Source organism: Gekko japonicus, unplaced genomic scaffold (assembly GCF_001447785.1).
Source record: "Gekko japonicus isolate JY-2015 unplaced genomic scaffold, Gekko_japonicus_V1.1 scaffold28, whole genome shotgun sequence".
In the NCBI taxonomy this organism is placed as follows: Eukaryota; Metazoa; Chordata; class Lepidosauria; order Squamata; family Gekkonidae; genus Gekko; species Gekko japonicus.
This window is the reverse complement of record NW_015177010.1, coordinates 1,184,287-1,256,047: the sequence shown is the minus strand read 5'-3', so window position 1 is coordinate 1,256,047 and position 71,761 is coordinate 1,184,287. Positions and strand designations below refer to the sequence as shown.

Below are 71,761 nucleotides of genomic sequence, written 5' to 3'. Positions count from 1 at the left end.
AAAACTTCTGTGCCAGAAGGGAGTTATGAAAATCACCCATGCTGCCTCTTTTGACACCTCTGCTGATCAGCGTGGTTGGAGGGAAGGCATACAGCAGACCACAATGGCAAGTGCATGTGTCCTCGCCCTCTGCCCTGGGATCATAGAAACTGATTAGAAACCTGGCGACTTGATTGTTGTTCAATGCTATAAAAAGAGCCAAGATAGGGATCCCAAAATAAAGTGTGATTTTGCCAGATCTTTTTGTTTAGACTCCCTTCTCCTGAATCTAAATCCTTCCTGCTCAACAGCTAGGAGGTCTGTAAGGCCTTATAGGTAGTCTGCTTTCAGATGAACCAAAAATTATCCCCACCCAATCAAATAGGATTTTGGAATCCTGGAGGAGCACCGTCGATCTGGTGCCTCCTTGCTGACCGATATGTACCTTGGCTATAGTGTTGACTGTGTGCACTAGCACAGGCCTCGATAGGTTCTGGAAGCTAATCAGTGCTAGTTTGATTTCCCCAAGTTCCAGCCAGTTCATACTGTTCATTTCTCCCAATGGGCTCCATCTGCCCTTCTGCCGGTGTCCATAATTACCATCAGGTAAGGAGGCTGGAGGAAACTGATTCCCCTTGTTCAAATTTGGTCACGAAGACCACCAGCTTATTGACATCTGGGGGGGAGGCAGTATCTTGATGTATTTGTGCTCTTTTTTAAAATGTCTTTCTGATAAGGAAGAAGAGTCAGTTGTAAAAGGCCTGCCATAGAAACGGGCCCAAAGAACCATCTATGGACTAGATCATCATCCCTAGTAGTGCCAACTGGCGAATGAGGCACATCAACCTCTGCGGGATTTTTTCCACCATTTCCAGCAATTTTTACTTGCTTCTTTGCAGGTAGAAACACTTTGGCTATCCTTCTCTGAATCCTAGCATCTAAATGAACTATGTCCCTGGAGGGTGTGAGATGACTTTTTAAAAACATTGATCAGGCAGCCGTGTGCCTGAAGAGACTGCATAATGGACTTGAAGTCCTTGCTCACCTCATCTGCCTCCTTGGCTCTGCAGAGGATATAGTCCAGTTCGTAGGTAGGTTATTAGAACTACCAGGACCTTGGTAAACACCCTCAGAGATTATGCCAGTCCAAAGAGTAAGGCCTTGTGTTGGAAATTCTGGCCCTAAACATCAAAAAGGGAAGAAATGTCTGGAAGGTGGGTGAACTGGAATATGCAGGTAAGCATCTTAAAGATCTAAGGACATCATGTAATCCTTTTGCTGAAAACGTTGCAGAATGCAGCAAAATGATTCAATCTGGAACTTACGCTTTTTTACCATAGCTTCAGCTCTTTTTTTATTTAGAATTGCTCTCCAGTCCCAAGATTTTTTTGGAACTACAAATAAGATGGAATAATTCTCATGGAAATGCTGTTCTAAGGGCACTGGTTCCACTACCCCTCTGTGCACTAAATGTTGAACAGGTCACGCCAGAAGAAAGGCATCTCTAGTTGTAGATTTTCCAGGCTGTATGGCTGTGGTCTTAGCATTGTAGACTCCATCTTTCTGTGTTAGACCTCTGAGGATGCCAGTCACAGCTGCTGGTGAAATGTCAGGTCCTACAATACCAAGACCACGGGCATACAGCCCGGAAAATCTACAACAACTAATGAACTCTGGCCATGAAAGCCTTCGACAACATAAGGGCATCTCTGTTCTGTCTTGGGAAGTGGGAAAGCACAGAAGTGATTGGGGGGGGGGGGTAGAGGGAAATTCAATCCTGTGTTCCTTCCGGATGATGGAGAGTACCCACTGGTTGGTCATAGAGTCCATCCAGCTATGGGGAAACTGCTGGAGTCAACCCGCGATCATATAGTCAGGTGGTTGCTCTTTGTTTTGTTGGTTCCTGTCTTGTTCGTCAGGAGGGAACTGTCTCTGCTGGAATCTGGACCTAAAGCTGAAATGGTGAAGGAGCTCCCCCCTTTTTAAAGTGGATCCATTCGAATTAGACAGAGGGTCCACCTCCCAATGCTTTAGCCATAGTATCCTACTAGCCACTATATTGGTGGCCTGTGGTCTGGCACAGAACTGCATGGTCTCTTGAGATGCATCTGCTGCAAAATTTGCAGCCCTTTTAATCTTTAGGATGGATGTCTTAAGGTTATCAGACCAAACCATGATGGCGCTGTCGACAGTTGAGAGCACAGCGGGGGATCTGATTGTCAGAGAGGCTGCTTCATGGGATTCCCTAAGGCTGTCTCCTCCTCCTCCTCCACTGAATCCTCAAACGCATTGGCCCCATCCTTAGACAAAACTGCTCCTGAATGTAAGACTATGACCCGAGCATCCAGGAGAGGACCCTGAGGTCTTCCATGTTGCCTGCTGGAAGGGCAAAGACATTAAAAGAAACACGCCTGTAATAAAGTGCTGTTGTCTGGAACTGCCCATACTGCCTTTAGCATGTAATCAAAGAATTCCGGGAATGGTCAAACTGAGGACCCTTTGTTTAGATGATCTCTTAAGACCTCTAGTATTTAACCCGGCTGAAGCTGATGATCCAGATTTTGTATCCAACTGGTAGTTAATAGAGGGGGGGGGGGACACCACCTTTTTAAATCTCCGGAAGAGTTCTGGCTGGAAAGGCCTAGAAGAATTTTCCTAGGAAAGGCCTAGGAGAATTTCCTGGCCCTTTCCCTTTCTCTTTATCTGAGCTTGTTGCCATAGATCCTATGGTTGAAGGAGCTCCTCCACTCCTGAATCCGAGCCTGACACGGGTGGTGAGGGAGAAGTGGAACATCTCTTTTGACTAGCTCTTGAATGCTCGTGATGCTGAAGCCTCAGGAGAGAGAGACCTGTTACTACAGTCTCCCCCTTCTTTTTAAGACCAGCAGTGGGGCCCTTCCTCAAAGCCTTTCTGTCTTCCATACCAACAAGGTAAGAGACTCCAAGAGAGCAGGTCTAGGCTCCGACCCAGAAGATTTCTACTGGGCTGCTCCTGTGCCATCAGGGGCCTGCTGTGGAATGACCTGAAATTTTGGGTCTGCCAGTACTGATGGCAGCTTGTGCCACTGTAGATGTACCTGCCGTTGGCCAGTCTCCGATGCCTGGAACCTCATGCAAGAGAGGCTTGTCTTAACTTTCTTTTTTCTTTTTTAAGGCTGGCCTTTCTTCAAGGCTTTTCCGTCTTCCATACCAATAAGACAAGAGTCTCCAAGAAAGTGGCATTAGGCTCAAGCATCCTGCTGGAGCGTTGGGGTTATCAAAACTGGATGGTCAGCCTCAGCCACTACAGTCTATACAAATTTGCATAGCCCTGCCTGGAGAAAAAGGAGGCGTGTGACCTAACCAGTTTTGGATGGCTTCCCCCATTGAAGGAGAAATACTGAGTCTGTAAAATTATATTTTCAGTAAAAACAAAGAAGACATAATTTTCTTTTGTTTTCTTAACTCCCAGTAAAACATGAATGATGAAAATAGATCCACTTTTTACTTGTTTGATTTAAATTAATCAATACTTGTGTGGGGTACAATTAAAATACTGGCCTTATGCATGTTTGCTCAAAAGTAAGTGCACTGAATTCCATGGGATTTACTCCCAACTTGTAGCTTTATGACCAATGAAACCCATGTCACTGAATCACACTGTCTAAGAAAAGGTCTTACCATGCAATGGATAGGCATATCAAGATGATGTTCACATATGTGGTACATATTCAGAGTGATTTACAGTAGCAAACTGAAAGTAGCCATATGCTTTTCACTGTGTTACTGGAAATGAGTACAGATTTGTATAATATGGAACGTCAGAAGCTGCCTTACACTGAGTTAAATGGTTGGTACATTGACCTCTATCACCTGTTCAGATTGACAGTGCCTTCTCCATTACTAGCAGCCAAGATTCTTAACTAGAGAGGCCGGAGTTTGTACCTGTCATTTTTTGCTGCATGAAAAGCATATATTCTCCTGCACTGCCATGCATGTGAAAAAAGCAATAAATGCATATCAATCTTACCCTCACTTTATTGTATACCTTGTGAAATACTAAGATAAGATGCTACAACCCTGCTCTGTGGATGTGCCAGCACTGCCATCTAGCTGCACAGGGGAATGCTTTTCCATTGAGAACTGTGTCTTTATTTGCTTTATGTATTACTACCGCACCTCTCCAAAACACTTTGAGGGAGCTTACAATAATTAAATGTATCCTTTATTTATGTATTTAGAATATTTCTATGCCGCCTCTTCAGAGTCCTGCTCAAGGAGGCTTACATTAAAAAACCACAATATTAAAGCACCATAAATCAGCGGCTACACTAGCACAACAAAGGACAAAAGCAAAACAACAGGGGCAGCAAACTCCAGCAGCAGAGTCCAAACTAAAATAATTCCGGATGGGTAAGCTTCAAGGTAAAATAATAATCCAGTGGCACCTTAAAGTCTGACAAAATTTATTCCAGCAAAAGCTTAAGTGAGTCTGAGTTCACTACAGTAGATGAGGGTGCCACTGGGACTCCTGTTTTATTTTAGCACACTAGAAGAGCTAGAGCCTGAACCTAGAACATAAGAACACAAAAAGAGCCCTGCTGGATCAGACCAGTGGTCCATCTAGTCCAGCATCCTGTCTCATAGAGTGGCCAACCAGTTCCTCTGGATGGCCAGGAACAGGGCATAGAGGCTGAGGCCTTTCCATGATGTTGCCTCCTGGCAGCCTACTCTCCCATTACCTTGCTGCAAGAGGTGGGGCTTTTTCAAAAGCAAACACGAAAGTACAATGACACAAGCAACAATTAGGCAACACTTGCCAGAATCTTGAGATATTGCACTGGGGGGGGGGGTTTACAGCAATGCGGCTGTGGATAAGATTCACTTAACAACAATAATTATTATCTATGGGCTTCATTAAACATATTTATATGCCGCTACTAAAATAACAAGTGGCTGCAGTGGCTCAATGGTTAAGACGCTGAACTGCAGACCAGAAGGTCGGTAGTTCAGCAGTTCGATACCTGAGTGCCCGTCTCTGGTCCCAGCTCCTGCCAACCTAGTTCGAAAGCAAGAAATTGCAAGTAGATAAACAGGTACTGCTTTTGTGGGAAGGTAACAGCATTCCGTGTGCCTTGGCACCTAGTCATGCCAGCCACATGACCACGGAAACGTCTTCAGACAGTGTTGGCTCTTTGGCTTGGAAACGGAGATGAGCACCGCAACCCGAGTCTGATTCGACTGGCTTTCGAGCAAGGGAAACCTTTACAGAGAATCTCATGACATCCTAGGGTAGGCTTGCCAGTCCCCAGGTGGGGGATCCCCTAATTTTGCGGGCTCCACAACCCCCCAAACAGACATTACTGTGCAATGTCAGCAATGTGCTATCATCGCATTGGTGACATTGGGGGCGACGCTGTACTTTTTGGGCAAAACTCTTTGGTTTGTAGGCCTTTTTACCATAGAGTTTTGCCCAAAAAGTAGAGTGTCACCCTGATGTCACCAACATGATGACATCACTTCTGGAAGTGATGTCAACACATCGCTGACATCCCCACCCACCCCAGAGTGCCCCCCCCCCAAATCCCTCTCCTGGCAGAAGGAAGGCACCTGGCAACCCTATCCTAGGGATGAACAAATTTATTGTGACATAAGCTTTTATGAGCCAGAGCCCACAGTATGAGATGCATGTGAGTCTTCAAGGCGTCATAAGACTCTTAAATTACAATAATAAGCATTTATACAGAAATTAACGTGTTCCAAGCAGCATGGTGCTTTTAGGTTTGGCAAAGCACTTCACAGATAGTATGAAGAAACATTTATATTCTCACACAGGTAATTCTAATGTATTAAACAAATAGCTTCCCTTTATGGATTACTCAGCACAGTATCATTCTTTCAAATATCATAAGACAAACAAATGGTATAATGAGATTTTGGCTTATCTTTAAATGTATTTAAAATATTTCTTGGTAATTATAAAATCGATGCTTGTTACTAGGACAAGTTCTATATATATAATTTTTAAGGAATATATTTTTGAACATTCAACTATGTACAGTTTGGCATAATTCACAAATGTTGATGAAAAATAATAACAGTTATTTTAAAAAACAGAATTATTTGATAGCTAAGCAAATTGTGCCTAAAATGTGTGTGTGTGTGTGTATGTGTGTGTATATGTGTGTGTGTGTGTATAAGAACATAACAGAAGCCAATGTTGGATCAGGCCAATGGTCCATCCTGTCCAACATCTGTCACACAGTGGCCAAAAATACCAGGTACCATCAGGAGGTCCACCAGTGGGGCCAGGATACTAGAAGACCTCCCACTGTTGTCCCCCCCCCAAGCACCAAGAATACAGAGCATCACTTGCTCCAGACCGAGAATTCCTATACACATACACACCCTTATGTATATATATTTCATACAAACATAAGAACTGTCTTGCTGGGTTAGACTACAGGATTGTCTAACCAAAAGTTCTTCTATCAGTGGTCAGCCACACATTTTTGATAGCGCATAAGCAAGGAATTTTAAGTTCATTGTCAGTTTCCCTGCAGTAAAGAACCAAAGTCAACGGCTGGCATTATAAGCATAAGGAATCCTGCTATAAGGATTCATGCCAAGAACAGAAAGTTAAAACAAGGAAAGTGTCAGCAGGTGCTAACCACTCAGAAGACTTTGGTTTATGCCTGGCTAGAGGTATTGTTGGGGAAGGCTGAACAAATATTAAAGGAGATACCAGTTAGAGGGATTGTGCATGATCTTGTTATTCATTACGACAATGATGAGGGTCAACAATACTGTGCAGAAGGAAGCCCATGCTTGAATAGCGAAGAAGGCTTCTGGATGACCCAATCGTGACTGATAATAAAACATTCTTGAACTAGTGTGGCACAGTGGTTACAGTATTGAACTAGCATCTGGGAGACCCAGGTTCAGACCCCCCGCTCTGCCACAGAAACTCACAGAGAGGGAAGTCATTCTCTCTTAGTCTATCCTACCTCACAGGATTGTTGTTGTGAGGATAAAATGAAGAAGGAGGAACTGTGTAAGCCACTTTGGGGAGAACAGTATATATTTCTAAATATATCAATATTGGTTAAGTGAAGCTTTTGCCTGCTAAGAGTAGTTGTGGTTGCATGAGGACAATGCGCTAAATCTAGCCATCCTTCGTGGAGAGCCTTCCAGACCGATTTCCTTTTTTTGAGTACTAAAGAGAACCCACTGAGCCAGGAAGAACACTGAAGAAGCCCTGCCATCAGGCTATGTAGGGAACCTGTTGTTCCTTAGTTGCTAGGTAATATATGGTTTGCCTTAAAATCAAGGACAGTGGTTTAAGTGTTTCATGAATTTGGTTGGTAAGGCTTGGTAGTCCTTTGAAAAAATGTATTTTGTACTGTTCTGAAAAATCATTGGTTTAACTACTAGACTGAATGGATTGCTCTGTGAAAGTGAAGATGCAAGGGCGCCATCTACTGGCATTTTAACAATATTGTCTCTTAGCCAAAACCCATGTCTCCAAATAGGGGTGCCTCGACTTCCACACAAGAATGGGATTTTGTGGCTTTCCTGTTGCCCGTGGCCACAGCAGCAACAGGGTCTCCACATGGTAGGTTTGCCCATAGTTTCTCTGCCCAGTTCCTGAAGTGGCCACACATCCACACCCTGGGCCACCAGCACTTTTGCCATTTTTTAAAAAAATCCTGACACTAGAATATCATTATATCAATATACTGTTGCAATGATAGGTGTAGCAGGTTCTTGATATTCCCAGATTTCATTTTTTTAAAATTCTCTATCCCCTCCCCCTGCAAAGATATGCCTTTTCCCTTATATCTCTGCAAGGGAAGGCTCTAGAGACTTGCTTTTGAAGAAGGAGGAGGAGGAGGAGGAGGAGTCCTTATATCTCTGCAAGGGAAGGCTCTAGAGACTTGCTTTTGAAGAAGGAGGAGGGAGGAGGAGGAGGAGGAGGAGGAGGAGGAGGAGGGGATTTCAGAGAACCTGCTATACTTATTGTTGCAGCAGTATATTGCTATAATGATATTCTAATGCCAATTTTTTTAAAAAAATTTAAATTCCTCATTGGAGAGGGGAAGAAATGGCTGCCATTGGAACAGATTCTGAGAAAATGGCTGGCTGTGATGTGGGTCAGAATTTAATCACCCAGCAAGTTTCAGAAAGATCAGATAAAAGATTGGGGAAAGCCCAGGAGGTGAATAAATGCATCATGATGTTGTCAGCAAACAGGAAAAAATAATTTCCCAAAAGGATTGGACTTGGGCAGATAACCCATGTGGAAGACCCCAGAATACTGTCAGATTCTAGAGAATATCTGGAAACAGGCAATAGCCTTCTTTTTTCAGAGAACTGAGGGCAGCATGACAAGTTCATGGATACTCTTTGCTGCTGTTTTTCTGTCCCACTCTTGTTATTATTTTTAGTTTGGGCAGCTTTTGCAAGGTTCAACAATGCAATATCTTCTCTTGCTCCTTTCCTAGCACAACCCTAATTTTTATAATCCTAGTCCTGTTCCACTGTTCATTAAATATCTTGTGCTATCTTGTGCATTGTTTTACACTGTGTAATCTGCCTTGAGAGTCAGTGAGAAAGGCAAGGACTATAAATAAAACAAACAATAAAAATGGACTGGGAATAGATGTTAGGATTTCGAGTAGACCTGCTTTGGATTTCTCTCTCTGTTCTCAGTGGCAAGAAAAAAATGGACAAGCCAGACAGAACAGGAATGCAAAATCATCCATCACCACCCAATTTCCTCCTTCCCCTTTGACTGCTTTGTAACAGTATAGTCCTAAGAAGTGTTAAACCCTTCTGAGCCCTTCTGAGCCCATTGACATCAACAGGAAGGTGAATAGGAAGTAGCAACTCTCTCTTTACAGTGAGGGCAAGCCAAGCAGGAGAAGGGGGGAAAGACCTGTAGACATAGGCACCGGTAGTGCTCAAAGGCCTTTATGTCTGCAATGCTTAATTTAGAGGATACTAAGAATTGCAGCCCAGCCTTGGTATTCAGTGATATTGCGCCACGTGGGTCATTAGGTATACAATTGAACTAGAAGGCATACTGGAACATTGCAATGATCCAGCAATTTCAGATAATAATACGCTATAGGTTTCTGGCTAAAACACTCAGTTGCAATCCCCTGCTCTGGTATGCACAGTTAACTTCCATGGATTGCAATAGAGCTTCCGTGTAGAGAATGAGAGCTATGATATTTGTAACCTACCTAACTGGGCAACTGCATGAATAAATAACTTTGTTCTCTGTACTCTTGCCTTTCTGCTGTGATTATTTTTGGCTGGGGATCATCTCAGCCTTCTAAAATACAAATCACATTGTATTTATAATTCTTCCATTACATAGAGGGGAATGTGCTCCTAATCTGTCATTTAAAGACTCAAAGACAGAATCTGTAACCTTCAGTTTTACCAAATTAGACGTGCTGACACTGGTGATATCTAACCTTGCTGTCCTGATAGCTGAATCACACCATGGTAATCCCCAGAATCTCCCTACACAGAAACATGGAATTGATTAACCTGCTCAACCTCCCTGCACTCTAGGGTAGCAAGAGGAAAAATTAATCTTGGATCAAAACAGAATCATGGTAGGATTAAAAGAAATCAGATACCATTTCATGATGAGACAGCCAGGTTGCCACAAGAAACTGCCACACCCCTTAATCAAGCGCAGTCTTGTGACTCCATGGGATCTCTCCACACCCATCCGAAATGAACGACCAGTGCTTGCAGGACAGTAACATTACATTCCATTCCCAACCGGTGTGTCCTTTCAGTACCAACCTGCCTCGTAATCTAATCAAGACCTTAATCAGCAAGTCTTAACCAACAGGTCTTCTGCCCCATTAGCATCTCTCTTGTACCTGGAAAACTTGGTTCCTGCCACTATCGGAAAAGGGTATAAATTTTAAGTAGGGAACCTCTTTAACTCGCATTTTGGGCTCAGTTCTGCTCCAAGACTGCTCCCCCACTACTGTGACATTTCAAGGCTTATTGTAAGATTTCATTCTGCCTTGGGATTATTCTTCTGCCATGGGAACTTCAGGACTCTTCATCTCCTTCTCTTGCTCACATACCTTCAGTATCCCTCTCCTCTCCTTTCTGCTTCTCTCTTGGGAACAGCATATACATGCCCACAGGTGGGCTCTGGTTAAAAAAGCCATGTACACATCTATCTTAATGTGTTTGATCCTCTTAACTTCTTAACTGCTGAAGTTATTTTAATGCCTTCTCAATTTGTTGGATTTAATTGTTCTCTGTGGCATTCCCTGATTTTGATGTATTTCATTGCATTGCCTTCTAATTGGTCTTCTGTTCTTGCCTTCAGTTTCTGCTCTTCTGTGTTAATAAAAATCAAATTTAGTTCGATTATTGATTGCCCCTTCCTCTTTGCTACTTTCTCCGAAGTATCACCCCAGTAATACACCTGTGTATTCACAGACTTTGGATCCCATAGCAGGGCTGGGAGGCCCTCTGTAAAGGCTGAACACAAATATACCTACCCTTTCCAGGTAACACCATCACCAATGATCCCTCTAAGCTGTGGAGTCCTGTGAGCAAAAATACTGCATAAATTAGTTTGCTCTGGAGCCATCCTTCCTGAGCTAAGACAAAAATGTGTGAGCTGGAGGGTAAAAAACTGTGAGTTGGCTCACACTAACTCAGCTTAGAGGGAACACTGACCATGACCCATCTGAACTTTATGAAAGCTAAGTCAGATATGATCTCAAGGTAATAGTAATTTTTAAAAATTAACCTGAGAGGGAAGGGTTTGGAGAAGAAACGAATGTTAGAATTAATTCGAACAAAATATTGTCTGAAACTCAATTATGTCAATGTGACTTATTTCTAAATCTTAGCAAGGATCTGCAGCCTGTCCTAGAAGACGTTCTTTGCTTCTCATGGGACTTGGGGAGGGGGAGGATGGCCTGTTGTTGCTTACAGACAACAGAACCTCCCCAAATCAAAGCAACTACCTGCCAGCAACAACAGATCGCCTAGGGTAATACAAACCTTGGGATTAGCTCCTACAACAAGCTACATGGCCAGCTCTGCCCCTCTATTTCAGCCAAAAAACTCCAACCTGTTAGCATGGGACTGCTGAATTGGAATTCACATGCTGACTTGATACTATCAAGCTTGGCCTCGATAAGGACTGCAGATGGCTAGCTTACTACACGTGATAATTGTCCCTACTTTAAAGTTTATGTACACTGTTAATCTTACTAACTCAGGTGTATGTATGCTATTCACCTAAGTAATTTGTCAGCAGTTGGGAGAGGTACACACCCTCTCTGATTGGATCATTTATTATTTTGATTGGATCTCGTTTGCTCTGCAGTATAATGCAACACTTTCATTGCTGGCCCTTCTGGCTTCTCTTTGTAATAACTCACACCCATCCCTTAGTCTGTTTGCACCTGTGTGTGATCTGCTAACTGGATGTGACACTTTATATACCTGATGACGGGGCCTTCCGCTTACAAATGTGCACAACAGTAAAGTACCTTCACATATTAATTCACAATAAAAACAATAAAAACACAGTAATTGGCCTAATTTGATGATGCAAACTTCCCATTGTGTCACTGCCTTGTGGGGGGGGGGGGAGAGGCAAGGAAATAGGAGTGCCAGGTAGATGGAAACTGTCACTATCCTCAACCAAACACCTGGCAGAACATCTCTGCCTTACAGGCCCTGTGGAACTGCATTAAATCCCGCAGGGCATGAATGTTATTTGGCCAAGAGTTCCACCAGGTTGGAGCCACATATCTTTGGGGGGTATACCAGGAGATGTGGTCCCGAAGGTATGTGGATCCCAGACTGTTAAGGGCCTTAAAGGTTAACACCAGAACCTTGAACCTGATCCAGTACTTCACCCAGAGCCAGTGCAGCTCACACAGTATAGGTTAAATATGTGCCATTCTTCGAGGAGTCTCTGTTAAGGAGCTGCGCTGCTTCATTCTGAACCAGTTGGTGTTTCCAGGTCAGTCTCAAGGGGAGCCCTATGTAGAAAGAAGGAGAAGAATTGGCTTTATGCCCCGCCCTTCACTCAGAGTCTCAGAGTGGCTTACAATCACCATCCCTTCCTCTCCTCCCAACAGACACCCTGTGAGGTAGGTGGGGCTGAGAGAGCTCTGAGAGAACTACTCTTGAGAGAACAGCTCTGAGAGAACTGTGATTGACCCAAGGTCACCCAGCTGGCTTCATGTGGAGGAGTGGGAAATCAAACTCTATTCTCCAGATTAGAGTACGCCGCTCTTAACCACTACACCAAACTGGCTCTCTATGTAGAGTGAGATACTGTAGTCTAATCTGGAGGTGACCTTTGCATGGATTACTGTGGCTAGGTCAGGGTAAGACAGGTAGGGAGCTAGTTGCCTGACCTGGCATAGCCATAAGAACCCCAGTCTGGCAACATTTGTGACCTGGGCCTCCATTAATAGGAGGCATCTAGGCTCTTGACAGTTTGTGCCGGTCTTAAGGGCACACTGTCAAGAGCTGGAGTTGGCACCCCAAACCTGAATCCCCCCCCTTCCCAGCCACAGAACCTCCATATTAGCAGAATTCAGTCTCAGCCTGCTCTGTTGCACCCATCCCACCACAGCCTCCAGCCCCTCAGCCAAATCTGCTGTGGCGATCGATGTCCAGCCGCCTGCCCATATGGGCTGAGTTGTCATCAATATGCAGATGACACCCAGCTCTATCTGATGTTGGGTGGCCGGTTGGGCTCCAACCCAGAAGATCTGAACCGGGCATTACAGGCTGTGGCTGGGTGGCTCAGGCTAAGCCGTCTGAAACTAAACCCAGCAAAGACGGAGGTCCTGTGCCTGAGTCGGCGTGGTTCGGAGTTGGGGATCCCTCTCCCAACCTTCGATGGGGTGCCGTTGGTGCCAGCGTCAGAGGTTAGGAGTTTGGGAGTGCTCTTGGATCCCTCCTTAACAATGAATGCCCAGGTAGCAGCCATTGCCAGATCTGCATTTTACCATCTTAGGCAGGTTCGGCAGTTGGTTTCCTTACTCGACTGCGGTGACCTGGCTACAGTGATCCATGCGACGGTCACCTCAAGGCTGGACTACTGTAATGCTCTCTTTATGGGGCTGCCTTTGTTGCAAATCCAGAAGCTGCAGCTAGTGCAGAACGCGGCGGCCAGGCTGTTGATGGGTCTCCCCAAGTGGGAGCACATCCAGCCTGGGCTGAAAGTGCTGCACTGGCTGCCAATAGCGTACCGAATCCACTTCAAAGTGCTGGTTCTTACCTTTAAAGCCCTACATGGCCAGGGTCTGGCATACCTGAGGGACCGCCTTTCCCCACATATACCCCCAAGAGCACTTCGGTCGGGGACACAACACCGCCTGGTGATTCCAGGCCCCCGGCAGGCAAAGCTTGCTGCAACCAGGGCCAGATCCTTCTCAGTGGCGGCCCCTACCTGGTGGAACGAGCTCCCTGAGGAGATCATGGCCCTGCGGGACCTTATGCAGTTCCACAGGGCCTGCAAGACAGAGCTCTTCCGCCAGGTGGAGATAACAATGGGGTTAGGGGTGGTCCCCGGAAGATCTGCCACAATGTTGCATGGCACTGATACTGCTGGACTGGCCTTGGACTATCGACAGGACAATATCACCCCAATGAAATGATTGATACCATCTTCGGAGACCATCTTGTTTGTATGGAGCACTTTATTCTTGTTTTTGTTGTTAATGGTTTTACTGTTTTATCCTGTTTTTATGTATGGGCTTGTGCCCTCTTGTAAGCCGCCCTGAGCCTGCTCGCGGGGAGGGCGGGGTAAAAATGTTAACAATAAATAAATAAAATAAATAAATCAACAGATATAGCTGGGTGTCTGGTGACATCCCAGTCCGAAGTTCCACACCAGCTGGGTGAGGGGGCACATTATGCCACAATAATGCCACAATAATGTGCTAGTCTTTAAAGTGCCACAGGACTCTTTGTTGTTTTGGCTGCAGTTTGATAACGTTCTCCCTCCCCATGGATTTCCAAGTTAATATAGTTAAGATGAAAGCCTTGTTAAGACTACAGCTTTAAGATTATAGCATGAGGCAGTGATCCTCAACATATTGCCCACGGGCACCATGACTTTCCTGGCACCCGTTTGCTTCTTCTCCAAAGCACCTTCTTCCCAAACCAAATAGCCAGTCCTGGCTTCCCCTCACCTCATTGGAGTAGGAGGTACTTCAGAAGAGGCCAGGAGGGCTCTTGTGTGTGCAGAGAGCATCTATTCATAAACTTCTCTCTCTTTTTTTGATGAGGCATGGCTTGCAACCCTTCCAACATTTAGTGATTGGCCAAAGTACCCAATAGCAGTCATTTTGTGGTGGCACCCACTCCCCATTCTCAAAACTCCCAAAGTCTTCACATGCTGGATTAAGGCCTCATTCATCCATTCTCCTGTTGTTGTGGTTGCCATGGGCGACTGAACCATATTGCAACTGCTTCATATGATTAGCCATGTTTCTAGTGGCAAGCATATGGGTTAGACTGAGTTTAATCACATCAGTGAAACCTCTTTGTTTTCAGACAACCTTTTTGGCATGGTTTAGCTTGGCTCAATCCACGAGAGTGCCACCTGATTACAAACATCTCATATGCACCCCATGCAGATCAGTTCCTCAGCAGAACACACTACAAGAACTCTGTACTGAATGCGGTTCTCTATTTCACTATTTCTGAAAGATCAGGGAGGTGAAACTCCAAAAGGTAACATGCAAATGGAGAATAAGGTGAGCAGAATATGGTACCAACACTTTCCTCAGGAATATATATTCTGACATTCCTGCATGATTGTCCCAAACTCCCATTTTTCCCCTGCAGTCCTGGAAATGGGTCAGCCTCATCCAGTCTTTCCCAGCTACATAGATATTTTCTGATAAATGGGAACCCTTATAAGAGAAGTCTCTGGCTTTCTAGAAAGACCTGAAAAAAAGAATTCTAACTCAGGTACCTAAGGGCCACTCTAATTTTAGACTTTTCCATCATTTTCACCACATTTTCCTTCCATGGTATTTGAATGCACTGGGGGGGAAAGTGTAAACCATGTTTTTTTCTGTCATATAGTATCAGACTTGATCTGCTGGATCATGTCTCTATCTGCTTTGTACTATGCCTAATTTTATTAACCTCTATAAAATGTGTGATGTGGTATTTCAAAGCTGCCTTGTTTCCGTACAGTCAGGATCCAAGATGGGTAACCACAACAAATGCAAAGCAAGAACAATAATATATTACAATCTTTAAATAGTAATTAAAATAGATAACCCAGAACCTTGTGATTAAATTAATCCTGTGACTCTTAGCCATAGCTCCTGAATTTCCAACCTCCATAGCTTCCAACAATAAAATAATGCAAACAATAATCAATGTTTAAAAATATAAGAGGTATAAGCCCACAGTTACCAGGTTAAATATCAGTTGAAATGCCATTATTATGATAACCTAAAATCACAAACACAAGCAGGCAGAAATAAAATACAAAGTAATCATCCAGATGCCTGGGCAAAGAAGCACTTAAAGCTTGACAAAATGGACACCAGTCAGACTGCAGTGGGGAGGGAATTCCATTGTTGTGTCACCACTAAGAAGGCCGTGTCCTTACTGGCCACTCACCTCACTTCTGATGGAAGGGGACACACAGAGCAGGACTTTTGCCAAAGATCTTAATTGACAACTAGGGACAGTAAGCAGACCTGTAAATACTACAGTCTCAGACTGTTCAAAGCTTTAAAAATAATAACCGGCATTTCAATTGTGCCCAGAAGCAAATTGGCAATCAGTGCAGTTCTTTCAAAACTGAGAAGCTGAGTTTCCTATATCTAGGTCAACAACATAGCTTCAGGGTTTTAAGCCTGCTGAAGGTTCCAAGCAATTCTCAGAGGTAGTCATGTACAAACAGCGTTTCAGCAATTGAATCTAGATGAGAGCAGAGCATGGCCACATCCCTGTCCCCAGGGAAAAGATACAACCAGCTGGTTTATCACCAAAGCACTATGTACCAGATAAGTGGTGGGCATGAACCTAATATAACCCCCAGCCTAGAAACTTGCCTTTTTGCGGGAGTGCAATCCCATCCAGTTGACTCCTGATTGGTGATATTTTGGCCAGCAGCACCTCAGTCTTCCCTGGAATAAGCTTTCATTTACTAGCCCTCATTCAACCCATTACCACCTCCAGTCAGTCAGTCAGTCAGTCAGTCAGTCAGTCAGTCAGACTCAGCTGAAAACTAGGAAAAGAACTGGGTCTCACTAGCATACTAATTATATCACATCCCTGGATAACCTCTTTAGAAACTATACATTGTATAAGGCAAAACAATACGCTTTAATTTTTTTTCTGCCCTGTTGCTTTGCAAAAAGACAATGCCAAAACATTGCCAACTGATTGAAGCATGTGTAACTCAGTGCTAGACTGTGGCCTGTATTTTAAAGATAGGAACAAGTAATAACCTGTTTCCTCGGATGTAGATAAAAGTACCTGTCTGCCCTTCATAGCTACATGTGTTTTGCCCTTCTCCTTTTTAGCTGAAGGCTGTGTTCAGACAGGCAGCTAATCCCGCCATTGGATGGGCTCTAATTTGATCTAGATATTTTAAATCCAGTGTTACACGACCAGACAGCTTCCCCATGAATCCCCTTACCATGCACGGACTCCATGGTGGATTGTCTAGATGGCGTCCACCTGAAGGAGCTGCGCGGTCGGGGTTTTTTAAAAAATACTGACTGCACATGCGCATCTGCACCTCAACATGTACTTGTTTTTCTGCGCACGCGTGGAATTGAATGGTTAAAGTACCGCCAGTGGTACCTCCCTCTAGGTACCATTTCATTTAACACAGTTCATAAATTTCATGGGCCACTCAGAAACATGAAATTGTCTGGAACGTTTGAGCAGAGCTCTGCGGTTTTTGCACATTTATGCATTTATGCGCATATTGCTAAAAAAATTTAAATGGCAGCTGTTTGGGATGGTCTGGAGTCAGACCATCCCGATGGGAGGATAGCGCGCTGAAATGATCAGACAGGGGAAAGTCCGCCATTGGCCCATCGGCAAACATTAGCCCTGGACTTTCACCGGTATCTTTAAAGTACGGCTCCCTGGCGGGGCTGAACACAGAAGCGGCACCTTTCCTAGATGTTGCTGTCTGGTCGTTCCCTTTAGATCCGCCAGGTACTCGTGCCTGGGGCAGATCTAAAGATCCATCCGATTGGGATCTAAGACTGCATATCTAGGTAGTTAGTCAAGACAAAGATTGAGACAGCATACTGAGAGAACTCTTTTATAATGCCTTTTCAAGACCAACCTTGGGCCAAGCTACAAAACTGAGTTTTTAACAAGTTGGTTCCCATATAGAAAAGCATGAGGGTGGGGGAGTTATTTCCCCATTTTTGTTTCTCCCTATGCACAGAATACTCCACGTGGAGCAGCAAAAATTGAGAAATACCCTCCAGCACTGTTTCTGTATGGGGAAAAAGCTGGGGGCAGGAGGTAAGAGCCCTCCCCTCCCTGAGGCAGCATTTCAAGCCCATTTGGGTTCTCTTTTAATTTTGTTTAAAAAGCCATTCCTCACAGCTGCTCTGTGTGGCTGTGGGGAACCTGAGTTGGGTCTGGAGATCCCACCTCATTAAAAACCCAAACTTTTATTTTGGCCCTAGATAATGAAAAACAGTGTGCAAGTACCCTTTCAGCAGGCTGGATGCTGAAATTGTTGCAGGACCTGATCTTAAAGCATATTGTGTGCTTCCTTCATTGAATGCCAAGAGGTGCTAGGTGGAGGCACAACCTTTGGTCTGCTGGGAACAAGAAGAGGCAGTGGCAGTTTCCAGTTGAAAATATAAAAACTAGTAATTGATCACAGTGACACTGAACAAAGAGGCAATCTGGTATCAGCTCCATCTAAGTATCATTTCACCTGTTCAAAAGTGTCTGGCATTCTGCATCAGATGCAGAGAAACAGCCTTAACATTCTTTTTTTCCCCCTTCTCCCCAAGGGATGGCATCAGCATACCCTGACGGGGCAACTCCTGGGCCCAAGGCTTCTGATGGGGCCCAGAGTTGCTAACCTCCCCACTCATGCACTCTTCCCTCAATTATTCACTTGCAAGTGCTCCACCACTCATGCTGTCCAACACTGTTGAGGAAGAGGGGCACACAGTGTCAGTGTTCACAGCTGCATAAACCACCATCATTAGGGAAAGTGTGTGCATGCAGTGTAGCTGGCTGTAAATGCAGGTAGTAGGAAGGTTCACAAATAAGTGTGGAAGAACACACATGCATGTGCAATAGTTTCAGAGGGCTGGTTTGCAGGGTTGGTTTGCAGCATTTAAGCTAGTTCAAGAGCACAGAGACCAACAAGATTTTTGGAGTCAAAGTTCCATTCGTCAGACAGGAGGCAGGTGAGAGGCATGTGGGTGGGTGGGTATCTAGGAAGGTGTTAGTGGCGGCCCACTAACCTTGGAACCGGTCCTGTCTCCCTCCATTTTTAAAAAAAACATCCAGCCTGATGAAGAGTTCTGGAGAAATTGAAAGTTCACATTATTTGTTGTGTTATTTTGGATGGTCCTAATAATAGGTATGACATGGCTTTTGTTTTTGCTTTGTTTGGATTTGGTTTTGGACCAGTGTGAAAACCTGTAGTCACTATAACCTTTAACATAAATATTGTATGTGGTAAGTCTAACTCTTCTGCAGCTGTGCCTTTCAAACTGTTTGCTTCCCAGCCCTCTGGCTATTTGAACTCAATGCAGTTGAACCAGGACTGCTTTATTTTTGTACACCTCTGCACCGGGAATGTGCAGAGGCTGGCTTTGCGTCATGCGGTGCAAACTTCCTACCACATGACAACAATCACAACTGTGTACAAGTACAGTGCAGCACAAGGTTCTCAAGATCATCTCAACAACTAATTAGGCTGTATTGGGCGTTGGGTGCTGCTGGATCACCTACAGAGAAGGGATCTGATCTTGTCTGCCTGCCTTCTCTCTGTGGAATGTCGGCCTGCACATGTCCTAATATCAAATAGCAGGGCCGAGAAAGGCATTTGTTTGAGAGGCATTGGAAGTCATTGTAGATAGCACTGAGCTCAGGACCAGTGAGAAGCTCCATAACTCAGTGGCACAACATTCCAAGTTCAATCCCTGTTAACTGGAGATTTAAAAGGTAGCGACGCTGAGGAAGACTAAGACCTTTGGGACTTATGGCTCATCAGAACAGACAGTACTGGATTAGACAAAACAATGGTCTGATTGACCTTTACATGACATCTGACAGTATAAGATCCTTCTTCCAATTTTAACATCTGGATATTCAAATTAGTTGCTAAATACTCACCATATCTCCCTGTTGGGAGAGTACCTGTTGAATTTCCTGCCTATTTTACAGCTGCTGAAGTCACTCAGCCTATGTCAGAGAATAGGTAACAATCCTGCTGCAGTATGAACTTGCTTTTAGGGTCCCTGTAAAAGAGGGGCAATCCAGGTCAAAATGTTATAAAATGAGAGACTACAAAGAATGTAAATCTAATTGAGGTGCTAAAGATTTTACCAATTGCAGTTCAGCTATTAAAATTAAAAATAAACATGCAAAACTTTTTTTGGGAAGCTCTGTTTCATAAAGATCTGCGGGGCTTTGGGCAGCACAGATTGTTTTTGGAAGAAGACAGTTGATAGGAGTTGATGACGTATGTTCTATGTAGAACTTTATGGTGTTAGCATTATCTGATGTGTGGAACAGGAATGTGAAATAAAGTTAGTTTCTTAACAACCGTATATTCACTAGGAAGTCTGATAAGCCTAAAAGGAGATCAAAGTATTCAGATCCACCTAAAGTTAGAAAATATAAGCTCTTCTTGAAATGTCTCAAGCTGCCACTTTTCATAAGTGACTGGATCACTTCCAGTTGTTTCAGCTTATGGTGCTCAAATTGTGCTTGTAGAAATCCATGCAAAAGCATGTGCTCTGGATCATTGCCCATCTTGACAAAACAGGATGCTTAAACTAGTTCCGTTATTGAAGGGAATAATGAACATATCTCTGCAGGAGGGGAGTATGCATATTATACTGAAGGCAAGATTCCCCCCCTCCCCGTGTTTAAAAATGCAGAAGTCCAGTGGTACCTTAAAGACTAGCAATGTTTATTCAAACATGAGCTTTCATGAGTCGGAGGTCATTAAAAAAAATCGAACTTAGATCATTTTCTGGAATTGGCTAGCATACATTTTCCTTTGGTGTGTGTGGGGGCACTGTGTAATTGTTCTGCAGTGCCTAGTTCTTACAGATGTGCATTTCTTTGATTGATTCCAACCTGGTTTGGAAGACAAAATATGGGTCTGGGGCTCAGTGGCTGAGCATCTGCTATATATGCAGAAGGCCCCAGGTTCAATACATGGTATCTCCAGTTAAAGGGAACAGGTAGTAGGGACAGACTCTGGAGAGCCGCTGCCAGTTAGAATAGACAATACTGACCTTGACAGACCAGTGGCTTGACTCAGTCTAAGGCAGCTTCATGTGTAGCCCTGGTGAATCTTGTCTCCAGAGGTTGATTGAGCTTGACTTATTGATGAGTTCTCTGCTCTCTTGGTATTTTTTGATGCCGCCCAGTTTAGACTCGGCCAACCTCGATATTCTCTGTTATCAAGACAATGACATGAGAAGCAGAAGTATTAGTACTTAAGCAGCCTGGTCAGATTTTTATACCCTATGCTCCCTCCCCTGTTTATTTTTAATTGTTTGTGTATGCCTGCTTTTCTCTTCAAAAGAAACTGTTCTAATCCTAATGAGAAGTCAGGCGGCAGGCTCTACAAGGCAACACTGGTCATTATCAGCCCAGTACTACTACTACTACTACTACTACTACTACTACTACTACTACTTAATTAATTTATACCCTGCTCTATCCCATGAGTGGGCTCAGGGTGGTTTACAACACAAGATTCATAAAACACTAAAAGCGATAAAACCAATAAAACAACAGATGGCACAATAAACAATAATGGAAAGGACCCTTACCTCTTGTCAGGTGAATAAAAGCTCCAGTGCCCAAGTAATGTTGTCTAAGCAGCATGACACTGGGAAGGGGGCATGAACAGCGGAGGCCAGAATGGCTGAACATCTGCCACCTCAACTGAAAGCCTGGTGGAACAGGCTCTGTGGAACTGTAATAGGTCCCGCAGGGCCCTGATCTCAGGTGGGAGCATGTTCTACCATGTTGGGGCGAGGGCTTTTTCAACCCTGGTTGAGGCTAAGCAGACATCCCTCGGGCTGGAGATCACAGGAAGTGCTGATTGGAAGAGTGTAAAGCTCTCTGGGATTCATATGGGGAGAGGCAGTCCCACGGGTATGATGGTCCCAGCCCACATAGGGCTTAAAGGTCAAAACCATAACCATGAACTGGATCTGGTATTCGATCAGCAGCCAGTGCAGTTGGCACAACACCAGCTGAATGTGCATCCATGAAGACGTCGCCATGATTAAGTGTGCCGCTGCACTCTGCACTAGCTGCAATTTCCGGATCAGGCCCAAGGATAGACCCAGGTAAAGTGAATAACAGTAATCCAGCCTGGAAGTGACCATTGTATGGATCACTGTATCTAAGTCCTGAAAGATAGGGAACCAGCCGCCTAACCATCTGAAGATGATAAAAGGCCGATCTGGCAGCTGAAGTGACCTGGGCCTCCATAGTAAGTGAGGGATCCATCATCACCCCGAGACTCCTTACCCACCACGCTGACACCAGTGGTGCCCCCTGAAGACTGGGAGCCTGATTCCTGACCCCATGTCTCAGGTACAGGACCTCCATCATCATTGAATTCAACTTCAGCAGGCTCTGCTGCAACCATCCAGCCATGGCCTCTAACGCCCTGTCCAAAATGTCTGGGGTGGGGTCTGTCCATTTGTCCATGAACAGATAGAGCTGGGTGTCATCTGCATATTGGTCCAAACCCCTTTCCAAACCCCTGGACCGACTGGGTGAGAGGACACATGTAGATGTTAAATAACATCGGAGAGAGGAGCACCCCCTGTGGCACTCCACATTCAAGCAGGTAGTGCGGGGACATGCTCTCCCCTAGTGCCACCCTCTGTCCCCAACCATGGAGAAAGGAGGACAGCCATTGTAAAGCACTCCCCCGTATTCCACGGTCAGCAAGGTGGTGGGTCAACAGATCATAGTTGACCATGTTGAATGTTGTTGTCAGATCTAAAAGCAACAGCAGCACCAATCTGTCTTGATCCAGGTGTCTCTGGAGGTCATCCATGAGGGCAACCAGCACAGTCTCCACCCCATGACCAGGGCAGAAGCCGGACTGGAAGGGGTCCAGAATGGAAACATCATCTAAGAAAACCTGAAGCTGCTCAGCCACTGCCCTGTTAACTACCTTACCCAGAAACAAAAGATTTGAGACTGGGTGGTAGCTGGCAAGGACCACAGGGTCCAGCAATGGTTTTTTGAGGAGCAGATGCACCACAGCCTCCTTCAAGCCCCTTGGGAATACCTCTGAAGAGAGGGAGGTAGATCAGTGCCTCAGGCTGTGCGTGGTTTCTGTATATTGCTCCACCAGGATCAGGTAAAGGTATGAAAATGTGCATTCTGGATGTGCTGTATGAGAAAGAAATTGCCTAGCACTGGAGCAAGAACCAGTGCCCTCAAGTGACATGGGGCAGGAAAAAAAGTTATGCTATATTTTCCTATGGAAAATTTTCTGCCCCACATATGTGAATATAATCTTGTTTAACTGTAGTTGTTATGGCTGTTGTGCTGTAGATCAATTAGACTCAATGGGCTACATACGGGATATGAAGCATGGACAAACCTCAGAATTTCTATGTAGACCATGCTTGTATATGGCATATTTGCCTTCTTTTAGTATTATTTAAATGTTGCTTTGTTGTTGTTGTTGTTCAGTCGCACAGCCGAGTCCGACTCTTTGCGACCAGTGTTCCCTCTAAGCTGAGTTAGTGTGAGTCAGCTCACAGTTTTTTAGCCTCTGGCTCACACATTTTTGTCTTGGCTCAGGAAGGATGGCTCCAGAGCAAACTAATTTATGCAGCAGCCCAATCGCTCGCTCACAACTTTAATGCTAGTCACTCACAAAGTGGAATTTTTGCACACAAGACTCCACAGCTTAGAGGGAACATTGTTTGCGACCCCATGGACCAGATCACGCCAGGCCTTCCTGTCTTCTGCCGTCCTCTGAAGTTTGCTCAATTCATGTTCATTGCATCTATGACACTGTCTAACCATCTCATCCTTTGCCGTCCCCGTCTTCTTTGACCTTCAATCTTTCCTAGCATCACAGTCTTTTCCAGTGAGTGCTCCCTTCTTATTTGGTGGCCAAAGTATTTGAGCTTCAGTTTCATTATCTGGCATTCCAGGGAACAGTCAGGGTTGATTTATTTTAGGATTGACTGATTTGATCTCCTTGCAGTCCAAGGGACTCTCAAGAGTCTTCTCCAGCACCATAATTCTTACAGGAAAACAAAATTAAAATCAGCATACAATCAGCACTATAATACCAGAACAATTAACTTAGAGGTGTTTTTAAAAACTAAGTTTGCTCTGATCTTCAGAGCAAAAAGAGCCATTTGGTAGGAAACACACATCAACTAGTTTTCCGGGATCTGAAAAGGACTGTAGATTAGCTAAAATAATGGCCAGGAATGTATACGTTGATCAGTTGGAATTCTGGCATACCGGCACGTTAGCTCAGTTGACATTGCTTGAAAGTGCAACACTGTGAATGCCATTCTTAAATTATAAGCTGCTTTGTTGACCAAATAAGCTCTGGAGTGATCGATCTTTATCTCTTTGTTGTTGTTAGCCATACAGTAATGTTTGACTTTTGGTGATTCTATCACTTTGTACCATGGGGCAAACTTCTGATGCATAATTGACAAGGTATCAATTAGGGAGCCCCCTTTAAATACCCATTCCCGCAAATCCAGGTTGTTCTACCAGTGAGCTACAGCCCCACCCCTGTATACAGGGGTCCCCAACATGGTGCCCTTGGGTGCCATGGAATCCATCAACACCTTTTCTGGTATCCACCAAGTCATTTTAGAAAGTGGGCAGGGCCATGTAGGGCTTTGCCCAGTAGGGCTGGTGATTAGCTGCGCAGATGAAAAGGCATCCTATTAAATAGATCTTCTGCCTGAAATGTTGAAGAGTTACTATTAAAGTATATATATCATGTAGTAGGCTCTGCCTTGGTGGCAGATATTTTGTGGTTGACACCAACTGCTATGGCAGCCATTTTGTGGTTGTGCCCACCACCGTTTCAGAATTCCAAAGGTGCCAACAGGCTGAAAAAGTTTGTGGACCCCTGCATTATATATTAGCAATCCTTGATAGTAACTTGCACCTGGGTCAAATGCTCCTAATATTTATCTCATTATGCAAATCATTCCTGTAGTGCTTCCTCCACTATAAAGTATTCTGCCCTACCCTACCTAGGCTGTTGGTAAGGATATCATGGGAAGTAACCTTGTCCTTTTAAACACTTTGGGAAATGCCCTTGCCGTCTTTAAGAACTGCAGGGCCGCAGGCAAAGTTTCAACAGGGGTTGACTTTCTCCCTCCAAGCATCTTCATAACAGGAAAGGCAGGTCTCCCTGTCATGCCGCTCTTAAGGGCACAGGAACCCTCGGTGGACATAAGTTGGCAACTAAAAACTAATCCCAGAGCCTTTCTGACGTCTGTTTCCACACATACGCTATGCTTACAATCAGTTTCAGTAATGCGACGGAGGGAAAAAATGAGGGAGGGCAGCGTGTGTGTGCGTGCAAGAGAGAGTGACTGCATGTGGACGTTTATTGCCGTCACCGCCATTCCCCTTCGTATGGGCGCCTCAGCATCAGCCACTCAGGAGGACCCTGAGGAGAATCGGAGGCCGTTGGGCGTGCAGGCAGGCTTGGGCCTAGGCTGAGGCGCCTGCGCGCCCCTCCGAGCGGCGGGGGGCGCTGGGGGCCGGGTTCGAGGCGGGCTCTTCGGGCGGAGACAGGGCGAGGTGCGTAGGGCGCCACGTCGGCAAGCGTTGCAGCGGCAGCACCAGCACCTCTGAAGGGTCCGGGTTGGGTCGGCTGGCGACGGAGCTCACAGCGACACCGACCCGAGAGGGGAAAGCGAATCGCGCGGAGGTGAGAACGAGAAGCGACCGAATCAACCCCCTCTTCTAGCGGGAGGAAGGGTAGGGGGGTGGGCTCTACCATCTTTCCCTCCCCCTGGCCTCCTTTCAGGAAGAAGGGAGTGGGAGTAAGTAGCTCGGACGACACCCCCCCCCCGTTTCCCCCTCCCCGGTATGTGGTCAAGAGCTGCCCGCTTAGGGGGGCGCTGCAGATAAGGGGCAGCGGGTTGGGTGACACTGGATTTTAAGGGGCATCTTTAAAAGGTGGCTCCAAGAAAACGGTAAACCTGAACGGGGGCGGCGGTTAATTTGTTACAGAGACTCTGCTTTGAGTGTGGAGACCCTCCCCTCCCCTTACCCCTTTTCAGTAGTTGTCACCTTGCTCCTTTTGAGGTGTGGAAAGAAAAGACGGGGTCTGGGGCGGATGTCCTTCATTAACAGAAAGTGCAGTTTTGTGTAAGAGGAGCTCTTCTGTTTCTTTTCTGTTTAAAGCTAAAATGGCCATATCAACTGTAAGGGAGAGTGTTAAACTTGGTAGGTGGGTGTGCGGTGAAACTCTCACTAATGTCTTTGCATCTCCACCAGCCTTTCCTTGAGAGCCTCTTTCCTCGGGCCTCTTAGTAAGGGGGGGGGGGGGAACAAGGGTGTGTGTGTGTGAGGGGACATGGCTATAGCGCTCCTTGAAGGAGTAGCAAGTTAGTTGGGGGGGGGGAGTTTTGGTGTGCAAACTGCATGAGAATTTGTAAATGGACGTGGGGTGGTGGGAGGCGAAGGAAGACAAGAAGTTGCCTTCTAGTATGTTCTGGAGAAGCTATATAGCACCTTCTGTTAGAAAGGTGTTAACATACAATGCGTAAGAACCCTTAAGGGGGCAGGGAAAAGAGGCCAACCAACACTTCCTTCGACAGCTATATAGCTCCAGGTTACTTCCTTGCCTCTCCTGCCACGTCACTGTCGTGATCCAAGAAATCTCTTTGTGCCTACAGGATCCCCATTTTCAGCTTCCTATAGTAGACACAGTCCCCTCCCCCTTTTGCTGCTTACAGTTCTGTTCTGCCTTCAGGTCCTTTGTTACGGTTTCATTAGTGCCAAAAATGATTAGATGAGAATATTCATTTACCATGCTACTACTTGTTTGAAAATTCAGTGTTCTAGCTCTCTGATTTAGAATGTAATGTATGCATGTGTGTATGTGCGCACCTAATGCTGTGCCTGAAAATCTGTGGTTGATAAGCTGTGAGGCTATTTCTGCTAGATGGAGCCATGTTTACCATGTAGTCTGAGAAATCTTCAGGGATCAATTTGTGTGGCAGATGTGTGGTCGCCTAGCTGGAGAATAGAACAGCACTTGAGAACTCTGCTGTCCCTGTCTGAAAACAAGGATGCGTGATTTATCTGTAATCTGTATGGGAAGTTCCATCCATTGTACAGACCCTAGAAGTATATTTTGCTGCTCAGTCACACACACTCCAGTTTGGCGACCCAGACCTAAAGAAGAGCAACCAGAGTACTGCATGTAAATCCATAAAAGGAAAACTCAGAAGTGTGAGGAATCTATTGCATACAGTTGTTGGAAACATTTTTTTTCCTTTGAGTGGAACGGGGCGGGGGGCAGAGAAAATTGCTTCCTCAGGTGGTTCTGGCCAACAGTCCTGTGATTGCCAGTTCATAAACTGATTCAGGGTACAGAGTGCACAATCAATGGGAAAAATACTGTTTTCTCCATTGAAGAAGTTTTATTATGTAAATAATTCCCTTGACAAATTAGCAAGGTGAAGAAGTGATGCTGGTACAAAGAGCCAAAAAATGTGTGGGCTCACTGATATTTCAAGATTTACTTCCAAAGTGGTGGCCGCATTCTGAATTTTTTCAATAGGCATAATTGCAGCCGTTCACTACCACCAGCTCTCCAGAGTGCATACCTTTCTCTTTTCTTGATACAAGTGGCACTAAGAACCACCCCACTTTAACATTTATATTTTAACATGAATAAAAACCTGATTAATCTGAGGCTGGGATAGGAAAGAATACCCTTTTTACTCAGTCTCTGCAAAGCTGCAAACTGTTAAGTACCACACTTGTCTATACTTCTGAGGTTGACTGTTGCAGTTTGATTTCTTATACTGATCCACACTGTTTTAATAACTAACTGTAATCCTTCTTCAGCTATTGTTGTCCATAGTTTACTGCCAGCGAGAAAGCTAAGTGGGCCTGTCCCACCTCTCAATTTGCCAGCTGCTTATAAGAATAGCAACTTTTAAAATATACATCATTTTGTAGTATTTTGCTTTATGTGTCTAAAAGCAACTGAGTTTGGGCAGGGCACTCTTGTTCTCTTGTCCTTTGCAAGCAGTACAATGAGAGTTGAATGTTCCTTATTTCCTTTCATTCCCATTGCTGTGACCTGATGCAGGCAGCCCCTCTCCCCTAGCTTTTCTCCCAAATAACCTCCTTTTCTGTGACATAAGTGCACCGAAGATTTGCGGTTGTAAGCCTCTCTTTTCTTTGATTTGCCAGGCTTGTGATGAGGATAAATGCTACTAACTGAGCCATCTCTCTTTCCCCTTAGATAGCTTTGCCTTGATTGATGCCCACTGTGATACAATGTAGGAATTCTTTCACTAAAGCCTTTCCTTCACCAAATTCTTTCACTCAGTACACTATAATTGTAATTGAGCAAAATTCTTGCTTGGTGTAGTAATTAAGAGAGCCAGCTTGGTGTAGTGGTTAAGAGCGGTGGACTCTAATCTGAAGAACCGGGTTTGATTCCCCACTCCTCCACATGAAGCCAGTTGGGTGACCTTGGGTCAGTCACAGTTCTCCCAGAGCTCCCTCAGCTTCACCTACCACACAGGGTGTCTGTTGTGTGGAGAGGAAGGGAAGGCGATTGCAAGCCACTCTGAGACTAGTGAAGAGAAGGGTATAAAACCAACTCTTCTTCATCTTCTTCTTCCAATTTTCCTCTCTTTGCTGTTTTGAAGATTTGTATTAGTTATGGCACTTCATGAGCAGCATAGGCTATTTGAATTTCTGCATGTCAGTATGTGTTGTGGCTGAGATGCATTTTGAGAACTCTTATGTATGCATGTTACTCTCATAGGTTTTTACACCAGAACATTGCAGTGGAATTTCCAGACGCAGTTATAGTTGGTAAGTATCAAACTATATTAATAAGGTGCATATTATCACAAGTGGAAATTGAGTTACTCTAAATGTTGGGGGTGAGGAGATGGGGCAGGAAAGGGTATCTACCAGTGATAATGATTTTTATGTTTGCTGAAAAGTGATAGGGAATAAGATTAATTGCCCAACCCGTGCTTCTCCTGTTGTTAAAACTGGGCCAGAGTGTGGGCCATGAATTTGCACTTCCCTCCACTGCCAAGGAATACCCCTGCCAGTAAAGGACACTGCCCTCATCCAGTGTGGCTGGGATTTTGAGAGGCAGGGGCATAAGGAATGGGGAAGGGTGTGTGGGGGGACAAGTTGGTTAGACAGAATGATATACATGACACTGGAAAGGACAGGATGGAAATGTACTAGTGTCCTTCAAGTACAGTCTCCTTTCCCTTTTTACTGCTTAGGGATTCTTTGGGGAATTGACTTCAGCGATTATGATACCTTCAGGCCCACTTCTCCTCTGCTTTTTTGCTGTTAATTTTCATGGTTCCCAGTACTCAGTAACTTCAGAGCGTAAGGCTGCATTATACATGCTGAATTTATCTTCTGATACTGTTTTTTGTGTGTATACGTATAGGCTTTTAAAATCTTTCAGTCTCATGGGTAAGACCTGAGAAAGAGACGGCTGTGCATGTTGAAGACCCTGTAAGTTCAAGGTGGACTTAAGCAATTTTGTATGGATTGTATCCTTCATGTCACAGAGATTTTTTAAAAAAGTAAATGGCTTATTCAAAATCCAGTTAAACTTCCAACAATTTTGAAGCAGAATTTTTAAGAATTTCTAAGTATTCCTCAATATGGATTGCATTTAGATGTCAAACAATTGTTTTATTTAAAAAAGGCAATAAATCTGTTTAACACCAGCTCTTTCAGATGTTGAAGCCCATGCATGTTTCTGAGCTCTTGTCCCCTGCCACTTCACCTGACTAGCACCACGGAGAGCCATGTAATGAAGAAGCCTGAAAGTGTATCCTCCATTATGCCAAGGCAAACTGCAGCAGCAGTTTCCCAGGCACAAGGAGTCCTTGAAAACATTTGTCACTGGGGCAAGTGGCATGCCTAATGAGGGAAGCCCTGGAAAGTACATTTCCCTGGGTGCAGAAGTTAGAACGTTGGACTAGAATCTAGCAGAGCCAGGTTCAAAGCCCCGCTGTGACATGGAAGCTTGCTGGGTGACCTTGGGGCAGTCATGCACCCTCAGCCATAACCTTCTTGACAGGGTTGTTATGAGGACAAAATAACACGGGGAAGGGGAGAATGTTTTAAGTCACTTTCGCTCCCCACCGGGAAGAAAAGTGGGGTATAAATGAAATAAAAACAAATTGCCGCAGTTTTAGGGCATTACTGCCTCTTGGTGATGTGTCTGGGGAAAAGAACAGGATTGTGAGGAGGGCAAAAGAACCCATCTTGAGTGTGGTCTGAACGTTGGAAGAGTTTGGGACCCAATAAGAACAGATGGAGAGGTGGAGAACTTGCATTTTGAATCCTCCACCCTCAAAACTTTAGCATGTCACAACTAGGTTTTAAACATGAACTCAATTAGTTACAAAATATTTCTTATGTAGGACCGCATTGCGACGATGTGCTTTTGCAATTAATTTCAAGGTCTCCTTGTGCCACTGTATTATATAAATTAATGCCTTGCATATTTGAATAATGGTGTGATCTTATTTTGTGTTTAAATGAACACCTGTAGCAGGATAATTTATAGCGCAGCGGTAGGGAATTAATCCAGAACAGTTCAGGTATAATTTTGGTCCCAACAATTTCATGTTAATTCATCTTATACTGTCATTACAATAAGAAGCACTCCATTACAAATGTGTGGACATCTGTCCTGTAATAGTGTAATCCTCAGCACTTATATGACACTTTTTGACAGTTCTGTGTACTTTACTTTATCTCTGTAATCTTCCTGTAATATTAAGTCAACACTACAATCATCAGGGGGTATAGAATTTAAGGCTGAGAGAGAGTTGTTTACATAAAGTCTCCTAGTGAGTTTGTGGCAGAGGGAGAGTTTGAATCAAGCACCTCCTGGATCATAGCTCATTTTCTTAAACACTGTGTGCTGCCTCATTGATAACTATTTGTGTATGCAGAAATAGATGCATTTTAGTAGGCAATTCAAATAAATTCACACACAACACATGTCCTGCAGGGTACTGGCTCATGTAGGAAATTCCATGAACCCTCCCTTTGCACCACCACCTGTAATGAATGTTTGTGCACTTGTGGAGGAAGTCAGAATACAGAGCAGGTTCCCTAGCATATAGGAACATGCATATTTGTCTTGTACTTTGTGCTCATGGAGCACATGCAATTTTCTAAAGATTATTAAATGATTCCAAGAATGTTTACATTCAATTTTTGGGTGTGACATCATGCATGATTGTAAAAGCTGTTACCTTTTCTGCTGGAGCCCTAGCTTTTTAAATATCTAGTTGCTGAGTTGTTTTTCTTTAAAAGGTTGACAAAATGTGAGGCTATGTAGTAACAGCAAGGTTGCACACATATAGAAGAAGAAGAAGAAGAAGAATTGGATTTATACCCCACCCTTCACTTGGAGTCTCAGAGTGGCTTACAAACTCCTTTCCCTTCCCCTCCCCACAACAGACACCCTGTGAGGTGGGTGAGGCTGAGAGAACTCTGACACAAACTGCTCTTTTTCAAGGACAGCTGTGCCAGAGCTTGTGACTGACCCAAGGTCACATCAGCAGGTGCAAGTGGAGGAGTGGGGACTCAAACCCGGTTCTCCCAGATTAGAGTCCGCACACTTAACCACTACACCAAAACTGGCTATAGGTGACATACAGAAAAAATGCTGAGCTACCTCTTTATGTAAATACATTAGATGATGTTCAGAGAGTAGGAGCCTCTCACACATTAAGTATGTAGGGTAAAAATAGCGATTGAACAGTTGCCTCATTGGAAAACACATTATCCAGCTTCACTCTTGTTCAGGTCATATTTCTTGAACAAGCTCAGCAACGTTTTCTTTTGGAAATAACTTGGAAGATTTAACTTACTATATGTGAGCAGCATTTTTCTTGTTATGTTGAAGTAATGTATCTTTTTCCCCTTGACACTTACCACTAGTCTTGTTGTTTGTAGATTTTGCCATTTAATTAAAAGAAGAGGACAGAACTTGCATCTTGGGGCTATACAGCAAGGTGTTATACACGTATGTACATAATGTTACATATAATGCTTTATATTAATGCATAGTATTCTAAATAAATAAATAGTATCGCAGGACATAAGTGATGTTTTTAGTGATATTTACATCATGCTATTTGGCCTTAAAAAAAAAAAAAGCCTAATGCAGCCCTGCTAAAATCAATTGGAACTGGATATTGACTCCAGTGGGAGATGGATTGTTTTCCATAGATAGAGCAGATATTTAAAGATTTGCTTTGATGCCTTGAAAAGACAGGAGCAGAACTATTTAGCAGGATGCTTCTAGGGTAGTAGGAGTACAATATTTGCAAATATCTGTATAGTGAGTAAATTCCCTAAGACAGTGTTTCCTTAAAGCAGAATTAATCTTTTTCATAAAGCTGTTGAGGGGGGGGGGGGATAAAAAAATGAGATTTCTGAAATCACTTTTCAGCCTTTGCTAATTTATGTCATTGCAGATATGGGTATGCATTTGCCAACTTCTAAAATAGAAACTTCCAAAGCAGCATACAGTAGTATTACAAAATCTCTTTGACAGAAAGTAACTTGTAGATGGTGTAAGGGTGTCTGAACTATCTGGCCAGGACACGAGGGTACTGACAGGTCTCAAAATTTTGTACTTTCTAGATTCCCCTAAGATTTCACTAAATTTGTGTTAGAAGGTATTTCTTGACAGCCTTCTATTCAGATGTTTGTAGTCTGTGAACTCAAATGATGTTAGGACAGGCTTTCTTTCTTGATCCTTAACATGCTTTCTTGAAAGAGAGACCTGCTGATTTCAGTAGTCCTTGCCTTAAGCAAATACAGTTAGGACCATAGGTCAGATTTTGACCGAGCTTGGTAAAAATTTCATTCTTTTTAGGAGCCAGACAGGCTTGGCACTTTCCCTTCTTATTCTAGAAGCAAAGTAATTGTTTTACAGGCGAGGTACAGCAAGTCAGTCATGTGTTTGTATTTAATTTTAGCAATTCCTGTCCACCAATTGTTGACACTAATGCACTGTGTAAACACTAGATGCAGGCTGGCACCATTTTGAAAGAGGCTTTCTTTACTTCTCTGGGCTGCCAGTAGCTTTTTGAAAACGTGTTATTTCTATGATAGGAATATACTAGAGGGTTTTCCTTCTGAATGCCAGAAGTAAATTTATGTTCTCCATTGACAGCTATATCTATGCTTAGCCAGTCTGACATTTCATCTGACTTTTACTGAAGAGTAAGGAATTTTTAAAAGTTATCCTGAGCATATCTTCTTGTTAAATTACATAGAAGTGCTCCTGTGTATATTGTAAATTGGTGGAAACTGTTATTAAGTAAAGAATTAGTAGGCACATTGATTAACAAAAACTATTGAGGCAGACTCAGCATGGGTTCCGTAAGGGAAGATCTTGTCTCACTAACCTGTTAGTGTTCTTTGAGGGGGTGAACAAACATGTGGACAAGGGAGACCCAATAGATGTTTACCTTGACTTCCAGAAAGCTTTTGATAAAATTCCTCATCAAAGGCTCCTTAGCAAGCAATAATGCTAATATTCTCCAGTTGATATGCATTTATGTAAATTATGCATCCGAACATAGAATGAATATTACAAGTGTGTAATAAGGCATAAGCATTTATTAATTTGTAACTATGCCCTCATGATACTAAGATACTGTACAATGCCAGGCCAGGAAGTGAGGCCAGGTTAGTTGTTTCCTTAGATGTGGGGATATTGCAACACAGCTTTGAGTTATTGAAAGCAGTCCTTCCTTGTTGGAGTCTGTGGCTCCCCACTGGACTTGAATGATCACTTCATACTTTTTTGGATGGATCCAGTATCTTTATTATTTTTGATGCACTCCATCTAGTCAACTTCATAGAATCCTAGAGTTGGAAGGGACCTCCAGGGTATCTAGTCCAACCCCTTGCACAGTGAGGAAATTCACCGATACCTCCCCCCCACCCCCAGTGACCTCTGCTCTATGCCCAGAAGAGGGGGGGGACCTCCAGGATCCCTGGCCAAACTGGCCTGGAGAACAGTTGCTTCCTGACCCCAAGGTGGCAATCAGCAGTTTCCTGGGCATGTAAGAAAGTGCCACAAGAACTGGGCACTGATGTGCCTGCCCTCTCTTTGTGATCTGCCTAAGTTCACAGAATCAGCATTGCTGTCAGATGGCCATCTAGCCTCTGCTTGAAAACCTCCAAAGAAGGAGAACCTACCACCTCCCAAGGAAGCCTGTTCCACTGAGGAACCACTCTGTCAGGAAGTTCTTCCTGATGTTTAGCCAAAAACTCTTCTGTTTTAATTTTAACCCGTTGGTTCTGGTCCAACCTTCTGGGGCAACAGAAAATAACTCTGCACCATCCTCTTTATGACAGCCCTTCAAGTACTTGAAGATGGTTATCATATCGCCTCTCAGTCATCTCCTCTCCAGGCTAAACATACCCAACTCCTTCAACCTTTCCTCATAGGACTTTGTCTCCAGACCTCTCATCATCTTTGTTGCCCTCCTCTGGACAAGTTCCAGCTTGTCTATATCCTTCTGAAATTGTGGTGCCCAAAACTGAACACAATACTCTAGGTGAGGTCTGACCAGAGTAAAGCAATATCATCACTTTGCATGATCTGGACACTTTACTTTTGTTGATGCAGACCAAAATCACATTTGCCTTTTTCGCTATCACATCACACTGCCGACTCATGTTCAGTGTATGGTCTACTTAAGACCCCCAGACCCTTTTCATACATACTGCTGCTAAGACAAGTCTCCCCCATCCTATAATTATGCATTTGATTTTTCCTACCTAAATGCAGAACTTTACATTTATCCCCACTGAAATTCATTTTATTTGTTTTAGCCTAGTTTTCCAGCCTGTCAAGGTCATCCTGTATACTGACTTTGTCTTCTACCATATTTGCTATCCCTCCCAATTTAGTATCATCTGCAAATTTAATAAGCATTCCCTTGCAGTATCTCTGGTTCTTGCTACCATGAAGTGGTTTTGCAAGGTCTGAAAATAAGTTGTCCTGAAGTACATTTGCCTGAATAACACATTAGTTATTACATGGATCATTTCTGCAATACAAAACTACTGTGAAATGATCACTATTTTCCTCTTGCAGTTTGTAAAACAAGGCTTCTTCCATGTGGTGAGGGCTCTTCATATTGCTTTAAATGGCTGCTGCAGGTGCAGAGGCATGCATGTTGGCATGGGGCTTCTGCATCTGGGAGTTTTCTGTGTACTTTCCTCCATTTTTCCCCCCTAACACCTTTCTTCCACATGAGCTCCTTGGTGTTGGCTTTTGGATACATAGTTGTTGTGGCTGATGTGGCAACTCACAAAACTTTTTTTTCTTCACACATATACTATATAGCACTATAGTGGTTGTATTAGAGTTTTAAATAGATATGCAGTGGATCATTATAGTGCTATAGCACATTATCAACATATGTCTAGTATCTTTCCAGCTTCCCTTTCCAGTAAATTGGTACAACAACCCACATCTTTCTCCTTATATTTCTACAACAAAAAGTGCTGAAATATTCCTTTAAAAAAAAAAAACCCTAGGAATTCAAAGCAGCCTCATGGCCAGAAAATGTAGCGGGGGGGGGGGTGCTGTGAAATTTGGGGGGGGGCATCATGGGCCCTAGGAAAAGCATTGGCTCCAGAACAAACTAATTTATGCATAAGCCAAATCACTCACTTACAACTTTAATGCCAGTAGCTCACAAAGTAGAATTTTTGCACACAAGACTCCACAGCTTAGAGAGAGCATTGCTCAAGAGTGGTACCTTCAGCACTTAAAAGATCCGGGAAATTACAGGCCAATCAGTCTGACGTTGATACCGGGTAAATTGGTGGAAACTGTTATTAAGTAAAGAATTAGTAGGCACATTGATTAACAAAAACTATTGAGGCAGACTCAGCATGGGTTCCGTAAGGGAAGATCTTGTCTCACTAACCTGTTAGTGTTCTTTGAGGGGGTGAACAAACATGTGGACAAGGGAGACCCAATAGATGTTTACCTTGACTTCCAGAAAGCTTTTGATAAAATTCCTCATCAAAGGCTCCTAAGCAAGCTCAAAAATCACGGGATAAAAGGACAAGTCCATTTGTGGATCAAAAACTGGCTAATTAATAGGAAACAGAGAGTGAGTATAAATGGGAAATTTTCTCAGTGGAGGGGGGTAAGCAGTGGGGTACCGCAGGGATCAGTACTGGGTCCGATGCTTTTTAACTTGTTCATTAATTACTCGGAGCTGGGAGTCAGCAGTGAAGTAGCTAAATTTGTGGAGGATACAAAGTTGTTCAGGGTGGTGAAAACCAGGGAGGATTGTGAGGCACTCCAAAGGGATCTGTCGCGGATGGGCAAGTGGGCGTCAACATGGCAAATGGGGTTCAATGTGGCCAAGTGCAAGGTGATGCACATTGGAGCCAAAAATCCTGAATATAAATACACGGTGATGGGGTCTAAACTGGCAGAGACTGATCAAGAGAGAGATCTTGGGGTCGTAGTAGGTAACTCACTGAAAATGCCGAGACAGTGTGTGACTGCAATAAAAAAGGCCAATGCTATGCTGGGGATTATTAGGAAGGGTATTGAAAACAGATCAGCCAATATCATAATGCCCCTATATAAATCAATGGTGCGACCTCATTTGGAATACTGTGTATAGTTCTGGTCAGCACACCTCAAAAAGGATATTATAGCATTGGAAAAAGTGCAGAACATTGGCTTGTCTTACGTTCTTATGTTCACTTCTCCAATCATCTCCCTTTCTGCTAGTCCAGTCCTGCTGTATACCACCTAGATGATGGTGAGTCTTTCAAAAGCATCCTCATGAGCCTTTGGGAAACGTGCTGAAGGTACCACTCTTGAGTGCCTTTCTAAGCTTTCTTGCCCCATGGAAAGGAACTCAAAAGGCATTTAAATGCCTTCTGAAGGCAATAAAGTTCCCTCTGAGCTGTCTTTTCCTAGGAACTGATGTGCTCGCTACCCTGTCCTATAACTGCCTCCTCTGTGGAGAGGTCTTGGAGAGCCAACTCACTGGCAGCCATTCACTTGAGGGGTGTGAATGGAAAGTTGGGGGTGTGGCCATGGGATGCCCCACAGTGGCTATGGGCCAGATTCAAAGGGACCAAAAATTGAAATGAAAGTAGATAAGTGAAAGTAAATGTAGCCCATCAAGAAAAAATGCTAGAAAATAACATCCATAAGCACCAATACAGCAGGGACAGTTGCTGCAGGAAAATCTGCACTGTTCCTTAAACATAACATGGTAATGCACTTGGACTGTGTTCTTTCCAAAAAGACTGAAATAAAGCAGGTTTGGGAGAAAGCATATTGAGGGTGGGGGAAAATAGAAATTTTAAGAGTGTGGTTAGACCATAAAGCCACTCCAAAAAAAGGACTCCAAGGTGGAGAAAAATCTATCTGGAAGCAGCCCAGGTTTTTTTTTAAACCCAACAAATATCATAATATAGACCTTAATTTGGTTTTTTTTAATTGCCAAGCTTTATTTTTGTTATTTTCTGATAATATTCCTGAGGTCTTGGTGCCATGCTGTAGAGCTGCCGTCTTCAATAATCAGCTTGTAGTTCGTATGAGGCCTGTCAAGCTCTGCCAACCAGCTTGGTCTTTTCTCTGCTGACTGAAGTGGATTCTTGTGTGCCACTTTCAGTTTCCATGTTTTATTACAATAATACACACATTTGCAATGCAGTAAAAATAATAATCTGTTTTCATGCCATCAGCTGTCCCTGCATTTCATTCAATTAAATAGTACGTTCACTTTGTCCGTCCTTTTTCTTAAATTAACATTTACAGCTTACGTCTGGGAAAAGTTTACCGCTGGCTCTGGCATGATCTTGCTGCACCCATGTAATGTCATATTTTGTAATACCGGGCTGGCATTGTAGTTGGGTTGTGAATAATATGGTCTTATTTTTTTAGTGTAAGAGGGGAACCGATTAATGCTGTTCCCTCACCAGCCCTTGTGCTGTTGCTGTCATCCAGTTCATATCCCTACCAGCTACTTTAAAGTAAAAATAAAATCTCCTTTGTCATATATTAGGATTAGGCTGTAGCTTTGATGTTCTTTAAAGGGAGGTGGGTAAGCAATATATTTTAAAAATAGCTGTATCTATGACAACTTTGTTTCTTCTAGGCAACGATGAATCAAACAGACAATAATGAACAAGATGTTCCTCCATACCTTAATGATGAGCCACCAGAAGGTAAAATTTGGTGACAAGATTATTATAGTTCTGTAAACTAAGGTGTCATACTACTGCAGTTGCCTACCAGAGGTACTCATAAGTATTTTTTTTAAAGTTGCTTCAGCAAATGAATTTTCAAATTGCTTTTAGTGCTAAGAGAGAGAGCCAGTTTGGTGTAGTGGTTAAGTGTGCGGACTCTTATCTGGGAGAACCGGGTTTGGTTCCCCAATCACACCCGGCTGGATGACCTTGGGCAAGCCGTAGCTCTGGCACAGCTGTTCTTGAAAAAAAGCAGTTTCTGTCAAGAGCTCTCTCAGCCCCACCTACCTCACAGGGTGTCCGTTGTGGGGAGGGGAAGGGAAAGGAGTTTGTAAGCCGCTCTGAGACACCTTTGGGTAGTGAAGGGCGGGGTATAAATCCAATCTCTTCTTCTCTTAAGGAACCAACAGATGCAGTGTAGGAGCTGAAGTGTGTTCCATGTGTTCATTGACACAGTTGTTTATAAAATTGTAAATTACTTTCTCATGTGAATGTATTAATAAAACTGGCTTTAGTCTCAGAATTGACAAGTCAGTCACTACAGGAATACCTGTCACCCAGTTTAACACTGCATTTTTAACAGGTTCCTGAGACAAACAGAGACTCTCAGTTGTATGAGCAAAATTACTCTTGTTTTAGTTTGTGAGAAAGCTTACTGTGGAAACTGACTTGTTCTTCTTGTTACCTCTGCAAAAAGAACTTACTCTGGACTTAGACCATGTGTGACAGGTGCTTCTCAAATCCTCCTAGGGATAAAGATTGTCTATGGAACTTTCTGTTCCATTGCTCAACTGCTGCACCTTACCCCACACATTCTGGTGCCAATAACCATTTTCCTGCTTCAGTGCTGTTGTGCTTGACTTGGATCCATTCCAGTAGGGCATGCGGAGCACACTGCATCACGCTGCACTGAAATGAATGGTGACAGCGTGGCCTGTGCTTCTTATACCCCACCTCCAAGGAGTTCAGAGCACCATTTTAACCTCACAACCACCCTATAAGGTAGGCTCCCTCACCTTCCTCTATCTTGCCTAGGGCCGTGCAGTGAGTCTCACAATTGTGTGAGGATTTGAACCTGATTATTTGCTTGCAAGACTAGCACTGTAGCCATTGGTTTGTGTCAGGGCTTGAAATACTAGCTTGTTTTTACCTCATGAAGAATCAGTTAAAGATACACAAGTACTTTTGTTCTGAGGACTGCAACTTAATTGTCATGTTGAAAACAAAACAAGGGCGGGTTCAGACATTTTTCTCATGTATGTCAAAGCCCCAGATATTTGTAAAGGTGTTATTCCTGGCGTGGGATGTTAGACAGGGTGTGGGGCTGTCAGGGTTTTGCTTGAGGGTGAATAAAGCAACTGCAGACTCAGGCCCCTGGAGGCATTCTTAGCTCAAATGGAGGAAGCTTCCTTACGGTTAGAGGTTCCCAGGCCAGAGTTCCTATCAAAACATTGATGGGTAGATGAGAAGGGAAGTCTTCTCTCAGTGATGGTTCTGTGCCTAGGTGAGTCGTACTGTTTGGCTTAATTAGCTTCTTCCTCTGGATTGAGGATAGCAAGGGTAGTAGTTTCCGCTGATGGGCAGAGCAGGACTTTCCCACTTCCTGCTGCAGCCCAGCATTTCCCTGAAGTGCTGTTCCAAGGGTATGGAAGACCCTCCCCCCCAACATATGAGTGTTTTGGGAGCAGTGTTCCCTTTAAGCCTCCAGCTCAGGAAGGATGGCTCCAGAGCAAACTAATTTATGCAGCAGCCAAATCGCTCACTCACAACTTTAATGCCAGTAGCTCACAAAGTAGAATTTTTGCTCACAAGACTCCACAGCTTAGAGGGAGCATTGGTTGGGAGTCTATGGTGGGAGTGCAAAACTAGCAAAAAAAATCACACACCCTTTCCATTCACAGAAATCCTTTGCTGGATCCAATCCTGAAGACATTTGTCTCCCCTCAGCTTTTCATATCTGATTTTATATATGAGACATAACAGCCAAGGAAAGTGCATTATTTCCACCTTGTGCTGGGACAATTGCAGTTGCTATTGCTCTGCACAAGTGAAATACCAGCAATCTTGCATTGGACTTGAAAGGTACAGTGCCCAGCAACAAGGCCTACATTCTGTACAATCAGTGCTGGCTGTGTCACACTCTGAAGTATGACTTCCTGATAAGTTTGAAACACTTGAATTGTGTATAACTTTGGAGTACCTTTGAACAGTTAATTGGTTTTTTTTTTTAAAGATAGAACATATTAGTATGACTCTTGAAAATTGTGCTGTGTTGCCCCCTCATGTTACCTCCTTCCTTAGCTAGCATATTGGCTTTAGACAAATTCCCGTTTTTTAATGTATGATATAGAATTTAGCTGAGGGAACAGCATTTGAAGCCCTATTCATCTGGACAATTGCTTACTCGCTAAGTAGAAAAGATAAAAAATCCAGTAGCACCTTAAAGACTAACAAAATTTGTGGCAGGGTAAGGCTCATGGGAACTCATTCCCTGCCACAAAATTTGTTAGTCTTTAAGGTGCTACTGGATGCTTGTTCTTTTCTACCGCTACAGACAGACTAACATGGCTACCCATCTTGGCTATGTTGAAAATCAGTAAAAAGTTCTGGGGCTGATGTGTACAAATTGGGGAAGGGTTTTGAAATAAGAGTTTCTTCTATAATAGAGGCTGAGAATGCTTACGTAAGTGATAAGACCTGTTTCCTGATATAAAGGTTTCATTTGTACTTTGCATATTAAAATGCAGAGACAATTCAGCTAATTGTATGGCAGTATTCATATTACAAGTTTATTTTCTTGATTCAAGTAAAATTAAGGAAGCTGTTCCATGTTGATTTTAAGCATTCCTTGGAAAGCTGCTGGTATCTGAGAGATGATGCAGTTCCTGTTGTTATATCTGGAATTGTGTAGTTCAGAAATTTAAATCTGAGACACTTTTAACTTCCACTCATACCTGGCACTCCAGGTAGCTCCTGCACATATTTTGGCTTTAAGACACTTTGCAGATATTTGCTACTAGTAATAGTAGTTTAGCAGTGCTAAACAAGTGCAAATAGGAGGTATTACATATTGCTTGGTGTCTTTTCAAAGCTGTAGTCGTGATTTCAGCACAGAGATGGCTGTGCCACCTGTGCTCATCCTCCTAGTTAGTGTGGATGGACAAGGAATGACCGTGGAAGTTGGTATCCTGCATTTGTGACTCTTGGTTGACCAGTGCTGTGATTGTAGAACCATTCGCAGAACACTGTGCTTGGATCCCATGGTAACTTTCTGCTGACATCTTAGGGGATGGGAATTGCTGCCAGTTTCCCACCCTACTGCAGGCCCTCAGTTCACTCCTCATGCTGTTCCAGTAGGTCCCCTGGTTCACCTAGGAACAGCATCGTGGGGATCATTTGAGGAGGGAGGTGAAGTCCTGTTCTGCTGTCAGAATTAGCAGAGACTTACTGTGAAATCTAAGGCAGGAAGCACCCTAGTACTCTGCTACTCTGATTTCTGTAGTACCTAAAACAAATGTATGCAACCCCTTCAGGAAAATCCCTTTAGTCCAATGTTAGAAACCAGGTGCTTCTGTATTTGCAATTTTGATTTCTAATATATCCCCCATCCCAGAGTTTGTAGTTGGGAAACACTGCAGTTAGGAAATCAATCTAGTGTTTAAGCATGCTGAATTTGATATGAATAAATGTTTAATAATTAATATTTGTTCAGAGTTGGCTATATGTTTTTGAAGTCTGCAATCAGTACTTTGTGTGTTTGTTACCACAGCTGGGCAGAGGCCTTTTCGGTGTGTGTGTGTGGGGGGGAGAAGCATTGACAAAGAGGTTTTTAACACTTGCTAACTGCTGCAAGCCGGGTCCATAGCAGGAACACCTGCAGCTCTTTTTGGAGCCAGATAACACATCTGGTATTCCAGGTATGGAACTCCAGTACCAAATATAAATTGGCCTTACAACTTGCCAATTTTTCTTTAATCAGGTGACATACACTCCTAATTATAATTAATCATGTTTTAAATCATGTTTAAAAGATGCAGAAGCCCAGATATGCTGGATACAATCAGCAGACACATCAAAATACAAGCCCTTAGAAGGCCTTGAAGGACTCCTCACATTTGTAATTGGTTGTAAGACCACTAAGTGGAATCTTTCATGTAAATCTTGAAAAAGTTTCAGTCTGTTGAAACTTGTACATCTGCAAAAATAAAGCTGCTCTGATGTCTCCCTCTTTCTCCCTTTCTCACATATATGTGAGGATGGGTTGAAATGGGGTGGTGGGCAACAGTTTTATAAAAAAGGAACCCTATAGAAATGTTGTGATGACCAAAAATAAAGTTTTATTTATTGTAGAGGTTTATTCACTTAAAGTATTTTTATCCCTCCTTGCTCAAAAAATAGCCTTCAAAGCTGGTATATACCATTTAATAAGAACTTGAACTGGTTAACAGTGGCTTGCTCCAGACAGACAGCCAAAAAGATGCTGTCAGTAAACATGTCATGTCAGAAGAATACTTGCGTTCTTTGCTCCCTCTAAGCTGTGGAGTCTTGTGAGCAAAAATTCTACTTCATAAGCTACTGGCAATTTGGCTACTGCATCAATTAGCTTGCTCTGGAGCCATCCTTCCTGAGCTAAGACAAAAATGTGTGAGCTGGAGGTTAAAAAACTGTGAGCTAGCTCACACTAACTCAGCTTAGAGGGAACACTGCTTGCATTTGGTTCAAATTTATGAATAAATTATAACTGAACATTTCCTTTTTTCATTTTTAGGTTCTTTAAAAGATCACCCACAGCAACAGCCTGGCATGCTCTCTCGTGTGACTGGGGGCCTCTTCAGCATAACAAAGGGAGCCGTTGGTGCTACTATTGGTGGTGTAGCATGGATAGGAGGAAAAAGCCTGGAAATGACCAAAACAGCTGTTACAGCCGTGCCTTCTGTCGGAGTAGGATTGGTTAAAGGAAGTGTTTCTGCTGTGACGGGAGGTGTTACAGCTGTAGGTTCTGCTATCTCAAGTAAAGTGCCTTTAACAGGGAAGAAAAAGGATAAGTCTGACTAAAAAAAAAAAGACTGAGACCTGTTTGTCTCTCTGGCTTTGGAATCTGCAAAGATTTGGACTGTAACAAAGCTACATGTTTTAGACTCCTAAAGAGCTGTATGAATAACTTCACCTGAAAAGGACACAAACAGCTTGGTGCGCAGGGCCCAAACTTTCTAAAGCGTTCGATTTCTTCAAGCTGTCACCTGGTGAAATGTTACACTTGATAAATATGGGATCAAGTACTTGTGTCCAAAGGGATAGTTTCATTTGAATATTATTTCACTGTAGATCTTTTGCAGTCTTGAATGAAAAATGTGAAAATAGACGGCATGATTTAGCCAAAATTTAAGTCCTCCGATTCTAATGTCGAGATTTAAGCATGAGCTTAATTTCTCTCATTATAATCAGTTGAAATATACAGTGCTTACTTTTTGGCTGGGTGATGCTTTTGGCAGCCACTGCAGTACCATAAATATATTGGTGTTCCAACTACAAGTCTAAAGTTTCTGTATCTTCTTTAAAAATAAGGAATCATTGAACTGACATCATATATCTTTGCTTTTTGAAACTATTTTTATATTCTCTCTAAACTCTTTATGTGGTGACTCTAGTTGCGAATTGCGTGTGTGTGTGTGTGTGTATATATATACGTACAGTACATCAATACAATCATCCATGCCTTATGGTGAAACAAACTATTTTTACTTAGTGAAACTATAAGGATTTGTAATGTCCCTCATTTCAATGCAGTCTGTAGAAGAAGCTTTACACTGACAAAACAAAAGCCCTGTTGATACTGACTGGAGAGAGACTGCTAAATCTCAGGTGTAACTTACAAGTACCCACTCCTTACCTTCAAAACAAAATCCCTTGTGCTGACAGTTTGTTTAAACTGAACCTTAAGTCCAAGTTTACAGCCCATATAATGGATAATTTTTAGCTCTAGAATAAAAAGTTCTGTATTATTCAGCTAGAAGCATAAAAAATGACTCTGTTTCTAGATAAAAGGACAATCCAGCAACACTGTTGCTGTATATTCTCTGTGGGTGAAAATAGACAGAGATTGTGCTGTTGCTGTTATTGATGGATTTAACTCTTTATAATTTTTAGTATAAGAATATAAAGAACTTACTTGGATTACAAACTTGATCATTTTTCCTGAAGATCCAAAGCAAAGTGATACCCAAGACTGGCAATAGTAAAAGCAAAGCAATTAAAAAGAATTGGGCGATTTACATAAAAATTCAAGCTTTATCACTGCATTTTCCAGGGTGTCCTGAGTAAGATGTGGGAATCTAGCTTTCAATCTATAACCTATTCACTCCAGAATAGTCCTACTAAAATTGATGGTTGGCACTCTGGAGTAAGTTGGTTTCTGCATTGTGAGTTTGTTTGGGAACTCTTCAGCATGTTCTTGTTGACTTTTTAGCATTTTTCGTAGTCTGTAAAAGATGGCTAAAGTTCACATGAATATTCTGTATGCAGTATTTCCTAAAATGTATGTGTGTAAAAAATATAAATAAAAGAGAGAAATTAACCATATGGGCTTATTGATAAGCAGTTTTGATTCTAAAAGGTAGATCAGAATTTTTATAAAGTTTAAAAATCAAATAACTAATTTTTGGCAAATTATATATTCAGATTACTGGAGTGTTACCCAATGTGTAATAATGTAGGGTTACTGTTTGTATTTTAGCTGCCAAATAGCTTAATGACAGAGCATGCACAAGGTCCCAAGTTAATCTTTGGCATCTGTAGGTAAAGAGCTATTTGGCAATAAGGCTAAGAAAGGTGTTCTCCAGGGTCTCAGTCAGAAGTGCTGCCAGTCCCAGGAGACAGCACTGGGCTAGATGGGTCAGTTACCTGGTTCATAACAGTGAATGAAACAAGTAGTAGGCAGTAGTAGCCAATCCTGTAGCAGAATCCTGGATTCACTGCCATGTAAACTTTGGAGATGTCCTTAGAATTTTCCCTCTTAAACCTGCATAGAATCCTTTGCTGCTCTTACCACATTATACTAGTGGTAAAAATACATGTTACCTTCATTTGCAAAGCTTGTATATGCCTATGGGGACCCGTCTCTAAAAAATATGAAAGCAAGGTTGATTTGCAGGAAATCGGGTTCTATAAATTGTAGTACAATCACAGCTGTGTAGTAAACTAGTGTCTGCCTCCATATTTTATATCTGTAACAAGAACTATACATGCAACTTCTTAAATCGAGCCTCACCATCCAGATTGGCTTATAAACAAAGGGTTGCATGCAGTCTAGGAGACAGTCCAATAAGGTAGTCCTAACAACAGAAGTGTGTGATCTTACTAATGCACACTTAGGTAAAGGTTTCCCTTGCTCGAAAGCCAGTCGAATCCAACTCTAGGGATGCGGTGCTCATCTCCGTTTCCAAGCCGAAGAGCCAGTGCTGTCCAAAGATGTTTCCGTGGTCATGTGGCTGGCATGACTACACGCCAAGGCGCACTTACCAAGAAGTAAACGCCACTGAATGCAGAGGGCTTCTAAGTAAACAGGCATAGGGTCAGGCTGTACCTCTATGGAATACTGGAATTTCATTCGTATTTTGATAGTACACACACAGTTCTCCAAAAGCTTTGTCTTCTGAATCACACTTTTTTTGTTGTTGATTAGTATAATTAGTATTAGCAGTACTACATCATTAACTAGACTTTCCTAATAGATGGGGAGGCATGCAATCCTCTTACTCTCATAGCTCCATTTTTATTAAAAAATTAATTTTGTCTGGAAAAGGCCTAAAAATCAACTCAGAGTATTAATTGGATCTGGTTTATTGCAGTTGTAAAAATATGTTCATGGTAACTTCTTTTTCCCACCATAACATGACTTAAGTAGAAATTAATCTTCAATATGTAAAGGAGCAACTGGATTAAATATTGGTCTCTCTCTTTTTGCTTGTATCTTTCCATATGTGGCTTCAAATTCCTTTTTTGTCCCAGTCACATTTTCTAGATTTCCTCTTCTTATATCATATCCAATAGCATCTAATTTTTTAATTCTATATTGGACTATTTCTGGTGTTAGTTCCAACACTGCAGGAGTGTCCTTTATTTGACCTACAGAAATCCCTGCTTTCAATAGCCTTTCCAGTCTTTCCTCCAGAACTGGAACAGAATGGTAAAGAAGGGCAGGACATTTTATAATAAGCTGTCTTAATTCTTGAACACTGCATTTGAAAACACTCTTTGAGAACAACATGCTATTCTGCATAGTAACAGTGTTAAGCTGAAAAATAAATCCTTTGAGCCTGGACAGGAGACTTACAATTTCTAAATTTGTGAAATCATTCTTCTGAAGAAACTGCAAGTTTTCTTGGACAGCAACAGGGCTATTTAACAAAATAAATGGGTCTTGACAAAGTAATTTCAGTAGCCAAATTTTCATATTCTCTTGTGAACCACCGAGACGTAGATAGCTACTTTGTAAGGTTTCTAACATATGTTTGTTCTTCTCAACAGGATTGTTAAAGATGTTTGGGGCACTTGTTAGGAGTCTGCTGATAATGGTATTTTTTAGGCCCACATCTTTAAAGAGTCTAATGTTACCTTTCTGTTTTTCATAGTGCTCAACTGTAAAAAAGGTTTCTGGGAAGCGTTTTATCAATTCCACCAATTGTTTTTCATTTGGGCAGACAGATAACCACAGGTCTCTCTGACAACTGATACTTGTAGGCCTACAAAGGATTGCCTCTGGACAGCGCTCAAAAATATACATTATGTCACTCCTGTCAGCTCCCATCTCTTGCAAAATCTTAGCTGTTTCTTTGGCATATGTCACTTCTTTACAGAGTACCCAGGGTTTCAGCCTACGGATCTTCTTTATATCCACAGATAACTCATAGAGGCTCTCAACTGTAGCTTTGTTCTCTCCTTCCGAAGTCACCTCTGTTGTGTATCTGAAATGCTGTAAAAAGTTTCTGGTTTTTCTTTGATTGTGCAAGGCTGAGAGAGCAGGCAGCAGCATAAAGGGCTGAGATCTTGTCAAATGCACAAGAAGATTTGGGGTACTATGGGCCATTCCGCTTTGCATTTTGGGGGTGTAGCACTATATGGGGGGGAAGGCCTAAAAGACAAAAAAAGAATAAATCAGTTTTAATTTTATGGTATGCTCAGATAATCGAAGACAACTGAATCTGCTGTTTTTAACAGAATCGCCATTTCTTATTTAGCAAAGATGTTCACATTTGTGTTGCTCTTCAACAATAAGCTTTCAGAAAGAAGCCACTCTTCACTTTGATGTGGCAACAGTACTGAAATTTACATAGACAGGAGGAGGCTGTGAAGAGTCTGCCTTCTGTTTCAATCACATATGGACAAGGATTAAGCGCTGGCAAAATGTATGTTAGTAGGTCAACGGCAGACACCTCTTTTGCCATAAAGCATGTAAGTATTTTGTGTCACCTGATTTCTCAAGTTCAGCAAAATGTATTTGAAATAAAGAGTACACTATTACTAAAAATATTTAGTCATAAATTGTGTTTCAAAGACAAATTATCAGCCTGCAGTCCTGAAAATGCCAAGATGCAACCCAAAGAAACCATTTTTAAGGGTTTTATTAGCTTCATTTACAGTCTGCCTTTTTTTTTACTGAGGCTCAAGGTGGATTACAAATGTAAGAACTATTCATCAGTCAATCAGCAATAAAATTACTGTGATAAACATCTGAATCTAACACCAAAATTTCTATTAAAACAGAATAATGCAGTGGGGCTAGGAAGATAACAGGTATGAGAAACACTATTTAGCATGTCAGTGAGAGGAGTGCAAAGTACGATCTAAAAGATCTGTTGAACAGCACTGTAGCAGGTGAGGATGCTAATGTTACACCTCCTGCCCTATTCCTTTCTGGAGTCTGTAGTTTACCCTCCTCACTAGCCAATCACAGAGCGAAGTCCTGCATGCTTCAGCAGCCGGGGAAATTGAGCAACAGAAGCTAGGAAGGGATGGGGTGGGATGGAAATGGCAGTAACCTTACGGACTACGACAATAATGGAAGAAAAGAGTTGCACTCTAGCAACCTTTTCTGCATTTCCTGCAGAGAACTGTTTTCATTTCTTTAAAACTGCCACTGCTATAATTGAGATTTGTAATAGGGAATTGAGTTTTGTAATAGGGAATGAACATGGAACAGCAGTGATAGCTTGTGGTTTGAGGCACCTTGGATCAAACTCCCACTGGCTGTGATATCCAAAGCCAAATGCCTAGGCAACCTGAAGAGTTTCCTCTCTACATAGCAGGCTTTGAAAAATTTCAATTTAATACAGGTTTAGAATCCTGCTTCGTGGGGAAGAAACACTTAAAGTCGTCCACAGTTTCAGAGGGGAGCCGTGTTTGATCTGAAATAAAACAGATTCAAGTCCATTCACACATTAGAGACAAACAAGATTTTTGGGGTATAAGCTTTCAAGGGTTAACACTCCCTTTGTCAGATAAAATCTGGTCCTGATTTTGACATGGCAAATCAGGAAGCTTCCATTCAGCCTCCACACATGCAGAAGAGAAGGTAGCACATGGACACTGCAAACAAGGACTATAAATGGATTTATTATGATGGCTGAATGTGGCAGCTGCCTTGGTAGTTTTTCTCAGGTCCTGCCTTTCCATATTTTGTTTACCCTTCCAAGAGCTGATCGCTCCTGGGCAGATACATGTAGAGTGCTGCTATGTGAAAAGAGAGAGAGCAGGTCCCTTTTAAGAGCTTATTATTGAGGCATGAGCAGGTTCTTTTCTCTGCATCCCGAAAACTATGATAGAAGCTGTACTTGTAAACTCAAAATCTACCTCTGAGCCAGTGTAATGTAAGCTCTTTGTCTTTTGTGATACAGTTCCTCAGAAATGTGGGATGTCTTCAATTGTGCCAGAGCTCAGGGGAGGGGCATTTGTGTTCAGTGACTGAACACTGTGTCAGCATACTGTATTTACTAAATTAGGCCGCATCTACTGTGTATTTACTTAATTGCCACCTTTTCCACCCATCTTCCAGAGAGTCTAACAGCTATTTTTAATTTTAATAAATTCAACAAGAGCAGCTTTAACAATGCTTGCATCGTTGCAGCAGCAAAAAAGCACTGGTGAATTGCTAATTGTGGTGCAGCTGTTAAAGGCAGAAAAAGTCTGGGTTCTGGTATTTTGTAAATAAGCTCCATGTAGAAGAAGAAGAAGAGATTGGATTTATACCCCGCCCTTCACTACCCAGAGGAGTCTCAGAGCGGCTTACAAACTCCTTTCCCTTCCCCTCCCCACAACAGACACCCTGTGAGGTGGGTGGGGCTGAGAGAACTCTTGGCACAAACTGCTCTTTTTCAAGGACAACTGTGCCAGAGCTTGTGACTGACCCAAGGTCACATCAGCAGGTGCAAGTGGAGGAGTGGGGAATCAAACCTGGTTCTCCCAGATTAGAGTCCGCGCACTTAACCACTACACCAAACTGGCTCTCCATGTCATCTTAAAGCTAACACATTTAACTGTAACATGTATGTTCCCATCAGTGTTCCCTCTAAGGTGAGTTAGTGTGAGCTAGCTCATAGTTTTTTAGCTTCCAGCTCACACATTTTTGCCTTAACTCAAGAAGGGATGGCTCCAGAGCAAGCTAATTTATGCAGTAGCCAAGTCACTCGCTCAGAGCTTTAATGCCGGTAGCTCACAAAGTAGAATTTCTGCTCACAAGACTCCACAGCTTAGAGGGAACATTGGTTCCCATAGCAAAAAATAAAGCATATGACGCTTAGGTGCTTAAGGCTGCAATTTTATGCGCCTGCTGCGCTTGGTGTCATGTCAAATCTGGGTTCAAATCCCCAATTGTGCCATAAAGCACACCTTCGGGCAGTTGCCCTCTTTTGGCCTAACCTCGAACACATGGTTGTTCCGATGACAAAATGGAAGGGACGATCCACAACTCAGAGAGCGGGGAGGGATTCAAACAAAAGCAAGCAAGCGCTCAGAGACAGGGCTGCTAGCCTCCAGGTGGGGGCAGGTGAGAGAAATCCGTTCCCCTGGGGAAAACAGCTGTTTTGGAGGGTGGGCCCTATGGCACTGAGCAAACTTCAGAGGACAGCGGAAGACCGGAAGGCCTGGCGTGACCTGGGCCACGGCGCCGCGAAGAGTCGGACTCGACTGTGCGACTGAGCAACAACTGCATGGTATTATACCCTGACGAGGTTCCTCCAAACCCCCCCCCCCGCCTCGGGCCCCCCCCCCCCCCCATCACGAAGTTCCCAATCCGGAACCGGCAATCCTACATATAGAGCAGGAGAGTAAATCTATTTTCCCTTCTCGGAGATATGAACAAAACACCTTTCAGTACCTATTTATTGTCGGATAAACTTTCCATTCAGCCTTTTTAGGCCGCTTTACATAGCGGTGGTCCTGACGTTCAAATACCGGTCAGCGGTGACCAGGAGGGATACGTCTTTAAGAACTCGAAGCCGCCCACCCCCAGAGTGCCGAAGCTGCTGGAGCCTCCCGGTCTTCCGGAGATCGGTGGCTGCTGGGCCTGCGCAACCCCAAGGCAGCGCTTGGCTGCTGCTGGCCGGCGACCTTGCAGTGCCCTGGCCCGCCCCCGCATACCGCTCAGCCGCGGTTTCCCGGCCCGAAAGGGCGACCAGAGCTGTGTGCCAAGGAACAGCCACGTCTTACCCAGGCGGCAGCAGTAAAAACGACGCGGCTTCTCCGTCTCACTGACCAGCTGGCTTGGCTGTACCAATGTGCGGCGGAGGGGAGGGGGTGTGTGGATCAAACCATTTGCAACTCGGCGTGCCCGCTGGGATGGTTGTTGTTCAGTCGCACAGTCGAGTCTGACTCTTCGCGACCCCATGGACCACATCACGCCGGGCCCTTCTGTCTTCCGTTGTGCTCCGGAGTTTGCTAAATTTCATGTTCGTTGCCTCGATGACACTGTCTAACCATCTCATCCTTTGCTGTCCCCTTCTTCTTTTACCTTCAGTCTTGTCCAGTGAGTGCTCCCTTCTCATTTGGTAGCCAAAGTATTTGAGCTTCAGTATCTGGCCTTCCAGGGAACAGTCAGAGTTGATTTCTTTTAGGATTGACTGATTTGATCTCCTTGCAGTCCAGGGGACTCTCAAGAGTCTTCTCCAGCACCAGCACCAGCACCATAATTCAAAAGAATCTATTCTTCTATTGTCCAGCTCTCGCAGCCATACAGTACTACTGGGAATACCATTGCTTTGACCATATGGACTTTTGTTGGCAGGGTGATGTCTCTACTTTTTATTATGCTGTCAAGGTTTGCCATCACTTTCCTCCCAAGGAGCAGGCGTCTTTTAATTTCGTGGCTGCAGTCACCATCTGCAGTGATCTTAGATCTCAGGAATATGAAGTCTGTCACTGCTTCCACGACTTCTCCTTCTGTTTGCCAAGGAGTGATGGGGCCGGATGCCAGGATCTTAGGTTTTTTGATGCTGAGTTTCAAGCCAACCTTTGCGCTTTCCTCTTTTATTTTTAGCAAGAGGCTCTTTAGGTCCTCTTCCCTTTCTGCCATTAGAGTGGTATCATCTGCATATCTGAGGTTGTTGATGTTTTTCCCAGCAATCTTAATTCCGGCTGCTGGGATACAGAAGTGGAACTCTCCAGTCCGTACTTTAAAAAAAAAAAAAGCCACAAGATGTTGCAGTACAAGGAGTAACACAATTGATATCGAAGTTGCAAGACAGAAACCTACATTTTGATCACTCTTAACCAGAGATTATGCCTCAAATCAAATCTGTTGCAAATGGTTTCATCCACCCCCTCCCCCGCACATTGGTATCTTTAAGACCAACCAAGTTTTATTCAAGGTATTCAACTGTGCACGCACACTTCTTCAGCTAAAATGGAATGGAAATTACCAGTCCATACATATAGGTAGAGGGTGAGCAGTAAATTAACATACAACATAATGAAGATGTTTACCAGATTCAGGGACCAAACAGGAATAACAAGCTTAGTTTCTATGGTTAACATTTGCTTGGGTTTAATTCTGGGGACGGGAGACGGGGACATAGTGAAGGAAATAAATATGTCCAAATTGGAGATTGATGGGCAGATGCAGGGCTATTTTTGGGCAGGAATGAACAAACGGAGTTCCGGCTGGCTTCAGAGCTGGCCACGCCCAGTACAGCCAAAACCTCTGTGTGCATGGCTACAGAGGGAAGGCCTGGATAGCGACCCCCCCCAGTGACTCTGAGGCGGGGGGCCTGGAAGGATTGGGGAGGCATTTAAATGCCTCCCCGTGACTTCCCTGGCCGGTCCAAGGGCTGGCTAGCCGGGCAAGCCAAGGGAATGCATGGGGTGTGGCCTAATATGCTAATGAGTGCCTGCTGTTGGGTGTGGCCTATTATGCTAATGCGTTTCTGCTGGGCTTTTTCTACAAAAAAAGCCCTGGGCAGATGTGTCCTTAATGTGGAATGCTGAGAGTAATCGAACCCATTTGTTATGAGGGCCGGATCTGACATAAATGTCACCTTTTGGAGTTTTTTCATATGTGTATGCGTGTGTGTACACCTGGAAGTCATGGTGACATCTGGTGACTGATGCCTACTGGGGGCCTGGAGGATATTCAGAGAGGTGGCTGAAAAAAGCCTGCTCCCACCTCTGGTATTTCAAAAGAAGCTCTTCCATCCAAGTACTTACCAGAGTTGACCCTACTTAGCTTCTGAGATCTGAATGAGATTGGGCTTGCCTGGGCTATCCAGGTCAGGGTGACATAAATGTCACTTTGTTGGGCTGGACCATGTGCAATGCTCCCTCTGAGCTGTGGAGTGTTGTAAGCAAAAATTCTACTTTGTGAGCTACTGGCATTAAAGTTGTGAGTGAGGGATTTGGCTACTGCATAAATTAGTTTGCTCCGGAGCCATCCTTCCTGAGCGAAGGCAAAAATGCGTGAGCCGGAGACTAAAAAACTGTGAGCTAGCTCACACTAACTCAGCTTAGAGGGAACACTGACCATGTGTGCCATAAAATGTAATGCCAGGTACTAGAGATACAGACAGCAACTGGTAAGCTCTGAGTTGGTGCGTTCCTATTGCAGGCCCCTTACTGGGCAGATGCCCCCACACTGCCTGGAGGGGGGGCAAACCCCTTCCCCAGCCTGTTTCTGCCACCAATGCTGTGAGCCCGGGCCCCAGGGTAAAATTGTGAAGTGGCTGGGCATTGCGACCTCCCCCCTGCCCCCGAGCCACCGTGGAAGGGGACTGGGAAGACAAGTTGAACTAACCCTCCACCTGCTGAAGTGGGTGGCAGTGGTCCAGGCTCAAGGCCACATGCACAGCAGGACTGAAGCCTAGCCAAGCTGGAGATGCCCGTGTGGCAGCGGCTGCCTCCAGTCAACACTGCCAGGCGATCCATGGTGGAGCAATGCTGAGGGGTCAGAGACAGAGATCATTGGCAGGCCATGCCATCCCCATGCAGTGGCAGCCACCAAAGGCCACCAGATCATCTGATGGAGGAGCAGGCATCACAAGCACAAGGCTGTGCATGTGGCACTGGCCCCAGGCCACCTAGTGACCAGTATAGCTGGAGATCGCCTCCCCCCCCCCAATGAAGTGCAGCCACCTACGACTGAAGGCTGCCAGAGGGGGGAGGCCTGGCCACTAAGTTGTGTGCTTGGTGGCAGGAAGAAACTACCAAAGAATGCCACCTCCTATGGGCCAAAGCACAGCTGCCGCATGGGGGGGGGAAGCGAATATGCTGGTGGCACTGGCTGCCAGCAGGCCCCAGCAGAGGATCAACTGCTCCCCTCCCCATGTGCAAACGCCGATCCGGTGGCCATCCAGGACAGCATCCCCAGAGCTGCAGGCTGAGCAGAGAGGCACACAACCTCATCTTGGAAACGTGAGCCAGCATTGCACTGACTGTACTGTGTGAATACCATACAAAGCTGGGTTGCTTCCATTTTCTGTTGCACCTTGCTAATCTTCACAAGAGACCAACCTGAGACAAAGGGCATTTTTCACATCATTATAAAACAAAACCCACCCACCCCTTCATCATTGCTTCTGGATAACAAATAGTTGCAGTATCTTCCTTTCGGTATTCAGGAAGGAATGGAAAAAATTGAAGTAGTTTATTACATTGTTTATAGTGTATATTTTTATTGTTTCCTTGCATATCTTAAATGTTTGTAATCCGCCTTGTGTCTCAGCGAGAAAGCTGTACTAAAAATTAAGCAAGTAAATAACAAAATGGTTTTATTCCGGAGAGCATTCAGTGGAGGGTAAATTCTTTTTTTGGCAGATCCAGTTGCCTTTGTATCTTGCAAGTTGGTTTTCATCTTTTGTTTTTATCTTGTGTGTTGTTTCCATCTTGAGAGATTTTATCTTGTTGATGGACTATTAACACTGTTTTATGTGTTCACAACTCATTGCTTTATTAGCCACCTTTAGTCTCAGGAGACAAGGTAGAATATACATATTTTAAGTAAATCAATCTTGTTTATGCTAATAAATGGCTTCACAGTCAGCAATAAATTCACAACTTCTTAAAATGTTAAGCCAGAAGCGTTGTTCCTATTAATTTATATGGCATCATTAAGGTACATAGTGATTTAGTATCTGCAAGGAAGATAAGCCTTGAAGATTTACATTCTAAGTTTTGACAGTAGGGGAGACAACAGAGAAAGGGAAGGGGATGAAAAGATGAAGATGGGATAACAAACGAAAGAGAGGAGGACATGCAGTTTAACCATTTTTGGATCTCACTTTCTACACCCATTTAAATTGGGTTTCGGGCACGGATTTGGCTCAGAAATCGCCTCAGTTACACAGCTGTGCTTGCCATTAGCCCACTGGGGGTGCGAATGCCCTGCCACCAGCTTCCATTGCCCACTGGCACTCAAGCAGCGGGGGGGGGGGAGGTAAATGAAAACTCACCATCTGGTGACGACATGATGTCACTCTAGGAATTGCTGGAAAAACTATGGTTTTATCCTAAAGTTTCCAGTGATTCCTAGAGTGAAATGACATTACTTCCAGGTTTTCCTTCAAAGTAAAGTTGCTGCCCAACTGTGCCCCCTCGTGTGTCGCCCCCCCCCCCAACTCTTGCCAGCTGGCAACCTTGGTTGTAGTGCTACCACATCAAGGCACATTTGATATCAAGTTATGTGTGTGGTGGGCTGCCTTTTTAGACCTCTTGGAGATATCAGGGGTTTCAGAGATTGAATCGAGGATATTAATGTGGATATACTGCAGAGGCTATACACACACACACACACACACACACAACATTAAGCTTTCTTTTATTGCACGTGGTGGCAATGTCCACAAGCTGTACAATATTGAGAAATTATTATTGCTGACACTTGTTTAGGTAACTTTAGGACAGAGTATATACCTGTTATTGAATTATGTAGCAAATATTCTGGTTGATCTTTAAGAATTAGTCTTGTACACTGTCACAACTACTTGCATACTATTGGCTGGATATTTGTGTGGGGGGGATCTCTCCCAAGCAAAAAAAAAAAAAAAAAAGTGGCTGGATAAACCAAAAGACATGCTCTCCATTATTAGACTGAATGGCTATTTAAAAAAGAAGACCCTTTAAAAACATAATTGCTTGGAGAAAAATGTCCAGATGTACAATTAATAGTGATTTAGATATACTTGTTACTAATTTGTGTTTCTCTTGTATGTGTAATTTATGTTTTTTAAAGCTTTTACGAAATGAACTACATTGTTGTGTTTCTTTCTGGGTTTCAACCTTTAAAGTGTCATTGATCTGGGCTCAGAGTATTTAAAGGACTATCTACTCCTATATGAATTTGTCCACCCTCTGGGAAATTGCAAGGAGACCTTTCTCCCAGTACCCCTGGCCTCCTGAGCTGAGGTAGATAATGACAGACAAGGCCTTCTCAAAGGAGGCACCATGCCTGCAGAATGTATTCCTCCTGGAAGTTTGCTTGATGCCATTCATGTGCCAGGTGAAAACTTTATTGCTTCAGTTTGTGTTTATTTGAATTATTGTTGAGTTTTGACTGTGATGCTCTTTCTGTCTGGGTGTTTGGTTCTCTTCTGTTGATTTTCTTTTTCTCTCTGCTTCTCTTATATATTTTAATGTTGTATTTCAATTTATTTAATGGTTCTGTATCTTGATTTTATATATTTTCTAGGTTACTTTTTAAATGTGTTTGTAAACCTTTTCAAGCATAGGAAATGTAAGGTATAAATAAGTTTATATTAGCCAAGGGGGAGATCATACATGATAAAGCTGAAGCTGTATTTTGAGGTGGGATCTCAGGAGACAGTACCATGTAAATGTTCTGTTAATGAGAATACAATTTTATAATTATCAGGCAATTCTTATCCTGAGCCAGTAGTGTAGAGGGTAGAGTGTTGCACTAGGATCTGAGAGACCCAGGTTCAAATTCCCACTCTGCTTTGAAAGATTGTTGCCTGACCTTGGGCTAGTCACACACTGCCAGCTTAACCAGCCTTACTAGAGTTGCCAAATGGTACTCACCTCCTCGGCGGGGGACTCCTGGGGACCTCTCGGTGCGCGCGTGCGAGCGATGTATCTACGTCACCCAGATGTGACGTCGCATGCTGGGGGCGGGGCCACAGCCATTTGAGGGGGAAACATAGAGTTTTCCCCTCAAATGGCTGTGGCCCCGCCCCCAGCGTGCGACGTCACATCCGGGTGATGTGCACACGGGGGTGGGGTTTCCCCCGGGGGCCGATTCTGTCGCGTCAGAAATCCGGCCGCCAAAGCGGGGGATTCCCCGCCCCCCGGGCCCATTTGGCAACCCTAAGCCTTGCAGAGTCATTGTGAGAATAAAATGGAGGAAAGACGAATGGTGTAAATTATTTTGGGTCCCCTTTGGGGAAAAACACAGGGTATTGTTACCGCCAATGGCCTGCCTTGTTGGCAACCATGCTGTTCCGCATGATACACCCAGCCTTTTTTTTTTAACAATGTTATGATGTTATAATACTACTACTGCATATGCACAAAAAAGAAGGTTCTGTTGCTGATGAAGTACATGAGGACACATTTAGCGTGCTTCATAATTACTGAATAACACTTATGAACTGATGTATCCAGTTAGACAATCATGAAAGGAATACTATTTTCATTAGGATTTTGTGGAAATCTTTGCCGGCCATTTCCTTAGTTGGCGAGTGCAACTAAGGAGGAGCAGGGTATCTCTGAAATGGTGGCGACCATGCTGTTCCCCATGATACATCCAGCTTTTATTTTTACTTTGTTATGTAGAGGAAGTTCCATCACTGATGAAATACATGACAACATGGCCACACAACCCCTTTTTAAAGGAAGTGCGGAACAAATGGGGAGGATCGGATCTGAATTCAAGAAAAAAATTCCCCAAATAAATGCCCTTTTGTGGAAGGGGTGCCACAAAGTCAGAGCATCAGCTAGGGATTTAGCTCACTGGGAAGCAGTGACACTGATGTAAGAAATGAAACAAATAAGGACTTCTGGCAGAAAATCTTAAAAGGCATCCAGAAACATCTTGCTCTATTGAAATAAAAATCTATCACTTTTTTTTTAAGTACCCATAGGTACACTTTTATTTATTTATTTTAATCTACAACAAACAAATCTACACACTACAAACAGACACTCTACTACACATAACATATATACCAAGAGGGCAGTTACATTATATGCTTATATGCAATTACTTAATTAATAAAAACGCTATATAAAATACTTTCCATTCTTCAATTCTGTGTTCTCAAGTCCATTGCGCTATCCTTTCCTAATCTTCTATTATATTTGCATTATACCAATCATAAAACTTTTTCCATGTTTTTTGAAATGTTCACTCTTTACTTACCATTTCTAGAGTCAGTTTATCATTTTCTGCTGTTTCAAAAAGTTTATTCACAAACTCCTGTTTCATTGGTATCACTATAGTTTCCCAATATCTGGCATATAAGATTCTTGCAGCTGTCATCATATAAACAGTCAAATACCTATTCTCTTTTTCATAAGTTTTTAAAAGCACTTGCTGGATACAATACAGATGCCTGAGAGGCTGTGTTTGGGTTGGTGGTCCAGAAGTTCTGCAGGCCTGTTCTGTTTTCTATGGGTGCCATCTTTTTTTCTTTTTTCTTTTACAAGGCTCCTGTGTCTTTAAACCATTCCCCGACAGACAGAAATGTAACACATGCAGTCCTTCATGTTATGGAGGTGGTGACAGAAACATACCGTTCCTGTCGAATGGCTTCCTCTCATGGCAATACGAAAAATAATGGACAAATTGGATTGGGTCCCTCCAGCTTCTCCTATTTTCCCCTCAGGCCAGCCAGGAATATCTTTCTAAGTGCTACAATCTGACATATTTTTCAGCTTGTTGCATCTCATTCAACAGAAATTGTTTGGGAAAGATTACAACAAGTAAATAAAACTGGTCTTAGGGTAATGGCTAAGAGACTGAGCTGTGAATCAGAGAATCCTCAAAAATTCAGAACTCTTCTCTCTCATGAAAAATCTATCACTTGATGCTGAATAAAGATTGCTTATTGGGATTAAAATGCTAAGGAAAAAAACACAACCTGCTAGATAAGGGAACTGAAATCAGACAAATCCAAAGGTAGACCGCGTACAGGATTGAAACTGGCTGAGGAAAAGCAGAAGTTACAAAAAGAGTAGGGCCATTACACCAGAAATCAATAACAACCTTGAAAGTACCTGGTTATTCGGTGGAACTATTGACAATACTTTTGCCCAGGGCTCTTTTTGTAGAAAAAGCCCAGCAGGAACTCATTAGCATAATAGGCCACACCCAACAGCAGGAACTCATTAGCATATTGGGCCACACCCCTGACAGCACAGCTCATTAGCACATTAGGCCACACCCACATGTTACCAGAGGTGTGGTCATCCAGCCACACCCACCTTTTGCTTGTTATTCTGTTTACCTTGTTTGTTGTCAAAACGGGCTTTTTTTGTAGCAGGAACTAGGCCACACACCCCTAATGTAGCCAGTCCTAATGAGTTTCTGCTGTTGGGTGTGGCCTATTATGCTAATGAGTTCCTGCTGGGCGTGGCCAACTTGGAAGCCAGCCGGAACTCCATTTCTGTGCGTTCCTGCCTCAAAATAGCCCTGCTTTTGCCTATTGTGCCAGTAAATCTTAAAGGTAGATAGTTAGCGTAAAGGAATTCATTGTGTGTAATGTCACCTAAGAAATATTGTACTTTTCTTTCGTTTTAGCTAACCTAGCAGAAAGGAGAAGTTGCCTTGGACAAACAAGCATTTCGAAAGAAGACAAAGATAGGAATAGAAAGTTCTGTAGTTTTGGGACCCTATTGACAGGAAAAAGTGTCTACAAGAAGTAACCACAATTGCTGAGGAATGGGCTTGTGATGTTCCATGAAGAAATGTCAAGAGAAACAGTTAAGGAAATTACCTTATTTGGAGCATAGGCAGGAATAAATAAACATTGAGTAGGTGTGCTATGGGTTTTTTGGGGATGTGGGTTTCAAGAAAAAGCAGAACCACAAATATAGGCGTTACGGCACGAGGTATAGTTAGGTGGTTGTGACTGGAGAATATACATTTTGCTTACCAGCCAATGGTGGCCAGAATAGGGCGTTTCTTATTTTTCATATCTCTTCCGTGAGAGTATATCTAGGCTGAATAACTGAATCAAAGGTGTGTTCAGTTCTTTTGAGCTGTGCACCCACTCTTGCAAGACGTGTAGTCAATAAAAGATTATTCTGCTTCATTGAAAAAGGTCTGTCTCCAGAAGTTCTTTATTGGTAAGAACAAATTGCATTTCTAACACTGAAGTGTGGAAAAGGTATAAGATAAAGTTTATCCAAAAGAATGCAAATTGCTATAGTTTCATCTGCTTCAGATATTTCCACTCTATTTTAAATTGGAGCTTTCTTGAAAGGAGTACTTAAATTACACACAATTCAGTAGTTTCTGCACTGTCATAAATTTCTTGTTAGTTTTCTGTAATTTGTAGTCCATAGATTTTTTTAGAAATTCTCTTACTGGTGAAATCAAACACTGTTGGTAGTCTGCTAGTCTTCTGAAACGGGTTATAGTTCCAGGGTGGGTCTTTAAAAACGAGCCAGAAGACTAGAGGTTTATATATTAAAAAAAAACGGGAAAGAAAAATAAAAAAGTAGAAGTGGGCGGTCAACCTTTGCTGACAGAAGCCCACTTATTCTACACTGAACTTGATGTTATCAGAACCCAAGTGGAGCCTGAGTAAATCAGCCCCCCCCCCGGACTCACCTGTCAGTCAGATCTCCCCTGAGAGAGGAGAGGTGAGGATAAAGGAATAAATTCTCTCTATCCTGGTGTAATACCCGTACAGCGAGATAGGTCTGGGGCCTTTAAGAATGCTCCTGTTCAGGTCACCATTTCCCTGGAAGTTGTATTTAAAATATTTCTATGCTGCCTTTTCTCCCAAAGTAGGGTCCCCAGACTGGCAAACATCAAAACATTAAAACATTTCAACATTTTAAAAAGCACTTAAAATACTCTCTCTGTGTGTCCCCATTAAGAACCTACATACAGAAACCAATTTAACAACACTTTCTGCCACACAAGCAGGATATTCCGCCTTTGCTCAGGTGTTGTGAACACTGCTGTGTTTTTCGTATAGAGTCCAGAAGACATTTTTAGAAAATATTTGGTCAATAGTATACGCGGGACAACTGAACCCAGCATTAAGCTCATTTCAAGGTTTACTGTTGGTATCAGGAGTTACTTAATGCCATTCAGCTTCCCCATTGCAAATTGTAGCCACGCATTGGCACTCACAGTGAATGGTAGAAGAGCAGTAAGAGGTCGGCTTTCCCTGTTCTTAGGGATGAACCATTGTACCCAGCAGGGATAGAGATGGGAGAAGAAATTGTTATGGACCACTGGAAACCCGGATTGGCTTCTTTTGGCCAGTTAACTGATGTAAATCCATTTGAGAGAGTCACTCCTAATCTACAGCAAAGAAAATAGGAAGCACTTCCTTCCTGAATCCATTTACTTCTAAGCCTATTCTACCTCACAAGGATGTTGTGAGGATAAACAGGGTGTAGATGGACCTTATGTGTCACCTTGAGCTCCTTGGAGGAAAGGCGGGAGAACAATATAATAAAATAAAAAATAAAGGATGCTCTTTTGTATACAGTTTCCTCATAGTGAAAACGAGATAAGTTTGAAATTTAGGTCAAGTACTAATGATTATAAAAAAATATTACCAGTAGATTCTAATTATTCCTAAAACAAAGTGTTTGGCAAAATGCAGGAAACACTGCATTAAAGGACAACTGGGAAATGCAAACGTATTAAGTTGCAGAACCATGCAATTAAAAGTATATGGGTGACTTTACCACCACCTTGCTGTAAAGCTTTAATAACAACCATATGATTAGCGAATTACAGGGTTTATTGTGCACCAGGGTTTTCAAGACATGACATACGTTGATGTTTCTTTTCTTCAAGTTGCATCATGTTCTGATGAGGAAGCATCTTAATGTAACTTGTTGGCTGCCTGGGCTGCCTGATTATGGTTCAAAACAGAAGTTCCTTCAATTGCCACAAGGTCCTTGTGATTGGGGAACCCCCCCCCCCCTGTTTGGTTCTGTCGTCCTCTGTGCTTCTCGTTGGCAAGACACAGCTATTTCCAACTAATCTGTCATGGACTTCATCCAAATAGGAGACTTGCTGTACTCCCACCCACCTCTTCATTGTTACAAATCTCCCACCTCCCACCTGTCTTGATGTGAGACACGATTTTTTACATGACTGAATCATTCACATACTTGCCACTTAATAATAATTCCTAATTAATGTTGAGGGCATCAATGAAGGGAGCCAGGGTCGTTCTTGACTATTTTTGTTTGTACTTTTGTGCAAGCACGTTTGCTGACTTCCCAGTGTTTTGGGGTGTGATATGGGGAAGACCTGCTAATGTGTAAATGATGTGGGCTTTAGCAAGAGTCTGGTAATGAATTACTGTTGTTGTTGTTTTTAATAGGGATCCAAGGAAGAGAGATACACATACAAGAATGGACCATGCATGCAGCCAGATTTATTGTTTTTGCTGCAGCAGTTCTATTGAAGAGCCAGTTCAAATGGTGGTCAGCCATGTGCATTCTATTGTGGTTTTTTGAAAAAAATATCATAGCTTGGATCTGAAGACAGTCCTGCTGCAATAAGGGATTTGTGCCAATGAATAGAATTTTCCAGTCCCCCACCCCCCCACCCGCAGCCAACTGAGTTCACCAATCTGCTGCTCATGAGGGACAGGGAGGCCTCATGAACAGCAGGGGAGGAGCTGAAGTGTGGGGGTCTTCAGAGGGAGGGAGGAGTCAGCAAAAATCACCACCCCCTCGCACTGTCAGAAAAAAAGACCTTTGACTCAAATCCTGTTGTAACTTGCTCTGAATCCTTGGAAACAGGAAGGATAGGAAATTGAAGTACTTGTCTGTTCACAGACAGGTGATGATGTCTCTTGTTGAATAAAGAAACCACATTTATTTGGTGCTTGTGACAGGTCTGTTGCCACTCCTTTGCCTCAGTGTTTACTGCTGGTACCCTGCAAAGATTTAAGTTATACAGCTCCCTCTCTCCCTACCGGATCTTCAGCCATCCTTCCAGAATCCCTGGCTTTCATGAAAGTAACTAACAACCTTACTAAGGATTGCAAACTGACTTCCTTTGCATGAGTAAAGGAAACATGGTAGAGTAGCATTCCATAGCTAGCAAAGAGGATCGTCTCATGTCCACCAGCATTATGGAAATTGGTGGGATGAAAACAGTGAGTATGTTGCCAAGCCTTTCACATAATTGTTCTTTGTATCCTGCCAAAGATGAACTTCCTAACATGTTGCCTCCAAGAGCTGTTTTTTAATTTTTGCAGAGCAATTAACTAACAATCTGTATTAATCACAAACGTGTTTAGGTACCTCATAGACTCTACATTTCTAGTTCCTAGTCTCTGAAATGTTATTTTCAGCTTGACATAGCTTGAAACATGGAAATTCAGAAGAAGCAATCCCTGTGAAATGGTGACGTATGGAGCATGGAATTCCACATTTAAAAAATTTTAATAAGTATTTTTGGATTTGGGTACATCTCTGTAATCATATTTGCTTCAGATGACAGGAATATTCCTTATTTTTGACCACAGGTCTATATGAAAGACCTTATTCTTCTCAAGTTAAAATCTGATATATATGCTACTCTTTACCTGTCCTTTGGAGGGCTGCAAGCTCAGTAAATTAAGCAACTCAAGCGTTAACTGCAGATAATATTTACTGCTTTTCCTCAATTAATACAGTGGATCCAACAATTTTCCAAGGAGTCTTCCTCCAACTTGTGGCTTTTCCTTCAATGGAAGAGCCACTTGTTGGTGGGAGGCTTAAAACTTTGCTAAGTAGGCAGGTAGGATGGAGGTCAGAATATAAAAAGAGCCCAACTGGAGCAAACTAGTGATACATCTAGTCTAGCATCCTGTCTCACATAGTGCCAACCAGTTACTATGGAGGGCCAATAACAGAGTACAGAGGCCAAGGCCTTCCCCCTATGTTGCTTCCTAGCACCATTATTCAGACGTTTTCTGCCTCTGAATGTGGAGGTTCCTTTAGCCACTGATAGACCTATCCCTCATGAATCTGTCCAGTCCCCTTTTAAAGGAATCTCTGCTTGTACCCATTGCTACATCCTTTGGCAGTGAATTCCATGTTAAACACTGATTAAATAATTAATTAATTTATCCATCTTGAATCTGTTGCCCACCAACATCATTGGGCACCCAAGTTCTAGTACAAGGGTTCACTCTCTCTTTCCCATACATAATTTTGTAAATCACTATCATGTCTACCAACATAGTAATTTTTTTTCCTAATCAGAAAAGTCCCGGACTGTTTTGCCTTTCCTCACAGGAACGATGCTCTACCCCCTTAATAATCTTAGTTAGGATCCACCCCAATGTATAGAACTGGGAATGAAGGCTGAATCCCACCACTGTTTATTTCAAGGATGTTAGTATCAGGACAGGCTGCAGATCCTAACAATGTGTTCTTCTTGCTTCTCACTACAACATTATTCCAGCAGACATCCATAGGTTTAATACTGGGACTACAGGTTCTCTATATTGTCATCTTAAAGTATATAAACAAGTATTTGAATGTATAGGTCACCATTGCCCAAGGTACAGAGTTGGTCAAACGCATACAGTCTCTTCTCAGGATTCACTGGAAGGCAGACAATTTTGTTGTGTCCTTCACTATAATAACGACCCGGAATACCAGATCACTAGTGTTTCTACATTATAAACAGATATTGAAGCTGACTTTGTCAAATTGACCTTGTAGGGTCTGCATTCACACTTATGTCCAAGAGCTGCAAGTGTAATCAATTTAATCGGTAGATTAATGAATTAAACTTTAATCACAGATTAAATGTGCACCACAAATTAATTGAGCAGAAAATACAAGGTCCACCATTATGTACAAATCTTCTCTGTGCTGCATATGAAGGGAAAAAATAAAGATATTTGTGATGTGAGAATTTTTTTTATTTAAAACATTTCTAGGCTGCCTTTCCACCCAAATAGGGCCCCTAAGAATTGTTAGCAGAGGCGATCAGGCACATGTGTTCCCTCTAGGCATGTCTGTATGACTATGATCCTACCACTCAAATGAAGCCCACAAGCAAATAACGGGCCTCAGAATTCCCATTTGGAAAAACCACTTCTCCTTTGCAGACTCTCATTATACCTTCAAGCTTAGATTTTTTTTTTGAATTTTTCTTTTATTAACGAAACACAAAAGCACAACAGCAATAACATACAGAAAATCACGATACAAAACAGAAAACCACCTTCTTTACAGCAAGTGGGGAACCAAACAGATACTCCCAACTTCCAATAAGTCTTAACACATTAACCATTCTTGCAATCCTCTAATCAGCAAACTACTTAAAGAGACAACTAAACCCGCTTCCCCAATGGCGACCGCTCTATTGTACAACCTCCTGTGATGTGGGTTGACAGTCACCTAAAAGCGTATCCACGGAGCATAAGCAGCATTTGAGGGGAGTATATCCTTTTCTGTCATATACTGAAGCACCCTGAACCAAACCGCCACAAATCTACCATGTACCTTTGACGTGTTTGTTATGCTTACTTGAGTGACCTGGGTCAGCTTATCTAAAATAAATAGATACCATATTTTGTCATACCACATCTGCTTAGATTTTAACACTGGCAGAAGCAAAAGTTCCTTGGGAACAGGAATATTGCATACTTACTCAGATGATCCAATAACACTAAAAACATTGAAAGCAATTACCACTATCCTGACAAGAAGGGTTTTCGGATGGGTTTGGAGGTGGTAAAGAAATATATCAGCTCAAATGAAATTAAAACCTAGTATCAAACAGGGGTGGATGGGAGATTTGGCCAAAGAGTAATTCAAGGCACCAGGAGTATGAGCATGTTACTCCACTCAGACAGAAAAGCAGAAAAGAGGAAGTGAGAGGTGGAAGAGAGAATGAGATAGACACCAATCCTGAGATCTAGAATCCAACATTAGCGGGGATCATCCAAGCCAGGCACGTAGTAAATCCAGCAGGGAGGAAAAATGAGGGGACATTTTATGCACCAGACTAGAGGTAGTCTCAAAGCATACCAAAAATATATGCAATTTTGGGAAAGGTTTGGTCCTCAGTTATAGGACCAGCAGGTGGGGTGCAGAAAGAAAAAAATTGTTCCTGAGGTTTGAGGCAAAACTGGGTGGGGAATAGGTCAGGTTCATTTTACAGCCATACAGGAAGAGGGCAGTTCCTGGGGCTCAAGAATCCTCTCAATCTGTGCAAGTCTCCAGTTCCAAGTCTGAGCATGGCTTCTGAGTGATGTAATTGATCTGTTGATGATGGTAAGTAAGGCTCTTTTGGGGATAAACAAGAAGACAGGCTAATGATGCTTTGGGGGATAACAGGCACCCTGATGCAATTTCTGGAGGTTCCAGTGGTGATCTCACCATCTCTGAGTGCTCATCTTTTGTCTGAAATACTTTCCCCCAGGATTTTTTTCTTCCAGGGTCCTCGCAGTCTTTAATAAGGTGAAGTTCCATTTCCCCCCTTCAATTTCCATCTCTTGTCATCTTACAGCTAGTGTCTTGTTGCATTATCTTTACTGAAGTTTAATGCACATGGCCCGGGGTGGGGGAGGAGGGAGTATATTTGTTTCAAGCAGATGTCAACACCAAAATGTAGGAGGAGTGGACAGGCATATTTGTTTCAAGCAGATGTATGTATCTGGACTAATCCTCATTCCAGTCGAAACACATGTACGCACAGGAAGAAGGCAGCATCAGGATTTAACAGGCAGATTTCTGATACAGAGAGCTCTCCCCTTTCATCTCCCCACTCCTGCTGATGCCTTATCAGTATCTGCATGGCAAGTGTTGAAGGGGTCAGAGGTGTATGACATCCAATGTACCTCTAACCCTTGTGGTCAACTTGCATCTGAAATTTCATCTGTTGCTGCCCATCCACGTCACAAACAGACATAATTGCAGGACCGACCAACCAGCCATGGTCTGTGCAGTCTACAAAATTCCTGAATGTGCAATAAATAAATAAAACCAGTACCCATTTCCTCCAGGTACCAGTTTTCCAGACAGGACTTTTCTCTTCGTGCATAAGCTCTCAGTTGTAAATGCAGGAAGCTGTTATTTCCTGTTTCCTCTTCCCTGAACTGTGGGAAATTCAGGGCGGTCTTTAAAGAGTCAGTTTAGTTTAGAAGAGAGCACACTGAGCATTTATGGTGTAATACTCTTAATTATAAATGAACAGGATGAGCAGGTATTACAGGGGTTTCAGAAGCAAGCATACAGGTAGTACCAGGTTCACAGCAACATAATTCAAGTCCCATAAAATACAATCCAGCTCTTAGCACACTGAAATCCAAACATAAAAGCCATTAAGGATGCTTTCAGCACTGGCATAACTAGTTCTGTTCCCCAGGTGGATGTGACTCAAGGTACATTTCATAGTGGCTACAAACAGAAAGCAGCCAAAATGACCATTACATACAGTGCCATAATACACAAAACTTTGTGCAACAGACTGAACACTACGTGCCCTCCTCCAAGTGCCCCTGCCTTCAGACCTTAGCTGGGTTGCAACTGGAGAAAGGACCTTTTCGGTGGTTGCACCTTGATTGTGGAACTCCTTCCATTTGGGGGGAAGGGTATCTTTTAGGCACCAGGGAAGTCTGAAAAATCTGTCTAGGCACCGGGTATTTAATTGTTTCAGTTACCTTGTGTTGGCAGTTAAGGCTATTTCTGTTGCTGTTCTGGTGAGCTGAATGATCATTAGTTTGTTAGTTTCAGAATGTGCCACTGAAGTCTATTTTATGTTCTGGTGACACTTTCCATGGATACTAGTACTGTTTTATATGTTCATGTTTTATGATTTTGTAAACCTCTCTAATCATCATGTTTTGCTGGAAGGGCAAAGTGTATTTTTTAAAAAAGTTATTTATATACTCTGAGACTGCCCAAGCCATCACATTCCCAGAAATCAGCACCAATTCACTATATTTCCAAACTGTTACAGAGGTGATAGTTTGCAGAGAAATGTACAAAGGGGAGATAGTGGGTTGGATCCAACCAGCTTTTCCACTAGTGGAAAAGGAATAAAGTCAACGGTGAAGACCATGGGGCCTGCATGGACAAAACCATATGGAATGTGGCCTGTAGTAATATGGAGAATAGGGTGAGTGAAAAAGCTGCCTAGATTCAACCCAGTAAGTGTAGCAGAGGCAGTGTGTGTACTGGTTATAGTAGGATCATGGAGACCCAAGATCAAATCCCCACTCTGCCATGGAAACTCACTGGGAGGAATCTCGGGCCAGTCACTCTTTCAGCCTAACCTACTTCACAGGGTACTTGTTGCTGTGAAGATAAAACATAGGGGAAGATGACGTTGTAAGCACCTTTGAGTCTCCATTAGGGAGAAAAGTGAGGTATACAATAAATAAATGTTTGTGTTTGTATGTGGGTAGGTTCTTTTGCTTCTACTCACTTTCAGTAATATAAACCATTAGGGCAAATTCTAAAAATCAGGATTTCTGTTTCGAAAAAGTTGTCTTCTCTGAGGCCAGAAATGTCTAGGTGTGGCTTATTTTTTTTTAACCAGAAAGTAAATAGACAAATTAAAACACAGGACTGTCATGCCTAATGTAGCTGTTTGTCTGAGACAGCCACTTCCTGTTGTTGTCAATGTTTGCTTAAGAGGAACATCCAGCCTGTTATCAATTCTTTCTGGCACAGAATTTTTCCAACGATGGCCGGCAACATCAGATGCTTCAGAGATGGAGTGTGTCACTTTAAAAGGGTGGAGAGGAGGGAAGTCAATGGGGTTCTATGGCCCTACCTAGCATCACCATGCAAATGTTGCCTCCTTGTCAGATCTTAAAGGATTATGTATCTTATTTTAAAGGGTTATGCCTTATTCTGCAATGCCACAATCCCCTATAATATGCTGTAAGTCCCTTGCTGTAGGGCCAATGTTCATACAACCTCCAAATTAGGGTGGGCACCGAAGCGTGCTTCTGTGTGGTGGTAACGTGCAGGATGGAAGTAATGTATGAAATTTCCTAACCATCTGTGTCTCCTCCTCAGCACATCTATGTCAGCACTGCGCATCCCTGGCTGTGGCTGGGCCAGGCATACAAATGTAGCATTTGACTGAGCAGATGCACGTGCGGTGTCATGTGGAAATGCTTTTCCGTTGCCTCTGTGCAAAGACTATTCTTTCAATCAGCGTCATGGGAGGCAGTGCAGGTTGGGTAACTCTACAGCTGTGTGTTTATTCAGGTGGGAGGGGTGAAAAGGAGAGAGACTGACAGGGGGACATTCACATGGGTGAGTTTTTATGCCTTCCTGCTAACCTCAGTTAGAAATTTCAGCAGTTAATTAATCAGCACATCAGGAAAGCCTCAATAAATCCTTTCCCCCCCAGCCATCTGCTTCTTTCCTATCTCCATTCAGCTTAGGGGAGATGAGAGTTCCCTAAGCGGCTCCATTTCCGAAGTACAGATCAAATAGCATTTTTAATAACATTCATTTTGAAGGCCTCCTGGCCTATGAAGTCACTTATAAAGCGATGTTTTTGCTGTCTCCCCACGGCACTCATCCAGAGGCAAGGCTTCACCTGGGCACGACGTCCCAACTACTGGCTACATGTTGGCTTTTTCTCCAGTGCTGAAACAGAGGCCTGTCAGACCTGCTTCTTTTAGAAACAGTAGATCCACCCTGCGGTGCAGCAAACACCCCATCCTTTGGATGGGGACAGAATACTACACCACATTTTTTAAAGCAGTGCGATGCTTTAAAACAAATCACTTTTTTGCCCTTGTAATCTGGAACATTTATCCTCTTAACAGCCAAGGAGGTATGTGGTGGACGTGCGAAATTTTTTTGGAATGAGATCCATGCAGAGATGGAAAAGATTACGAAATGTACATTTAAAAAGGAACCAGAAATATTACTTTTGGGACTAAAAATGGAAGAGGTCAATGTATCAAAGAGAACTCTGATGTGGTATATGATAACTACAGCTAGAATGATGTATGCTCAGAATTGGAAACAGCAAGAAGTCCCGAAGATTGAAGACTGGATTAAAAAAATTATTTTCAGTTGAAATGGACAAACTGACAAGAAAGTTGAACAATATGGAAGCGGAAGATTTCTATAATGACTGGAAGGATATAAAAGAATACTTAGAAAAGTATTGGGAAGTAAAATACAATTTGTTTAGTTTTAATGATTATTAAGTGGGAAAGTGCCCTTTTTTCAACATCATATGGCATGGAAATTGTTCCTTTTCTGTGATTCAGTTGACCTACTCATGCTAACCTATGCTAGACTAACATGCTCTATGTGGGGCTTCCCTGGAAGACAATATGGAAGCTACAATTAGTGCCAAACGTGACAGTTAGACAGTTCACAGGGATAAAGCGTTCTCAGCATACCACAGCATAAGGCTGTTACATGCATTTTGCTTCCAGGTGCTAACGTTAACTTATAAAGCCCCACTCAACTTGGAACCTTCATATTGTTAGGATTTCCTCCGACCAAATGTGCCCACAAGGCAACTCTGATCATCAAATCAGGGATTACTCATAGTTCCTCCACTCAGGTCAATAAGAATTGCCTCTGCTTGGGTTCACACTTTCTCTGTGACTGTAGCTGTGCTCTGGATGTGTTCCACAGGATGCGAGAAAGGCACCAACCTTGCAAGGATTCAAGGGGCTGTTAGAACTTTTCCAGCACGCTTCTGAGCAGAAGTTGTAATCTGCTTCTTTTTTTTACATTTCTGTGATATGAGATTGTATTAGTTTTTAATTTGATGTAAACCACATTGAGTGGAATATATAGGTTGAATAAATAAATGTTCATGCCAACTATACTTTTGCTTGTCAAACTGCTGCTAAAGACACAGAAGCATGCACAATAAAAGGTTGGTAACTCTGTTAGCTTGTCTTAGTGGGTCACCATGCTTACGCCCTAGTCCTGTGACATGCTGAGGCAACAAATTAGTGCTTGGGAAGAAACCAACCAGGTGCTTCAGTTGTGAAATACCATAGACTCGTGATGCGATACAAACAACCGCAGGAACAGTTTTTAATATCTGATTGTCAGTTCCAAGTGTCTGTTATCTGGGGGTCCAAATCACACACAATGCTTGTGATTGGATCCCCAGAAGTGTATTTTAGCTGTAAAAGGTGGAGGTGGAGCAGGGGATGGGAAGAAGCAGGATGGGTCAGGAGGACCACTGTGTTAGGGAAGGGGCATTTTATCTCCTACCTTTATTCTATTTCCCTGATTGGAAATAGTGGATTCCCAGTGATGTGTGTTTATTTGGCCCTAAAATACACAGTCAAGGAAGAGCAACCCCATGAATACTATTCTAAAGAACAGGAGATTACAAGCAGGGGGTCCACAAGGACTTACAGGGGGCATCACATTTATCACCCCATCACAATTTCCTCTTTCCCTTCCCTGAAAGCCCCCGTAGCCTCTCACCTTTTCCTGCTCCCTTCTCCTTCCCACCCACCCACAAGCCAACTTACCTTTATCTATCCCTGCTCCTCCACCTCCAGTTTTCTCTCCTTTCCTACCCCTGGTAGCATCTCCTTGGGAAAAGTCTGGCCAAGCTGTGCAGTACCAACCCCTGGGCTGGGCCCACTTGTGTGGTGGGGAACCCACATGGACTCGCATAGGGCACCTAATTTTCCCCGTATCCCCTTTCACGCACTACTTTCCTCTTTTCATCCTCCTGGCAATCCCCATACCCTCCTCCTCTTCTTCCCAACCTACCTTTTATCTGTCCCCTACCTTCAGCTACATTTATCATTTACTTCATCTATACCCACTTTTCTTCACGATACAAATCCAAAGCAGCTTATATTGTTCTCCTCTCCTCCATTTTACCCACACAATAACCCTGTGAGGTAGTTTAGGTTCAGCACATGTGACTGGCCCAAGGTTACCTAGTGAGCTTTCATGGCAGAGTAAGGATTTGAACCTGGGTCTCCCTGATACTCGTCTGAAACTCTAACCACTACACCACACTGGCTTTTCTGGGGTGGATGCTATTTCTCAGGTTTGTAGAAAGATCAGTCTTGTCTGTTCATGCCTCCAATTTCTGGATTTAAGTATCCACAGATTTGGCCACATTGAGCATTTGTTATATTGATTACGATCACTTGAAATGACTGGGAATTAGTGAAAACTTCACCGTTATGAAGGTTGGCTTCTGGTGAAAGCATGAGTCTTCTGGTGATGTCATACCTTGTTTTATTTGTGTTGTAAAATTTATATTCCGCCAGCAGAGAGTGGGAGCTACTGCAAATGAAGAAACAGGTTGACTTCCAAAGTGGAAGATGCTAGAACTGATGCTGCAGAGGGGCTGAATGAGGGAGGGTAGAAACTGAGCAAAATGCTTCTGTCCTTCCCTGAAAGCCCCCATAGCCTCTGTCCTAAG

At 43.1% G+C, this 71,761-nt stretch overlaps 2 protein-coding genes across 6 annotated transcripts; one reads left to right on the top strand and one right to left on the bottom strand.

The window, feature by feature from the left end:
* Positions 1-24,916: 24,916 nt before the first annotated feature.
* TMEM263 (transmembrane protein 263) lies at positions 24,917-45,121 on the top strand. 4 transcript variants are annotated; one of them, XM_015427566.1, is made up of 7 exons: positions 24,917-25,141; positions 28,229-28,278; positions 28,883-28,950; positions 31,420-31,489; positions 34,586-34,612; positions 37,632-37,701; positions 42,491-45,121. In XM_015427566.1, exons 3-7 carry the CDS (start codon positions 28,937-28,939, stop codon positions 42,775-42,777), a joined length of 468 nt encoding a protein of 155 aa, XP_015283052.1. In that variant the 5' UTR covers positions 24,917-25,141; positions 28,229-28,278; positions 28,883-28,936; the 3' UTR covers positions 42,778-45,121. The 4 variants fall into 4 exon arrangements, with proteins under 4 accessions (XP_015283052.1, XP_015283054.1, XP_015283055.1 ...); XM_015427567.1 differs by lacking the exon at positions 24,917-25,141 and adding an exon at positions 25,220-25,256; XM_015427568.1 differs by lacking the exon at positions 34,586-34,612 and having other exon boundaries at positions 24,918-25,141.
* Positions 45,122-45,178: 57 nt separating this feature from the next.
* On the bottom strand, positions 45,179-50,548 carry MTERF2 (mitochondrial transcription termination factor 2). Of its 2 annotated transcripts, none has more exons than XM_015427576.1 (2): positions 50,425-50,548; positions 45,179-46,852 (listed from the first exon to the last, which is right to left on the bottom strand). In XM_015427576.1, the coding sequence occupies exon 2, from the start codon at positions 46,817-46,819 to the stop codon at positions 45,629-45,631; it is 1,191 nt and encodes a 396-aa protein (XP_015283062.1). In that variant the 5' UTR covers positions 46,820-46,852; positions 50,425-50,548; the 3' UTR covers positions 45,179-45,628. The 2 variants fall into 2 exon arrangements, with proteins under 2 accessions (XP_015283062.1, XP_015283061.1); XM_015427575.1 differs by lacking the exon at positions 50,425-50,548 and adding an exon at positions 50,093-50,414.
* Positions 50,549-71,761: the final 21,213 nt, after the last annotated feature.

What these genes read in the sequence shown, in the direction of transcription:
- TMEM263 (XM_015427566.1), top strand. An exon ending in AACAAGGCTTCTTCCATGTG is followed by an intron (nt 34,613 to 37,631) that starts GTGAGGGCTCTT and finishes TGTTTCTTCTAG; the next exon opens with GCAACGATGAATCAAACAGA. An exon ending in TAATGATGAGCCACCAGAAG is followed by an intron (nt 37,702 to 42,490) that starts GTAAAATTTGGT and finishes TTTCATTTTTAG; the next exon opens with GTTCTTTAAAAGATCACCCA.
- MTERF2 (XM_015427576.1), bottom strand. Translation starts at nt 46,819, where the DNA reads ATGCAAAGCGGAATGGCCCATAGTACCCCAAATCTTCTTGTGCATTTG.